Source organism: Zonotrichia leucophrys, chromosome 7 (assembly GCF_028769735.1).
Source record: "Zonotrichia leucophrys gambelii isolate GWCS_2022_RI chromosome 7, RI_Zleu_2.0, whole genome shotgun sequence".
Classification (NCBI taxonomy): Eukaryota; Metazoa; Chordata; class Aves; order Passeriformes; family Passerellidae; genus Zonotrichia; species Zonotrichia leucophrys.
Window position 1 is genome coordinate 23,498,102 of NC_088177.1, and position 72,089 is coordinate 23,570,190.

Below are 72,089 nucleotides of genomic sequence, written 5' to 3' on the forward strand. Positions count from 1 at the left end.
GGTGCAGCTGTGCAGGGCAGGTGAGCAGCATTGGAGGTAACAAGCCAGGGAGTGCCCAGGGGCACTGACCAACCACCACAGGGAGCAGAGGGCACTCAGGTGCAGTGCGTGAGCCATGAGGGGCACACAGGTGCAGTGCGTGAGCCATGAGGGGCACACAGGTGCAGTGCATGAGCCATGAGGGGCACACAGGTGCAGTGCATGAGCCATGAGGGGCACACAGGTGCAGTGCATGAGCCATGAGGGGCACTCAGGTGCAGTGCATCAACATGAGGGTATAAAAGGTTGGGCTAAAGAACAAGAAGGGCAGACACTTGCAGCCTTCTGAAGTGATATGGTGTTATTCTCTATGGGCTGATGCCTGAAGCCTTCTGATAAGGTAAGGTGTTGTTCTGTGTGGGTTGAAGCCCTCTGATATTGTTATGGTGATATCTGTGTATTGTGGTTGTCTGAACTGTGACATAGTCTGTGACAGAGCATTAAAACAATTAGGCCACAAAATTTTTGGGGATTGGTGCTGGGTTTGAAATTATCATTATGTAGAGTGTGTAGGTGGGCAACTTGCAGCCTGGGTCCAGAGTTTGTAAATGCTTCACACAGCTGCCCCTAATTCCTGCAAAAGGCAAACAGTATTTATCACCTAATGAGGAGGGACTTTAGGGTGGATCTTTCTGCACCAATATTTGCTGTGATGAATAGCAGATTGAATGTAGGCATATGAAGGTGCTCTCTCTATTGGAGAGCACTCAAGTTATCGGTGTTAGAGGGAGCTTGCTTTATTAGCTTGTTCCTAGTTCATCTAATGAATTTTCAACTTTCAGGAGTCCTCCATACATTTATTTCTCACTGAAGGGCAAGGAGAATAGTTTTTAAAATCACAGGAGAAGTAAATAATTCTGAGCAGTGTTGAACCCTGCTGCCTAGCCTTGTGCTTTATAGATAATTGTTCATTGATCTGTCTGGTGGGAAAGAACTTCTGGAACTCATATCAACATCCTGTTGGTTCTGGGAGATGGGACTATTTCCCTGTCTCGCTCTTCTCCTAAACTGTATATTTTTTTAGATTTTTGTTTTGAAAGAGTGCCAAATAACAGGCTAAATAGGTCAAAGTCTGTAGGAGAGGAGGAACGTGTATGGAAACTTAAAACAGGCTCGGTGCTGAGGTAAAGACCTTTTGGGAAAAGAAAATGCATCTTGCAGTTTCTTTTCAGCTCCAGCATGTTTAAGATGGGTGACTGATGGCATAATTAATGAGTAGGCAGAATTACTGTGCTAATGTGTTGGCATTTTGTGCAAGTGTGCAGTGATATATTGGAGAAGTGTACAGTACCTGAAACCAGACAATTGTATTAACCTTAGGTAAGTTTCTTTTCCAGACAGAGCTTTCCTCCTCTTCCAAAAGACAATGTTGTCTTCTTGCTTTGTGCTCAGTAGGACACTATTTTTACCATTCTTTGTAACTGAGAGGATAAGTAGGAGACCCAAGAGCTTTGTCTAATCATTTAGCTAATGATCCTGCTCTGTGATATCTGTTCAGGTGTTTAATTCACTTTAGATTGCTATTCTGATAGTCCTCTCTGGCTGTTGGTTTTGATAGGACTGACTTCTATATGCTGTATCCCCTGAAAAAGGAAGGGGGCAGTTCAGCTATGAATTACTAACAGTGTCTTCTTTTAGATTTGTGCCTCAATGTTAACATTCAAACCAAATATTAAGCTTTATTTTCTATTATTGTGCCTTTGACTGTGACCTGTCTGTTTTGTGGGTCAAAATATTTAAACCTCCAGAGTTCATAGCGTGACAGCATAACAAGCATTAGTAGGCATGGAGGAATTATTGGTGCTCTGTGTAGTAATCACACCCTGTCTGGGTAACCAGGCAGGAAACAAGCCCAAAAACCATTCCACCCTGAAGTGTTTAAAAACATGGCTCTATAATATGCTGGAGAGCTTGCAGGGTACAGCTGTTAGAAGAGACAGATTAACCTGTGGGCAGGTGCAGGGGCTGCGCTTCATTATATTGTTCCAAAGCCAAGGGAGAGAATCTCCTGCCCTTGTTGCTTTGGTGCTGTGTTCTTGTGTATTTGAATGTGTGGGGCCAGACTCTTAGCCAGAAATTTAGAGTGCTTTAATGTGCAGCACTTGATATAGCTTGGTGCTTCAGACTGCAAGGTTTAAAATATCTTCTGCCACATCACCACCTATATTTTTCTCCAGTATCTAAACACGTTATTTTGGTGTTTATTAACTGCCAGTTGTTGAAACAGAGTAGGATATTCTGAGGAAGTGTTATGATGTGCTCATTTATTATGTTCCTCTGAAAATTTTTAGTAAAGAGAAAACCAAATCAAAATAGCTAGACAAGCATGAATGGAAGACTCCCAAGATCCCCATTTCACCTCTCACGGAAAAGTCATTAAAGTTGTGGCTAGTCAGCAAATCCAAAATGTAGCACCTGTTTGCCAGATAAAAGCCAGGTGCGCTGCATGTATATTCTTTAAGCCATCTGCAATTTGCATTCTGTGTGCGGTACCATTGTTCAAGTTGCTTTGCTTAAGGTGTTTTGAGATATTATGTTTTTATCAAAGATGAAAGATTGATGCAATAGAGTGAAACCTGTAGTAAGATTTTGTGACATCAGTATCTTGAAATAACAAGGTTATATGGGGGTTGAATTTTTGAATGTTTTCATTATAGTCATTTCAGTGACCCAACTTAATGTTTTTGATCTGAAAATGTATTTCACCTCAATTTATTTCTTCATTGGCTTTGATTAGAACATGAATTACTGAAGTGAAATTAATTCTTCTTAGTTTTAGCTCAAAATATTTTTAAAAAGACAAGTTTCCTGGGCAAGCTAGTCTTTTTAATGTGCTCAGGACATTCCTGTGATGGAGTTCATTTTGATATTGTTTCTCTTCCCTTCAAACAGAGCTGGAATGTAAAACTACTTTCTCTTTTCCTGAAAATTATTGTCCTCTGAAGTGTCTGCAATTCTGAAACTGAAGTCACAGAAAATCTTTCTTGTCTGTGTTCAATCTACTGGTATTTTCTGCCATCCTGCCTTTTGTTCATAAATATTGGTTGAAGTCCTACAAGTTTTTTGCAGCCTGCGAGGTGAGATGAGGTTTGCCTTAGTGACAGTGTGAAATGGCATGGGAAGATGGACAGAGAACTTACATCCTAGGCCATTAACAGACAGCAGAAGAGGAGCTGAGTTCAATCTCAGTTTTATACTGGATAGCCCAATACTTGAAATTCCTCATTGTATCTGATATATTCTGAATTCTTTTTCATTAGGCTGTAAAAAGAACTGATTATAAAGGGTCTGTTTTTTGACATTAGTAGATTTTAGGGCTTGATGGACTTAAATCCAGATTTTAGGTTTACTGTGTTTTTACAGTATTTTCTTGTGCAAGTTGCTTGGTTTTGGTATGGCTAATTCTCATACTGTAGAAAAATCAATACTTTTTTATTCTTACCCACCAAGATCAAAAGGGTGATACTCTATTACTTACCTGGTATGTAATATGCAGCCATAGTCTGTCTGGGGTTTAAGGGTGACTGTCAAACTGTAGAAAATTAGCAGAAACTAATATTGCATATTCTGAGTGTTTCCTAGATCCTTCAATTTCACGTGTGTTCTGTGGAAATTCATGTTATGTCAAGAGATGAAGACATAGCTAATGAAATTTCAAGTGATTCAGAGAAATTGCACCACAAATGCAGTAATTGTGATTCTTAGAAATTTCACATGGTCCTGGCTTTTCCTCTTTCTTCCTGGTGCTAAATCATGTTGGACAGCCATAAATCCATTCCTGATACCTACTTTGCATATAAGGAATTCCTAAGTGATTATTGCAGAGCTGTTTGTCAAGAAGGGAAGAAGCAGGTGATCTGCATGCCAGTACATTGGTTCATGTCAGAACTCGGGCATTAAATATGGGCTTGGTGTGTCAGCACCATGAAACATTCAATTTCTTAACAAGTAATGGGCAATTGCTAGAGGTATCTCAGTCACTTTGTGCAGAAGCATAAATTTATGCAAGTTTGACTCTGCCAGCTTAAATGAAAATAAACTACTTTTAAGCATTTTGTCTCCTGAAACTCACCCTATTTTAATTGACAGCAAATCCTTCTAAAAGCTGGTTTTGATGTAGCAATCTTAGTCTATGTCTGCTGTCATTTAATTTTCACAAGGAAATCTCTGAAAAAGCTTTTCTTATTGGAAAGTCAGTTTGTGCTGCGTACAGTTTATTCTTGATCTCCTTGTATAAGCACAGAATAGTAACTTCTGTGATGAAACTGGTGCTTCCTTAGTAAAGATATTTGAGCTAAACAGAAGGGCAAACCAAGGTCACTGGCATTATATATCTACAGTGAGCTTTAAGAAATGAGTCAGACTTACAGATGGAATGATAGTTTGCCTTGTCATGAGAACACACATTTTCAAAAGGTTCCTGCTTTGGAAAAATAAAGTAAAAACCATAAGGAACCACTTAAGGAGGCTGCATAAATAATTTGCCATTTGTGAGCAATATATGCAAAACGATAGGACTGCAAGGACTGTATTTGATGGAAAAGCTTCTAACCATTTAAACTGCCATCCTGGTGTTTATTACGTGAATCACCTCCGGGAGTCTGATAAACACCTGTGATCTGCTGGTAATTCAGGAAAGGAAGCAGCACTCTGCATGACCTGCTTTTTTTTCCTCCCAAGCAGTCGTGGTGTAATAAACAGTGTGCAGTGATTTTGAACATGCAAAGAATATATTTAGACAAGTTGAGGCTACTACTCTTGGTTTAATGCTTAACAAAGCTAGCAGCAGAAAGTGGTTTAGTACCTCTATATGAGGTGCATAGAAGTGGCAGCAAAGAGCAAATGACAATAGGTGATAGTGGTACTTGGAAGGCAATTCAGTCATTTCATTTGTAAAGGAGAGTAAATGGTAAACACCTTAAAGAGAAATAGAGAAAAAGCAGGTGCTCCTTTTAACCTGTGCATTTTAAAAGTTACTACATGACCAGTAAAGTAATAATTTCCCAGAAAGCAATATTTAAATATATCCATCATCATTTACATCTTGGACATGCACTTAAATATTATTGATTATTTGCAATTGTGTGCATCCATGTGTAAGTATATTAAACAAAAAAGTAATAGTATCATGCCGCTGGTTGGGATAAAGTACAAAAATGAAACTGGAGTCCCTAATTACTAGTTGTTTGGGGTTTTTTTAATTAAGAAAACCACAAGCAAATTATAGACATCCAGTTTATAGCATTGCAATCTTACAGGCTTGCTCTCATGAATATGGTAATTTTTTATTTTATGCCCTCTTGAGATGTCTTGTTAAAAACATTTTATTGGTGATCCTAAAATTCAGTAAATTTGAAGCCCTTGGCACCCTGAAGATAGTTAAAGTTCTTCAAAAAATGTCGGCAATAAATATTTGGCAAATATAAAGAATATGCACATTTTTCCCAAGTGGGTGATATATTTTTTTCCCAGTTCTTATACTCAAGTGATGACACTGCAGTTCAGAATATAAGTGTATATTGATATTTTTCTTCCAGAAACTGCATGTGTGGCTTAGAGCGCTTCTCCCACAGAGTTATTTTTGTGCAGACACCTGGAAGTGGTTGCACACTTGCTCCAGCTTGCAGACTAGTTTTGGACAGTCAGGTGTATGTGTGAGCAAGTGGTCTTTATTTGGAGCAATTAAAATTCTAACATTCTCTTCTCTTGACATGCAATTACTAGGGCTCTGCTGTTCCCACTAATTGCTCTTGCTGGGGACATTGGTGAGGAGCCAATGATTTTGATGGGTAGTGGATTATCATTTTTACTCTGCTACCTGAGAAAAAAATCATTTGCAAAATCCCATGTGTAATTAGCAAGACTCATGATTAATTGTCCTGCAAAATTAGCTTCACTGTTGCTTTTATTTTACTGCTTCAAATATTAATTAATGTTAACTCCTTTCCTTCAGTCCTAGCTTTTGAATATTCAACATGGCTTTGAAAAATTAGTCAGGGCTTCTACTTGCATTAACATGCTGGAGCTTTGATTTCTGAATAAGTATTCTGATTTAAAAGATCACACGTGGGTCATAAATAATTTTTATAGGAGGACAAACAAAGCATCAAAGCATCATGGGAAGGCATTCATGCACTAACTGAAAGTAAATTGTTTCAGTAATGATTCATTCCCACTATGCTTTTAGGGAAACATCAGCAAATATGCAAAACACTGCATTGTGTGGGGCAAAACAATTATTTAATGTAGAAATCAATGTATATATTTTCAAAGTAGCAGAGTGAAAGGGGTAAAAATATTGGTGGAGTTTGAGCAATTGCAGTGTCCCTTTTATTTCTAGGAATTACAGGTTCTCAAGTTTTGATGGTCTAGGGTAGAACATGACAATTGTCTGTATGTCAATGCCATCTGCTGTAGTGCTCTCAAAACTCTTATATATTTCCTGCTTACTATGATAGGATCAGAAAGCACAGAAAGGACCTAGTGGTGGATGTTCTTGGGTCACTGGGATGCTGATGAATTGAATTCAGAGTACAGCTCATTAAAACCAGCAGCAAGATGTCCTGATGCCTCAAAGAGCCTTGGATTCTGGTTATTTGTGTCTTCATTGTGCCAGAATGGCTCCCAGAACTCGGAGAGCTTTTTTCCAAGAGCTGCTGGTTCCTCCCAGTACAGCTGTAGCACCACATGTAAAGCACACCAGGATAGGCTGAGTTTTGCCCCTGCATCAAGCCTTGCTTTATTTCTTTGTGTTTTGAGCATGCAGCTAGATGAGTTTCTCCATACTTCAGCAGAAAAGCCCTTGCCCTCCTAGATATTCTTCTCATTATGCAATCATCTCCTCCTAATCTTGCCATAAAACTCCAAGCTGACCCCAGGAGAGAGCAGCAGGGGTAGAGGTGACAGCATGGTTTATTGGGCAGCATACTTGGCTTCCATATCAAACCTAACAGGTGAAGCAAATTTGGGAAATTCGGTCTTACTTGCTCTTTTCATTTAAGTGTACTGTGATTCTGACAGCACATGGTTGATTTTTACTTGCTTTTTTCAGTCGAATGAGTTCTTTTGACTCTTTCTAATATTTGCTTATCTTTATAACTGAAATTAATTTAAAAATCAGATTTGAATCTGACTTTTGTTTCGTAGCATTGTCCACAAATAGTGATTCCAGCTTGTTAAAGAGATTTGTCAGTCTTCACATCTTTTTCTATAACCTTGTCAAATCTCAGCTTTAGAGACTGGCTTCAGTGTAGAAGCCTTTTCTCCCTGTTGATAGGTTAAGAGCTATCCTTCTCTTCTCTTCTCTACATTAAAAAGGCCATTGTAGATGCTAATTTCTGTAGAGGCTCAGAATGTTTTCATAAGTGAGAGAAAACTGAGAAATAAATTCCAATCTGGATTCAAACATCAAGAAAGGTTTCACATTTTCCTTGGAACTTCAGGGACGTTTGAGTAAATAAAAGGATCTGTGGGCCTTCTGCTGTTCATCTGTAATTGCTTAGTCAGACTAAGGTGCAACCATGACTCACATACTTTTCTAATTTCAAGAGAAACATTCATGTATAGTAGTGGTTGCAAAGAAGGAAGCAGGAACATTTTGCAGATGTGCATGTATGGGATGCTTGCTAGAAAAATTCTAATTTTGTCGCTGTCATCTGTTCTTGGAAACCTTTTCTACACGGAAAAGAACTGTCATCTATTGTGATAAGAACCCATGGTTTTTCCTGTGCAATCATAGCTGTAGAGACAATTTTTTTCTGAATTAATAAATAGCCTTTTTTTTTCTCCTAAAAATGACACTTTAAGAAGTGACTTACTGTGTTAAACACTTTCATACCATGGTATGTCCTGCAGCACTCTACCAGAAAGTAACAGGGGGATTTGCATCACCGCTAGTGTCTGGAGGAAGGAGTCTCATTTGGGAATTTAAATAGGAAGTATTTCAGATCTGGTCCTTTCCAAAAATGGTGGCTTTGGTCTACTAAATCAACAGAAATGAATGAAGCAAAAAGGAGAAGCTGAGATACAGAAATTAGGAAGTTTGAGACGTTTCTGTTTCCATAACTACTATATTTACTGGTCAGATATTCCAGGGGCAGAAGGTTTTCCTGCAAAATGGAAACAAAAGAAAGAATAGAGGTCATTTTGTCTTCAAAGTTATAATGCAGCAAGTAGCAGTCTGCTAGCACAGTCTTCCATCCATGAAAGACTTAATAAATCTCCTGCATCAACAGATTACCATGTCGAAGTTTCTAGAATCTACGTGATGCTGTGCCCTTCATTTTCCAGTGATGCCCAGAGAATTTGCAATGTAATTCTACAGGGGCAAGTGGCTTCAGGTTTAGAGTCACAGGCATGCTGGTCATTGTCTGAGATTCTTAACTAGTAGACAAATGTTTGGAGAGACTGAATAACTGATTTTGCAAGGATCCATTTAAATACAGCTGCTTAGAGAAATTAAGGTTTTGCAGAATCTGAGTGTAAAACAAAAGTTATGAAGTTCAAGCCCTCCATATACTTTTACCATTTTCTGAGTGTTTTAAAATCTATATTTGCATATGACATCCATTTCACAGAGTGGGGATTTGCACTGTGGATTATTTTATTTTATTTGAACGTCAGAATCCATCCCTAGTTACTTTTTTTTTTTTATTTGGCATGAGAATTTAGCCTTAATAGCTGTGGATTTGGCTGTGCTGTATAAAAACAGTTTTTTGAGAAGAGAAAGGTAACTTTATGTTTATGGAGCATGGGCAGAGCTCCAGCCAGCACAACGCTGTCTCTGTCTGCTGCATTCCCAACGTCCTGATCAGCCTTTGGGGAGCCTGGATTTCTTTTTTCCACCTATCTTTTCATTTCAGTTTTTTAGTTAGAAAAAAAAAACCCAAGCTAAACTATGGGCAGAGAATACTGGCCTTGTTTTTCCCTTCTAAACAACTATCCTTTTAGCGTTTTCCACGGATTTGCACTCTTTCAGATGCTAGCAACAAATACAAAAGTGGCAAAATTTTCAGTTTAAAAAAAATTACCATTTGACATGTGGGGAAGGACAGACAGGAATGAAAGATTTTTCTTTACCTCTTTGGAATCAAATCCATCTTCCTCCTTAAAATTGGCCTTCACCAGGAGGCTAAAATACTCTGAAGGTTAGCTACAGCTTTATCTGCTGTTGTGGTGGTATTTACTGGATGATGAATATATTAGTTAAAATTCAAATTGATTATATAGAGGGGTAATGTTGATACCATATTTACTGCTTTAGTGTAGTCCAATCATTAATGTGGGAAGAGTGGTAAGAAAATAACTTAAAGGTGACACTGTCTGAAATGCAGGAAATGAACAGTGCTTTATAAATAATATATTTATCCTATTATGTTAGTTTTTCAAAATAAGTTTAGACTTAAGTGTAATGTTTGATCAGTAGGTGCATCTATACTAGCGTATTATTAGTCTGTTTGGTCACATCTTGAAATATGTTCTTCATGTTTGTGGTTGCCAAAGTAAATAGAAATCAATGAAAGTAGCAAAAGTGCTGAAGTCATTTCAATAAGTGAAGTGCACATTAATTTAAATTTCACACTTGACATTGTTACAGACTAATCATAGAAAATAAGGCATTGACTTCTAAATATGTTCCAAGCCAAGGAGGAATCCTGCAACTTTGTTTTCAAAGTGGCATTGACATTAGAGGGAAAGACCTCTCACTGCAGCAGTTTAGGCAGATGGTAATGATATGGTAAACTTTCTCAAAAGCCTGAACTCCATTCATATGGGTGACATAAGCTTGAGGAGTTAGCAAGCAAACAATATTCAGGCGCTGGGCCTGAACATGTTCTAAAACATCAAAAAGCTCTTCCTGCTGTTTTCAAACATCTAAAAATATGTGTGAAGCCTGCTCACAATTTAATGGGAGATATACAGAGAGCTGGGGGTGGTTATACAGGAAATTAGAAAAGCTTCATCTCATCAGAGTGAAATAAATATGCCAGTGTATAAGAAAAGTAATTGGAGGGGTGTGTCAGTTCTGTTGATGTCAAGCAGGTGTTCATAAATTAGAATAAACATTTATAATTGATATTAGTGATAAGAAAGTATTTTAAATTATGCTAAAGAGTGATACCTGACTTGCCTCTTTCTCTCTTTTAAAAAAAAGTTTTGGGAAATGCAATTCTCCTGTTATCTTACCCAGGGTAGACTGATCCTCTACTCACTTGCTTTTCTGTGAAGTATCCAAATAACATTGCATTATGCAGCATGCAGTGCAAGTAACTTGAAAGACTGCACTGCAGTTGCAGTAAATAGCTATGCTCCTAGATAATGGAAGGCAGGTAGGTGACCTTGAATTAGTATTTGCTGTTTGATAGGTGCAAGGATACTGCCTCACTTCTCTTTGTTGTCTAATCAGTTCCTTAGTAATGGAGAACTCCCATTTATGGAGACTATATGTACCTCATTCTTCCCACCTTGAGAACATCCTCTGTTCCTTAGAATATTCAGGAGAATCCAGAATTGCTTAGCACCCATGACATACCACACAGATGCCTTCCTGTCAACCCTTTTTGAAGAGTTATCTTTGCTTGGACTGGCTCCTAATGCAAGACTCTGGCACTGTTTAGTTCACTGTTAATAAAATGCTAATGATTGTTGTGAAAATCTTTTTTGATCTGGTATACGAATCAGGACTGACAGTTTAAATATTAATCTTGTGGTTTGTACACAATATATTTAAGAGCAATGGCATTTTTTGCTGTTACAATCTCTCACTTAAAACAGGAAGAAACCAGCCATAGTGGTAAGAAGGACCTAAGTCTGAGATTATGGTGTACATATGAATGCAATACTAGCATTTACTCAAATCTTTAATAATGATACAGTACTTTCTGATCAAAAGGAAGAAGACTGTAAAAATGTCCGTGCTGTTTAAATGCCCTACTGTATCACAGTCCTGTGGCCTAGTTTTTCACTAGATTCCAGTGTAAATTGGATAAATTATAAGGATATCAATATGGAGACCAAATCTCGTTGAGAATTTGGCCTTTAATCTAGTTTTATGTGTCTGCTTAACATTACTATTGGGTTTTGGGTTGATCATTTAGGTGGGGTTTTTTTTCCCTGTAACAAAAACATTCAACAGAAATTTTGACTTTGTGTTTACATCCTTTGTGAACTTAAATTTGTGTATAAAACTGTCAGAGCAACTGAGCTAGTGATTGTTTTATCTTTTCTTAGTATAGCTTGAAGGTACTGTTCAGTAACTTTACAGTTTACAAACCTGTCCAGTTCTGATATAAAATGGCAGTAAAACAGAGTTCTCTTGGAAGAGTTCAGACAATATTTATAATACAAATCACATTCCTAAAACAAGTTATTACTCAGAACTCTCCTAATAAATGAAACAGTTGGGAAGGTGATATACTAAAGGGCTTAAGTCAGTGCAAGGTGGTGGTTTGCCTTCCTTTTTGACAAATATGCCTTTGGGGAAATAAAGTAGATTGCAAATTATGAAAAATATTTAAGTTTCTCATATATTTTAAAAATCCCACCTTTTTTTCTCATTAAATTCTTGTTAGTTCTTTCTTTTTCCTTTAAAATCTTTCAACTAATAGTAAAAAGTGTTTTTACTAGGAAACCCAGAGATGTACCATAGCTGGTTAAAATATTATGCCAAATATGATGATTTGCTGTAAACCTTTCATCAGGTAAGATCTCTGTAGAAAAAAGCAGAAGAGTTCTGCTTTGCCCTTCTGATTAAACTTGTGAACATATTCTGACATTCATGTTGAATCACACTTGAAGCATTGATTGACTCTCTCCATGTTTACATATGTGTATGTATTTGGGGCTCCTGTCCTGCATATCCCTGATTAAATGTTCTGATCTGTTCACTCTGGGATTGAGGAAGAAAAGGAAAGTTGCAATAAGGGTGCTTTGGTCCTCAAGTCCTGACCCTATCCCATTTATCAAGGCGGTGTAAGACTTCAGTGTGAGGCAGTACTTCTGTCCCAAAGTTTGGCTCATGCAAACTAATTTTTTGCACCATGGGTGAGCTTTGAGAGCACGTTGACCTTGTGCAAAGAAGGTTCAATGGTTTCAGTATCCTTAAAATGAAAGTCTGGCATGAAAAGGGGTGATGTGGGGTGAGCAGGAATAGAAGAGGCTGTGGAGGAGACAAAATGATTTGAACCATCTGCGCGAGAAGGTAGGCAAACAGCTGCAATGGGGAGGGCACACACAAGCAAGGAATGCCTGCAATTAGATTCTGCTTCACATAGGGGGACTATAATTTCATTTTATGACTTTGTTGACAATCCTCTCATTTCTTTTTTATTGTGAATGACATCATCAATACCATCAGGTGATTCACTAACAGATGGCTTTGCACCATTTCCAGTAGGATACCCAGCATATCATGTTATATTTACCTGCTTTCTACAGAGTATTTTACTTGGAAGGACTGCACTGCTGTGTAAGAATGTGTTTAACTGAGGGATCTTATGCAGCTCTCAGTGGGAGATAAGGCAATAAACAAAACTTGGATAGCATTTTGCTAACTAGTTAATGAAGGAAGTGAATTAACATGTTTTGAACTTACTTGTTCATTTGCTTTTCATTTACTTGTTCAATTTTCTAGAAAGGAAGGAATATCTTTTGACTGGAACACAGTTCCAATTGAAGTGGGGAAAAGGAAAACTGTGCTACTGCATGGTGTGCTGAAGAGTGAGCAAAAGCTCTTTTAAATATTTTCTTCCCCTTGTAAACTTGTTTTGTGTTCTTTTGCCAGTTTAACTTGCTAGTAGTTTAACTTATCTTGTGATTTATAGATAATTTTGGCACTTAGAGAACACCCTGCTACCAGTATGATCTCACTAAGCAAGTAGGCCTGGAACCCTTACTGTGAATAATCTCTATGTGAGCTCTGCCCATCAAGAAGGTTTTAAGTTAAGATGGTATGGTGAAGTGTAATTTTCTCTAGTGGTTCTGGAAAAGGTTGTTGGGGATAGTTGCTCTGGAAATAATGTTTTGGATTCTCTAAAAGGAGGAAGGGATTCTATAAAATTAAGGTCCATATTAATATTTGCATTTACTTCCAAAGTCCCATATTTGTATGTCTAAATTAATATAATTTGTCCTTCTAGGTAATCTTTTCTCCTATATGTTTAGATCTGTCACGTGAGTGTTTGTGCTCTGTTTAAAACCTAGCAATGCACCCAGCTTTGCATAAAAGCTTATCAGTTGAGTTGTAATGCTAATCCTATAGTGCTCTGGTTCCTTCTGATCATGCAGGTTAGTGGTGGGACTCAGTAATCTCACGGGTCTTTTTTAACCAAAATGGTGCTATGATTCTGTTCAGCCCAAATAATGTAGTTTACAATAACAGCTTCATATACTTGGTCTTCTGCAGAAAAAAACTGTCAGAGAAGTGTGCTGATTTGGTGACATATTCAGGGTAATCAACTCAACTCCCAAAACTGCACTATTTGGAGTCAGTGGAAATGCTGCATGAAGGAGGACTGCACACTCAGGTTTTGTGTGATACAACTAAGAAAACTGTGATAAGATTAGTAGGAAAATAGACTTGTATGCTGTACAAAAACCAAAGAATGGGGTGTCTTTTATGTCATGGATAGCAGATCTTTGGAAATTGTTGACAGAGCATCTTGTAGATCCTTACAGTTTACAGTGGCTAAAAAGGGGGGTGGAGAGGTTTGTAAATGTGTAAGAATGACCTCTGCCTCAGAGTGTCACTAGGCTGAAAGTAAAGAGAGGCTGGAAAATAAGACGGAAGCATGCCTCCCCTCTTATTCCTCCATAGACATCTGCTTATGACCTTGGAGGCAGAGTAAAGCAGTAGCTGGACCTGCTGAGCTGAAGCAGTTTGGGTCTTCTGAAGCACAGCAGAGCTCTAGTAATGAAACTTTTAAATAACAACATGCTAATAGGTTTTCTGGTGTGCAAAGTGAGAATAAAAATCTATCTACCCTGTTGTAAGCTGGTTTTGGTATATCTAAGTCCTTTTCTCACTGATTTTTACAAGGTAATAAACTCACAGACGGAAATTCTTTTAAGCCATAAATACCATGCATGCTGTCATGCCTAGAACTACAGATAAAGCCAATGGGATGCTAAAACCAGTTGAAGTGCATTCCTTCTCTACCTGGTTTGCTCAGCTGAAACTGTCTGCTATCAGTTTGGGTGTATGGTGTTTGACCCTTGTTTGTAGATATAAATGAAATAGAGCTCCCATTACTTAGTCACAGTGCACTGAATGACAAATTTCTGCACAGCAGTTGACCTGAAAAGTGGAGGTTTAACCTCACACGGAAGCCTCTGAAGTTTCTTGTATCTGCTTTTTCTCTGTAAACATTCTCCAGTCTTTCCCCATCTTGTTCTTTACAGGAAAGGATCCTACAGTTGCAAACCTGGTGTCTGAATTTTATATTCTGTTACTCTTTTCTTATTTTGTCTTTTTCATATTATGTGGCTCTGGAGAACAAGGTGGAATAACATCCACTTGCTCGAGTTTGTGCTACAAAAAAACTAATTTTTTTTTAAATTATCATTTCGTGTATTGCAGGATATGCATTCTATGCATATTTTTTATCATGCCACAGTATTTGCAATGTTACTTTGAGGTTTCCCCATCACAAATGTGAGTAATATAGGTAATAAATTGTAGAATCTGGTAGTGCCTGATTGAAATATAAAGTTGTGAGTATAACACTGAGAAGTGATATGTACATTCATTATCTTTTACTGATCATCAGATCCACAGTGTGAAACCAAAGGTGAAAAACAGTTGATGTGCATAGTATTACATTTCCTGAAAATGGAATTTGCATATGAAAATGGATATATCAACTCTAGTCTTTGCATCACACCAAACAGAAAGGGAACAGAAAAAATTACTTCTGGAGCCAGTGTCTTAAATCTCCAACATTAAACATGTGCAAAAAGGGATATTCTTTCTTCTTATCCTTTCTAAAGTTCCCCACTGAGTATAGAAATGCCAGTAGTAACACTGTGCTCCAAAAATGTGGAAATTCAGGGATGATGCACAAATAACTTGTAAATTGGGATCATAGACTGAGCTCATGCTAGGAGAAAATCGATATTTTACATTGGGAACATTATTTGTCAAAGTGTTTTCTTTTCACCTGGACAAAGGCAAGAGGCAGAGTGTAATCTAACACCATCATTCAGTTCTACTGTATAATTTCACTCTTAGAAATGAGACACTCCCAATGTCATATTTAAACCAAGAGATTGAAATGTTATTGCATTTCATTTATTCAGGTGAAAATTTTTTTCCTCTGTTTTCTTGCTGTATGCTGTGGATTTTTCTTGGGCATTGGGCAACACTTTAAATTACATCTCAGAGGCTAGAAGTGAAGGATTCCAAGCTAGAAGGCTGAAGAGACTTTGTGTGTTTTGGAGAGATTCCTGGGCAACTTCTATACTTCTTTTGCTCTTCAGTAGTGAAAAAGGTCAGCCCTTGCTGTTTCCACAGCTGCCTGTTCAAATTTAGAGGGAGAGTAAACAGACAAAATTATGTTCTTCAGTTCAATTATAGCAATTTTTCTGGAAAATCACAATGAGAAGTTAGAGTGTGGACTTGACTGCTTATCTTGAAATTTTTATTTTCCTGTTTGCTGTACTGAGTGGCAGCTGGGGAAAACATAACTGAATTTCTTAATCTTTTCATTTCTGTTGAAGATGGTAAGTATATCACTTAGAGGGGAATATTCCTGGTCCTTTTCCTATGTGTGCTTATGACCATCTTGCACATTTTTATGATTATTTAGCCTGTTTAATAAAGTGATATATTTGCATAAAACATAAGAGGAAATTGATTGCCTGTGCTCCATTAGATCAAGTATCTTGTCTATGCCTGGGCAACACCAAAAGGACAAATACAAGGCTGCAGTTAATATTACCAGAGTATTCTTGCTGTATTGCCTGAACTATGGCACAACATCTTCCATGAGCGTTTCTAGCCTCTCAAAAGGCAGGCAGACATGCTGCAACTGTGATGGCACCATGAATACTTGCATATAAAAGACCAAAGTGTTGTATTTACTTCAGAAATTATGTAATTATTGCAAAAAGTCTGGGCTTATGATCCGACTTAGAAAGCTCTGGTTTTTCTTCTTGAAGGCTGTGAACTTCAGGTTCCAAGTCCCTGTGGCAGCCAGAATTGATGTCACTGTCCCACAGAGACACAGGCCTTCCTGTTCTCTCTCCTATTTGACAGGTCCCTGTAATGACTTCAAACAAGGCAATGTAGAGGAAGGAGGATGGCATTAGAAATCCCCCTCCAGCTCTCCCTCCTTGCAGGCACAAGCCTGAGAAACAAATTCTCTCAACTTCATTTAAAGAGCATCAAACACCTTCTGCTGTTGTTCCCAGGCATTGTTAATTGCTGTTAATTTCCAACACCTCATTAATTATTTGCTATTAAAGATGTGAGGCAAATGCCCTTCACCCATGGATAGTCACAAGAATGGATCATTAATAACTACAAAAATTTTTTACTTTTGAAGCTGAAAGGGAGCTTGTATGAAAGTCAGGTTGCTTGCAGGGAAAGCCTGGTGCAGCATCAGGGTGTCATTTCATAAAGGGCTGGGTGTGAGCAATGCCTTGACATAACAAACAAACATGGAATAGAGATAAAACTGGAGTTGATGTAAGCAACAGTGGTTAGAGGCAGCTCCTTCCTCTCTGCACTACTCATTTAACTTGTTTTAAGAAGGGCTCTTTTGATTCAATACATGTTGGTGATACTTACCATATATAAAGTTTTAAATCCTATAAAAATGCACAGTAATGCAAAGCAGTGCAGTAATCTAGTATTCTTAGTAAGTCTGAGAAGCCTCAAACAGGACTGAGCCTAATAATAAAAGTAAGAGCAGGACAGTCTCCAATCAAGAAATTCACAGCATGATAGCTTGAATAGTCCTGTTTCTTAAGGTGATGCTCAGGAATTTTCCTTTATCCCAGGAGCTGGGAAAGGATCCTTATTTTTTTGTGTTACTTTCTTTTCTTCCAACAAAGGAATTTCCTTCTTTCCAGAAAAGGAAGGAGTTCCTTTTCTGCTGCTATCACAAACAGCCCCTTTCCAGCTTGTATTTAAAGCTGAACTTGTCAGAATGGTTTCTACAACAGCAAGGTTTGATCTTCTTGAACAAAATTTTGAGTAAATCTAAAGATAGTATCCAAAACCTCTTCATTGTTGGCTTTGGCTTATGGGTCTGCTCTACTTTACCTACCACACAGCTGTTGTCAGAAATCCATTAGATGTCATTCCTGGGACAAGCTTGTCTTTGACTGTTGGTGGCTGATGCTCAGGTGAGATAACAAGCTTTAAGGTTATTATTCCCTCCATTCTCTGTTCTGGTAAAGGTGCCATCAAGCTAATCTTAAAATATGTCCATTCTGTGGCTTCTCTTTCTTTTTACCTCTGTCAGCTTTCACTTTTATCTAGAATAATTGGTCACTCACTGCACAGACATATGGCAATGACATCTGGCTGAAAATCAGTATTAGATTATAGCCTAAAAACCAGAATTGGATTATAGGCTGATTGTCTTCCACCATTTTAGCTGCAGTGACTGAGTAACTGCCAAAGGGGGGAGTAACTTCTGCTTCTGCGGCCAAGTCCAAGTAGAATTGTGCATCAAAGCCATCATTTGCCATTGTTCACAGCCTGGTATACACACTTTAACTTTTTTTTAAAGGCATTAATATATAATGCAATGAATTTCAGCAGCTGGGAAACTTACACACCACCCCTCTGTGCCTCTTCAATGGGCTCCACACATTCTTCAGAGAGTGGGTGGGTTGCTGTTTCAGTAATTTCTGGAGTAGGGATTTCTTTAGCTGCTGCAGGTTTTTCCAAAAGGGGCTGTGAAGCGAAGCCAAGAGGTCATCTGGGCAAAGACTGAAAATTCCTGTTCTCCTAAGTCAATTTACTGATGAAAATAATTCCATTTATGATACATTGGACAAGAAATCTTAAGCAGAGCCAAGAAATATATCTGTCTTCTGAGCTATGTTACACCTTTAATACCAGAGATTATCTTCCAAAGCTAGATTTGACATCCACCTAACAAACCAGTCAGTGTAGGGAGTTCCGACTGCACCATAACTGCCGTTCCCAGATGCTGCAGAAGCTCCTGTTCTCTACTCTGAGAGGAGAATGGGGATTCATAGTGTTGGAGCTCAGCTAATTGGGACAGTACATGAGTAGCATTACTTGTCTTTTTTTCTTTGCTATATGATGTGAAACAGTGAGGTAAATAACACAGACTTAAATAATTTGTTCTCTAAAACCTTCTGTGCATATTATAAATTAAATGGTGCTAGCCTTGAAGGCTGGAAAAGGGCATTGGATCATCTGTTTATTTCTACAGACAGTGAAATTTCACTCTCCTGAAATTGTCTCTCACCTTTTACTGGGCCATGGGATCTTCTCTGTAGGCCTCCAGCTTTGCTTTGGAGAGATCAATAGGCAAGACATTCACTACTCTTCTGATTATTTTACCCCTAGAGCTGATAAGACTCAGTGATTAATGATTTGGTAATCAAAAGTAAATATTTTCTGTAAAAAATACAGGGACTTTGCAAACGCTTAAATGTTATCCTCAAAAAATATTCAATGCATATTGCAAACAGAGAATTCAATTAAAACAGTAAATTATATCCTATAGCCTTGTCTGGAGTTTCACTTCAAAAGAGATAAAACCTTCCCAGGAAGTGTTTTCACCAGATGCCAGATCTGTATTTGTTTTAGAAGAGCTGAAGCATAATGAAGTACCTGACTTAAGACTTTGCAAGATAAGAAGTGCCTGGTTGGTGCTAAAGCTTCATTTTTAATTCATTCTTTATTATGGGAGTTGTTCTCTCTGGGAGGGTGAGCTGTGATCAGGAGCACAGCCAGGACAGATAAGGCACATGAACCCTGGCCTGAAAGCCGACAAACTACCACAGCTGGGCAGTTGCTTACCCTGGAGACAGATCTCTTTCTGGGACCAGTTCAAGCTGAATTTATTCTCAGTCACCTCCAAGAAAGACTCACTAAAAATGGAGTGCACCACAATGATTTATGACTTTTTAAAAGTTTATAATCTATGTGCCTACAGCATTCTGTCAGGAAGTAATAAGAGAAGGGAACACAAGCAAGCCTTCCTCTACACATGTACATACCAACATGTACAGCAGCTAATAAAGACATAGAAACTCGTGTGTATATATAATGATAATTACGTAATATAATACTTATTACAATGAACTTCAGACTTAATCAAACAAAATCACAGCCAACTGTGTTTAATGAATTAGAAAAAACTAAACCCAGGAAACTGTGAAGCAATATGGATATTCTCTTCAATGTGTTTTGTTGGAAGAACTTCATATTTGGTTTCAAAATGAATTTTGTGATTCCAGTTTGGGTTTTTACATGTTCTTATGTGATAATGATTTTCTTTGTTTTCGTCATGACTGCCACATACTCATTAGTGTTTTGTGTTTACCTTGCTTGTGTTGCAATACAATTTCTTCGTGGAGAAAGCAATGCACCATTGCTTTGTTATGTCATGCAGTGCCTAGCATGGTGCCTAAATGTTCCTATGTACTACTTCTGTATAATTAATGCATGGTCATAATGCTTCTATTTCTCGGTTTCCTTTTGTGCTGGAAATTTGATTCATGACTCCTGTAAAAAGTTTAATATTTGGAAGTCCTGAGCCTCTCATTTCCATATTGGAGAGAGACCAAGAGTAACAAACAAAATTTTTAAAGGAAGCCAAATTCCTGGAGATAAGGTACAGATGTAAGATGTTTAAAGAGAGATATTTGCATATGCAAATACAAGAGCTATGTCTCCAAACAGTGTACAAAGACATCTGTAAATTAAAAGCTTGATTGTGATGGACTGAGATTTGGTTCTTCATATCATATGAATATATTTTATATTATGTTGAGGATGTGTTTACCTTTAATCTGACCAGAAAAGCTGAAGTCTGTTTTTTTTTTAATTATCAGTATAACGTTTTATAGTTCTTTAGTTGTAAGCAAAACTCTTTTTCATTGCAAAACAAAAGCAGAAATCTTGCAACCAGTGTATTTATCTCTCTTCAGGGGCTGGGGGTTAATATCCAATAGCTCATAACATCTTTATTATAATGCATTTATAATGATTTACTGGAATGACTCTGTAGCTAAGTATCTAATGTCAAAGACTAGATTTGGTGTGGTGGAAAATGTCGTATCCTTGGGTAGCTCTAGGGAAAATGAGGCCTCAGTCAGTGCTTTCTGTATAATTCTACTAACTGTAATAAGAATAGGGGAAATTGCATTAATGTCAATTAAGCTATTAATAATGCCCATCTTGTCCTTCCTAAATATAGCAGTCACTCATACATGCTGCTGTCGCCTGTGAAGACTGTATGCAAATGAGATCATGGCTTATTTGTGCTTTAAAACTGGGCTGACAGCCAGTCTTGTATCTCTTGTATACCATCAAAATAGCTACTGTTTTGGACAGAAACCACCTTAGGCCCCTGAAGAGGCCATGCCCTGTAGCTGTCACGTTTGCTCACCTCACACTACACACACAGCTCCTTCATAATTTTCAGGGCTCTCTATGTCACTTCCATTCATGCCACAGGAGGTTTTGCCATGACTGGCAGCAAAGCTCTATAGAGGAATGCTTGCAGCATCTCTGTGCCCTAGAAGAAATGCTATCTCTGTTGATGACATCAGGTTTCCTGTGTGGTAGGCCTTAGCTAGGGGTGCAACTGCCCTTGCTAACCACCTGTTGTGGGCTCTACCATTTGCCTGCATTTGTGAAACAAAATTAATTGCTCCACAAATGCCAGTTAGAGAGTACTAGCTTGTCTTAAGTAGGATTACCACTAGGCAGTTTAAAGACAGAGATCTGGAGTCATGCAAATGGACACACACCCTCCATGAAACATGCACAGATCTATATTTCTTTAAAAAGTTGCTGGAATTTGAGCAATAGCTTCACAGAATCAAAGCCTACTTGCTGTGTTGTGCAGTGCTTCAATGATGGTAGTCAGTTGTTCATCACCAGCTGGAATGTGCAGAAAACCAACATCAGCAAATTTCAAGGGTTATCAAAGGGGTTGCTCACAGAATTGCACTGTCCTTCAAAGAAGAGGAGAGAAAAGTATGAGAGGAACCTTTCAGTCAGAGCTCATGACAAGTGAGGCCATGGCCAATTCCCACAGGAAGACAGTGAGAAGTACCATGGTGTGCCTACATCAAGGAGCAGGAAAGGAGGCAGCAGATGATACGTGTGCATTAAGGGCAAGAGAGGAAAGGGAAGTGAGAATGAGACTGGAGCTGTTTGTAAGCACCTCCTGATACTCTAATGCTGCTCAACCTCCTCCCATCTCCAGAGAGCCTGGGGTAAGGTTATAATAGGTGAACTCATTTTTGTAATAAAGTTGGCTGTAGCTCTAGGCCATAAATCACAAGTTCAAGTGCTCAAACTTATACATTTCTGTCTTGCCTCACTCTCTCTTTCTATTTATACTTTGATATGGATGAATCACTGAATCGAAGGCAGGAAGAGAGTAATTCTTTCATCCCTATAGAGAATAATACATTTAATATGAATTATTAGGCATATTTTCTGAAGAGATAGATTCTATTTTCTTTTACCAAAGGAAAATATAATTTCAATGAACCTGCTATTCTTTCAATATTATTTTAAGTGACTTCCTACCACAAGTTTTAATGAGCCTGCAACTGCAGTGAGTGCTAGCCATTAGATGGACTGCAAGTTTTTATCTTATGCAGCTGAATCTTACTCCTGACTCAGCTTTTATTTATTCCTTCCTTACTCATTTATTTCTTGTTCTGGTGAAGTTAAAGTATCCTCAGTGATGCACTGTGTTTCAAAATTATGTAATCTTTGCAATTATTAGCATTTTAAGAGCACCTTAAAGGAGGCATAGATTCCTCCTTGTCCATTTTTATCCCTTTTGAGTCAAAACTTTGTCACCTCTGTTAACTAAGCATATTTGAAACAGCTGCTTCAACCCTCTTCCCTCATTTTAATTTTTTATAATGTCTCCCTTTAAGTACAGGTCCAGTAAAAATGGCTTCTCTGTTTAAATAAGGGTCCAATGCAGAATGAGAATGAATGTTGTCATATGAAGTGCATTTCAAATGTAATAAAGCAGAAAGGAGTTCCTGGCCCCAGTGTCAGTTGTAAGAGGGTGCATACTGTGATCACTATAGCTCAGTGGCTGCAAAGCAGAAAATGAAGATTGTAAAAACGTCACATAAAGAAAAAATGCACAGTGGATTCGTTTTGCGATGCTCATAATTCAGTAATGCCTTTAAGTAGCTAGAAGAAATATAATAAATGTTTTTCCACAACATTGATCATACTGTATCAGAGGAAATATTAGTGTGCAGGGAGCCATGATTATGCTGGTAGTAATTCTCGTTGCAGAAAACTCCTAGAAGATGGGACCCTTTATAGGCTGAACTTTTATTGGCTGCCGTTATTTACCTTTAAGAATACGCCTAATACACTGTCCTATAGCTAAATATTTTTGTGAAAACTCAAACCAGCCACTGTCAATAAATCAAAAAACCTGCTACCACTTTATAGAATTTTTTTATTATGGACAGTTTGATAAATTCTGAGATACAAAAAATGACCAATTGACCAAAAGAAATTTTCTTGCTGTGTTCTAAAATCTGGATTTGGTCAGACAGGTTTATTGTGCATGATCTCATCAAACCATTGCCTGTAAGTATAAAGCGTCCTCAAGAAATGTAATGCTAGATTAGGCAATAGATTAAAGTACACAGTTATCTGAAGGTTATAAGCAAACATACACTGGCCACCATGGGTGATCTCCCTACTGTACTGCAAATCCCGCCCAAAGTCACCAAAACGTGTCTGGGCTTTGGGCCGGGTGAGGAGCCCAGTGTGGGGTGCCGGTGCCAGTCTCGTGCTCCTCAGGCTGGCGGGATGCCACAGTGCTGGGGCAAGGTGTGGGTCAGCCCTGCAGAGGGGAACCCCTGGGCACCTGGAGGCCAGCTAGGGATGGCACATGGGCACCATGAAGCTAAGAATGGAGAGCAGAGGTTGAGGTGAGGAATGTGGAATGTACCTAAGTGTTCTTCCATGGATGCTGAGATGGGCCATCCCCTGCACTGTAGGGGATGGAGAGGCTGCATGTGATGTGAGAAGAGATTGTCTGCCAAAGCATATGTTGCTGGCTTCTGGGCTCTGAAATACCCTGTTGTCTCTAGAGAAGGTACTAAAATATTCATGTTCATTTATCATTAAGCCTTTTTTCAAGACTGTGGTTGAGCACAGTTACAACTTTAAGTAAGTTGTAAGTACATCCTTATGTATTTCCAAAGTTAGGCTGCTCACAATCCTAACTCCTGCAACAAGACCTGCTGGGCCAGGGCATGAACAAGCAAGTCCATTCTGCTTGTCATTAGCTCAAGCCCTGTGGAGGACTGGTCCTGTAAAACAGGAATTGGTTTCGTTTCCTTGATAGACACTTTAGGCAAAAGTTTGATGTGATTGTTTCCCTGAGCAGATGTTGCCTTCAATCTTGAAACTCTAACCATGTGTAGCTTTTTTTTCCTGAAAGACACTCTGTGGCTTTTCTTACGTTTAAAATAGCAGGCTTGTATTTTCTTGCTTAAAATAAAATAAGACCACCACACTCCCTACTATGTGCTAGTGGCATGGATTGGGAACTAAAGATCTGGTCTGCATGATCTGTTCCTTGATTGTGTCAGTGCTTCGTGACATAATCATCAGCAGGTCATTTAAACTTTCTGTGGTTTTGTCTATCTATCCTTAAAGTAATTAAAATAATAAGCACATCTCTTAGCAGTTATTGCATGGGAATTAAATAGTTAAAGATCTTTGGCAGGTTGTGCCAAAACAAGGAAAGTGGAAGACTGGGAATTAGCAAATGCACCAATTCTGTTTTGTGTCTTCATATAATATTTTTGAAGTAATGAGGGTATTTAATGTTCTTGTGAATGAATGAATGAATTACTGTGACAATCCTTTATTCTGTGTAGCTTTATGCAGGATGTATATGTATATGTTCGTCGGGGGGAGATCTTTATTTGCATGTGAACATTAGAGTTTTAAGTGCAGCAATCGAGGGTTGCCTTAGTACAAAGTACAGCTGTTGGTATAACATAAAAGAAAGTGTCATAAAGCAGGAGGGGCAGGACTAAACCAGAAGCCCTAAGTGGCTATTGATGCTAAGATTCGTCAGAGTTTTGCTTCAGAGGGGGATACACACTCCAGGTAAGGTGTGATGCAGTGCCAGCTCTGTGCAGTCCTGCATACTCAGAGGGCTCTCAGCCTGGAGCTCAGCGCTGTCCCCCACGCGGGCACGGCCCCAAACGCAGACAAGGATGCTTTGAGCAGATTCTACAGCAACTCAAGATGCGTTGCTCTGACGCTGTAGCTGCCTTTTAACCCGAGGGCAGCCTGCTACCTTTCCCGGGAAGAAGAGCGATCGTGCTTTATTTCAGGCGGGGCTGTGAGCGGGGCCCGTGCCGCTGGATGGCGCTGTTGTACACGGCTGCCGCCAGCGCTGTACACCGCGGGACGCCGGGCCGGGCCGCCGCGGCACCTGCGGGCGGGGGTCACCGCCGTGCCACCGCTGCTGCGGCCCCGCGGCACAGCCCTGCCCCGGCAGCGCTAGCGTATGCCCTCGCCACAAAAAAAAAAAAAAAAAAAAAAAAAAAAAAAAAAAAAAAAAAAAAATCATATTTTTATTTTAATCTAACTTAATTTGGGTTTACTTGAAATGAAACACCAGTAAAGCCAAATATTTTAGCTGTTCTGCACACCTTTATCTGCCCACATGAATAGTGAAAAAGCTGAATTTAGGTTGACTCATTGTCAGTGCGACCTAATATAAAATGAACTAGACCAAGCCATTTTAACTTTCACCACAAATATCAGTGGGACTGCTGGTTTTGAAAATAGTCTGCTCTTTTAAATATTATTTGTGCTTTTATTTTAAATCACAGATTAAATTTTGCATTTAACTCAATTGACTACTGTATTTATGCTTGCTACTGTTTTTTAGGAAACAGAAAAAAATAGGAAGGTTGTTCTGTTCCTCAATTCTAGAACAGATATGAGTCAGACATTGTCATTCCTCATTCAATTCTGTTCTTAACATAGGAATACTTATGCTTCTTTGAGAATTTTCATTTGATATTTATAAAATGTTTTAATTATATTGAGAAATTGCCTATTGTGAATTCAGCTGAACCTCTGTTCTTTATTCCCCTTCTTTTTCCTTTTCTTGAACGTTAGAGTTCATAAATTGTAGAACAATTACAGGCTTAGACTCTAGCTATGGGATTTCTTTCTGTTCTTGTACATTATCACAAAATTATGTTGCTTGCCATCTCTGGGATGCTTTGATCCAAAATTTCAGTCATTGTTTCCACATTTAGGGGCTGGAATGAACATCAAAGAAGTGGGTGTACTGAATTTGCTGAATGCCAAAGCAGTACAATAACATGCAAAGGATATAAGCAAATCCCAAAGGTAAAATGTGCTGCCAAATCTTGCACATAATAGAAGCTCTAAAGTGACAGTCTGTCTTTGACAAATGCATAATGATATCAATGCCAAGGGAAGGAACTAGCATGCTGAAAGGTGAATAAAAGAGTTGGGAACAATTCGCTACATTTACACATTTCCTCAGTGTGTTTTCACACAACAAGGAAAGCAGATGAGACAAATGCATTAGGTAATCATTGGAGAAGACTGTAAAACTGCAGAGGTTTTTTAGTAACCTGGATGTTTCCTTGCCTTGTGATGAGTTTTCAAACAAAACATGGTTAGGAACAATTCATATTCTAAAAGAATAAAATGCAGTCCACCAGTATGTAAAAAATGGTTAGTTCTCTTTTCCTTTGCCTAGATCACATTTAATGCCCATATGGTAGTTGCAATATGCTGTTCTCTTTTCTGGTTGATAGATTCCTGAATGCTTCAAATAGTTGTAAAGACAAGTTAAGGATTCCATATGCATTCACCAGATTTTCCAACACTGTGAACTAACAGGGTAATTTAAATGGGTACTAAAATGTAAAAACATGAGAGTCACTGCACAAAACCTATTGATTTATCTTGTAAAAGATCTGAAACCTACTTGTTAAATTCATTTTATTTTCCTTTCTTTGAAAACAAAACAAAACCTAAAGCAAATAATAGCTGTAAAAGCTGTAACAAAAGGCTTCCTTCCCCAGTGTTGTGTGTCCAACACTTAGCAGAGGCGAGACTCAGGCAGTTTAGTAGCAGATCTAGTATGTTCTGGAGAGGAGAGGTTTGTTTTTCCCAAGCCTGCATGTTAATGTTCATCAGAGGGAGTCTGACAGAGGCTGAACTGCAGCACTCCTGTTGCAGCCCCTCAAATATTCAGAAGGAAGCTCTGCTGTAATAAAACTTCAAAGAGATAATGACTGAGGACCTGCTCTTCTCCCATTAGTTTTCCTCCCTATCTCTGGTATCTGAACAGTCACCTCCAGTTTTCACATGGCTGGTGACTGAAAGCATGGCTGCCACATGGCAGGAGTGCTGCTCAGGTGGTAGGTACACGGCCAGACAGCATTTTGGCCAGGTGATAGCCATGTTCTGGTCATATGACTGAAAAAACCCCACTATTCCATCTTTGACAAAGAGAAGGTTAGCCTTTGCAGGAAAAAGTGGCATAGTCTTGCCTGGCCTGTGGTTCCTGTACTCCAGCTACAGAGGTCTAAGGGGCAGTTTAAAAAAATCTAGGTGAGGTAACATTCCTCCTGTTCAATAACTGTGGAAAAAGCTTCTGACTGGCATGAGGTTTTGCTGAGAGTGGAGGGAGTGTTTCCATTGCCTGGAAACATGGGTTTTCACTTTGCTGTTGACTTTGGGGCAGCCAGTTAACTCCTCAGGGTGCACCTGAACTTAGTTACTTGGGCTCTTGAAGCATCCCCCAGAGGCACATATATGGTCAAAAGCTGCCTCTGTCTTACTCTTCCTTCACCTTTTCTCTCTTGCCATGAAACTGCAGCTTTTCTACTATGCTTTAGTGAAGTGTAGCAAATAAAGTCATTTTTTATACATAGAACATCCTGGTTTGTGCAATCAATTAGGAAACTGAATGTCGTGCCCAGATGGGGACCTGATCCTCTATGCCTTGGCTCTGGTCCTGCATTATATTTGTAGGGAGTGTGACCTACATTCTCTTCCAAAGAAGGCTGGGTAGGAGGGGACATCTGGTTTGGATTGTGGTTGCTGCTAAAATCTCTTATGAAGCAGAGAAGAGAGCTGCAAGTGGTCAGGCAGAGGTGCATCTGTTATCATAAAACAGGATACGTACAATCAGCACTGAAGAAAGTAGACAAATAGATAATGTAAACTAGATTAGGTGGCCGGTACTGAAGGAGGGAATGTCTAATCTTTCGCATTTTGTAAGCAAAGTGTCAGACCCCATGGCAGCCACCTGCTAACGCTGAGAACGAGCTTGCTCTGTCCACAACAAGACACTCTCAGTGATCATGGGGGAAAAGCTGAAACCCTCAAAAGTTGGGAGGTTCATGGACACTTTGCCAAAAAGGGAAAATAGTGGCAAGGATGTCCCATCATCTTCAAGATAGTGGTAACATCTCCTGAATACCCCAAAAGACATGCTGCTTCCTGGAAATCTGGGTCAAAATATCACTATTTCTGCAACTCATCATCATTGATCTCTTCTGTTGCATCCTCCTCTCTTGTCACAGAGATACTGCTGGAAGTGATGCTGGGTAGATAAAAATATCTGTGGAACAGGGACAGAGATATGGGGACCAGAAACTCAGGTGGAACTCCTGTAAATCCTCACATTTGACAGTCCAGCCAGAGCCTGAAGATGAACATGCAGCTATGCTTCCTTATAACTAGAAAGGATGTTAGTTTTCTTGACTGTTAGTGAGATTCTGTAAGTTGCTGGGCAAATATTGAGCCCACAGTAAAAGAAGAAAAAAAACCCTTTGAACATTTGCTAGCCTGGAAAGAGTGGTTTTAATCTAAGAGTTAAGGAGAGATCTGGCAGAACTCCATACACTAAAATAATTACCACCAACTTGCGTGAGGGTAAAAAACTACATGTAGTAGATAGGTACATTTAATAGTTCCTAAAAAAGCCAAAAGAAAAATAAACTAAACAGTTCATGAGTATTATTAATAATCACACTGTCAAAGATAAAGAATAAACAAGGGAAACTGGAAATTGTAATATTTGATTATGACTACAGCTGAACTGGAATAACGGAGACTTAGTGGCAGAATTTGTATGGCTGAAATATTGATATAAAGTATATAGATCCTTCAGAAAGGAGAATCAGGTAAAGCAAGCAAGGATATTGTGTGCTCAGATATCCACAATTGAGCTCCAAATGTGTGCATGGTGATAAAGAAGACATCTAGAGTGTCCCACAAAGCATTAAATCTGGAAGTTCAAGCAAAGGATAATTTTGATAATCAAGTAGCAGAATCTTCCAAGGCCTGAAATCTATGTGCTTTAACTATCAAACTCTTGGTAAAGGCATTGATCAGCAAGTTCTTGGTTATGCTAGTTAAAAGGGAAGAACTGAAGGTGAATCGGTCTTCCAGAAGAGTTGAGGTTTATGGGGTTTTTGTAGGGATGGTTTTCCAATTTTTTTTTTTTTTTACTTTCTCAAATGCTTACTTTCTATATCAGTAAAGGATCTATTGGATTTGCTGAACAGGTCCCAGACATCCTCTAAGATCTGACAATATCTGTGCCTTATTTGAAGTGAGGACAGCAAATACAACAGGGAATTCACCTTCCTTAGCACTGTTGTATTGAGTAATGAAAGTGTAGGGACTCCATTTAAAACTCGGTGAAGATCAGGCTTGTTTTAATTGTAATTCAGCTTAGCTGCAGAGTCCTTATACTTGGACTTTTAATTCAGAGCCAGATTTATTTTAGATTTTGCCTTCATCAGGTACATTATTCTGGTCAGATATCTTTTCAATCCTATGACTTAATGAGAGCTCTCAGCCAGGACTAGGTAAGTCACAACTCACCTTTTTCAATTTGCTGGCTGTGGGCCCATTCCACATTACTTCCTTTGTTTTGCTCACATTTCCAGGCTGCCTCCATACGTGCCATACACTGTGGTTGGAGGGTCACACTGTGACTGAGCCTTGTCTCTAAAATCCTGAAAAGTGTAGTGTCTCAGGGAGGCATTGTCAGGCAGATAATTTTGGGTTCACTAAGCTCCTGTTTCACTCAGTCAAGTAGTTTCTGGTTTTCTTGGACGCTGGAAGGGCCTGAGCAAACGGTCAATACTTTCCTTTGTGTGAGCAGTAAGAAGCCAAGGTCTGAGGAATGTGCATAAGATGTGGCACTGTTCCACTGTGGAGCACTGAGAGCAGCAGTGCTTGGGTGGTGGGACTGGGACAGAACTCACAGGTATAGGATAGGGAATAGGCAAAGCAGGAAAAGTGAAATTATAGTCTTCAGGAAGATAAAGTCTCCTGAACTTAGACAATGAGGGAGCAAGCTCAAGAGAAAAGGATATATGATGCTGTGACAGCTGAAATATTTCCTGCTTTTTATTGGATCAGACTTGACTAAATGGATCAACTGTAGCAGCTGACGAGTGTAACTGATACCAGCTAAAAAGGGTAAAGTCTTTGCCCAGGACAACATAAGGGCATGAAACACTTTTCTCATTTTCTTGACATGCTTCTTAATTATCCCAGAATCAATCTCATCTTGGCCACCTGAAATTTGTTTGGAGAATGCAGGAAAGATTGATGAGAAAAATTTTTAGAAGTTTAAAGTCAAATGTGACCCCAGTTCTTTCAGAAAGGAAGAGTAAGAGAAAAAGAATTCTGGATGCCTATTTTTCCAAAGTTTTTTCCACAATTAATAATGAGTTTTCAAGCCCCAAAAGATAAGATGGAAATAAGTAGCAGCCAATATGAATTTGTGAAATTCATCCACTTGATGAATATGAATTTATCAGTAAGTAGCCATGTCAAACTGATTTCATTTCCTCTTAAAACCGAGTAACAGGGCATGAGTAAAGGGGGAAAATGATAGGTCTCGGGTATCCCAACTGTCTGACACCATGCTGCATGGCATTGTCTTGAACAATCTCAGTCCTGTTTAAGGCTTGAGCTTGTGTGTCATGTCAGGTTTTGAGGCACCAAACTCCTAGGAAGGCACAAAGGTAGTTAGAATCCAGGGGAGAATAACCAGGTCACAACAACATGACATGTATGAAAAATTTGAAGAAGTGTATTGTATTTCTTTCTCTAGAATAAAAAAGACTGATGGACCATGACACCAGCCTTTGATTTTATTTACAGCAGCCTTTTACAGGAATTATTTGTTCTCTGTGGTAGATAAAACAGATTTGCTCTGGCAAATTCATAGTAGACCATAGGAAACATTTTCTGACTCTGAAGATGGCAAAACTGATTGTTTGAAAGGGATGTTGGGTCTTCATCACTGAAAATGTTTAAGAATGGGTTTAAGAGGAACACCTCTTAAATTAAACCTGCCTAGAGAGAGGGCAGAGACCTTCCAAGGGAATCTTATTTTCCGCTGATTCCCGGACACAAAGTCCAATGTCTGCAAGCTGTGGTTTCTGGGCCATCCAGGGCAGGAGATCTCTTTGCAGCACAAGGATATCCCTGCTTTACCCCCCTCGGTAGCAGCACAAGGATATCCCTGCTTTACCCCCCTAGGTAGCAGCACATCTAGGGTGATACACCGCTCATCACTGTGCTGGAAGCTGCAGTGTCACACCAGGTTCCCTTACATGCTCTGGATTTACTCTGCCAGCCTAACACTATTCTTTGGCACCTGTGCTGCAGTCAGCCTTCTCCAATACAGTCAGTTGTTTCCTGTGGAAATGCAGAGAGGTGTTAAACATTTTTTTACCAAATCTTTTACTATCGTTGTGTTTTCTCCATTCTTTCTACAGTTGACAGTGAATAATGATGAAATTCAGCTTAGCAAAAAGTTTTTCCTGAATATGTTATCTTTTAGAATTTTGTTTAGATTTTCTGGATTCCCCAGTAAATTAGAGCATTTGACTTTTCCATTGTTTCAGAACTAATTATGGAAGTAGCTAAGTGTTCAAGAGCATAAAAATGTACAAATGGGTGTTAGTTGAATGGATGTAGTAAGATTTTTTCTGGCATAAAAAGCACAGTATTTATGAGTTAATTTAATCAGAGAAGAAAAATATTGAGTAGGTGACGAAGTAAAAATGATGACCGTGTATTATGTTTTGCCATGCAGCTGAACAAACACATTCAATGACAGACTTTGGCAGGAGCTGCAAAGATGTTCTTGACAATGGCATGAATAAATATTAGGTGTCATGCACAATTCACTGCATTCCAGGCCTTGAGCAAAACCAGGTGAGCTTTGCCTGGAAAACTTGGAAGAAACAATGTAAGCATGTACAGGGAAATGTAAACATGTACAGTATTCTCCCCAGCGGCTTTGCTGTAACATTTTCATTTGCATCAGCAACAAATGTCATTTTTTATCTACTCTACTTTCATTGCACTTCTAGGAATCAATTAAACTCCCAGCTACTTTAGAGTTTGTGGTAGGCACTTCGGTAATGTTGCCAAATGAGGGACTTGATGCTTGCTAAACAAAGTATATTGGTCAGGCTTCATTTCCATTGCTGCAACTAGTTTACAAAAATAAGAAGAAAAATAAATACTGTGATATAATTACTGGTCAATAAAGAAGCAGAAAGATATCTCCTAATAATTTAAAATGGAAATTTGAAGAAATTAGAAAGAGGCTATACAACACGGATATTGGCTATTAAAAGAATGAGAGTGACAATATGGAGGAGAATTTCCTTTTAAAGATTATTTTCTCTCCAAAGCTGGTTTATAGTCATAGTCTCTTGCTACAGTATTGGTAGCTCAGGCACACTTGACTGCTGAGGAGAAAAGAGAGATGGGAACATCCTGTAGTGCTCTGCTCTTTATTCTGACTCCACTGAGTGAAATTTAATTCAAGGTTGGTCCTCACATCTTCAGTGTTCAGAGGGCTGGGACTGACAGTACTGTTTTTCATCTTCCTTTTTTTGTAATCCTGAGAATATTCTTAATTTCTGTTGGAACAATAATTTCCACTGACAAAAATTAAACTTAATGTGGACGTTTCTCTCATTAGTTCTATTCTCTACTGATCTTATTTGCAAGTGCACAGTGCTCATTTCAGAAGTAGTGTTCTTAGGAGTAAGCCTCCTCCTGTGTCACTCCAGAAAGCAATGGGCACAGTCTACCTGCAGTCTTCAAGCTGCTGTGGCCTGATGGTTCTACAAGGGATAACAATGTCTCTCCTTTACAGCATGATGTGTTTGTGTGCCTGGGATTTGTCCGTGAGTCTCAGGAAGAATAAGCCTGCAACAGAGAAATCACTGGCCTAGCTGGGAAGGAGAGAGACAGTTCTTGTCACTATGCAGTTTCTTTTCTGGAATGAGTCCCAGACATAACTCAGAGCAGCTTCAGACTCCTTGACCATCTATGGCCCCATAGGTATGTTTTAGAAGCCAAGGATAGATGTGGTGTTAAGGTACCCAGCCCACAGCATCACTTTTTGACATGTTCTCCCTATTCTGTGAGGGATGTGAGTTTGTGAGGATGTAAGAACTGTAAAAACTTCAAAGGGACTGGGCCTGGCGCATCTTATTTATGTTATATTCTTTTACTGAAAATAATATTTACTGGGAATAAAAAGAACAAAGTGAAAATCCATCTTGTCTGTTTGGCTTTCTCTCCTCTGATCCTTTCAGAACCCTTAAAACTCAGTGAGCGGAGCAGCAAGCAGACTACAGTGACAAACTGGTAAAAAAGTCTAAAGGCTATTTTTTAATGAATGTAGTTTTTACATGTCAAGATGATTGATATTAAAGGAGGAGTAAAAGTAGGTCTCTTCCATCTAGAACAGTTTTGTTAGCTGAGGACTTAATGCTGTATTGCTCTCTGGGATTGTAATTTTGCATTTGAGTGTGTGCCTTTCAGATTTTTTTCTCTAAGTTTGTGGAGAAGGCTAATTTGCTCAAAATGACCAATATATCTTTTGTATCATATCTGTTCCACAGCTGTTGGCTGTTATTATTAAACAACCTGGGCAGTAGTTTTATGGCTCAAAAAAGATCCCAGAAAAGGAGATCAGGAGCCATCCTGACTTGTTTGCAGTTATATATTTTATAAGGAAAGTCAAGAGTTTAATCTGAGCCTCTGTTATTAGATGACTGCATCACACACTATTATACCTATTAGAACTGTATCCAAATACTTATTAGTAGTGGAAGTTCTTCTGGACTTATTATGCCCCATTTTCAGGTACACTGGGCAAGCAGAGAACTTAGCTTTTTTTTTTTTTTTTAATGGCATATGCTTTGGGATCTCTAGACCTAAATACAGTTTTGGTGAAAAGCCTGAAAATTTGGGGCCCACAGTTTGAATCAGATTATATGTTTGCTTCATCTATTTCATGAACTGTCCAGAGCTGCATCACTTGTCATATTTCACTAGGATACAACTGGGATAGCAGTCCAGAAGCATCAGCAGCATGTGATTGCCAGATGTGTGTTGGGACTCTCTCTTGGTCCGTCTCTTGGAGTCTTCAAGAGATAGGAGCAAATAAGACCTTGTAACTGGTAGATTGTGAGCTGTATGGATGGAGAAGGGATGTTACAGACATGAAAACAGTTTCTGGTTGCATATTACATGAATGCCTCTTTAAGGATTTTAGTCCCAGAAAAATAATTCTGTGTTACATTTAACACTAAATAAATTCAAGCCAAAGATTTATTTTCAAGAGATGAATTTTACAAAATATATGGATCTCCATTTTCTCAAGATTCTCTGTTGGTCTGGACTCATAAGCCATAGAAAAAACCACTCAATTTCTCTAAGCTACTGTAAGCTACAGTTTCTTGGCAGCTGATTATAAACAGATATGGCTTGTTAGGAAATCTGTCTGCCTTTTTTTCTTTCTTATTTTAGATGTAATCTGGAATGAAAGCCAATGCTGTCATACAGGCTCCAAAAATAACAAATCAAATAATATTTATAATATAACTTGGGATGTAATATTAGATGAAGTCTTTAGGCTTAGCCATATTACAGAAAAAATTGTAGCATGAGTTTTCCAATTCCAAGCAACAATGGCAAAAAATCAGACTCCATGCCTTGCCTCCTTCCTGCCCACTTGCTCCTAGATGAGAACAGAAACTGCTTTCTAAACCCGAGTACTTTGAAGCTGCTGTGATACATGACAATATGAAACTCTAAGACAGCTTTGGATCCCTATCTCAGATCCTTGTAGATTTAATAAACAGAGAAGGGAAGTGTGATTTGTTATTTGTCTGAATAAAGACAGGGCACTACCCTTTATGAGATCCTAAAATAGCTGAATGGGAACTTTGAGTCAAAATTCAATTTTGTGAACCTTTACCATCCTCTTGTGAACCTGGAAGTCATTAACACAATCAACACCAACCTATGGATATTGACAGACATTTAAAAAGAGAGAGAAGCTGAGATTTGGGCCAAATAGCAATACCCAGTGAAAACTCAGCCATAGCCATGACACCAGTCATAAATCCAGATGCCAGGGAATTGTTTCACAAGTGGATATGTTAGCAAAGGACAACCAGCAAATAAGAAGAGATGCAGGCAGGCACTAAGGAAGAGCTCAGAAGCAGAGCAGGGAATTGAGGGGAAGGTGTGCAAAGAGAATATTTGTTCTTATTCCGCTGATTTTGCCTTAATTCTTCATAAACCTGGTTGTTTGGAACAAGATTTTTTGAATTCTATAAAGTCCTCCCTCTGACAGAAATTACCCTGGAGATCCCTAAATGTGGGATAATTTTAGCTACTGTTTTTATCACTGAGAGAATTTCAACCAGATTGAATCTGAATACCATTAAATTATTTTTCTGTATTCTGAAGCAATTAAAATATTTACCAGACCTATTAGACACCTCTTTTTTGCTATCATGAATTCTGCCTCTACTATGAGGTATCCTAGGAGGATATTAGGTATTTCAAAATGTATCCAAATGTAAATTTAGGTTTTGAAAAATAAGACCCAAGTAATTAATAATTATTGTTGAATAGTGCTTGGTAAAAATCCTAAATATGCTGTTCTAATGGAGCCAAGAATTTTGAGTAAATTGTGAATTAACTGTAAAATAACTTGTCTAAGAATTTGGTCTGTATTTTTTAATAACCATCTTGAAGAATTTTGGAAGAAACAAGAAAACAGCAAAGGATTTTCTTAGCAGTCCAGGATTTTCTAGGAGAGCCTTTGTTTTCTGCCAAATTTCCATATAACTATTTTCATTCTTCTTTAAAGGGTAGATGGTTCTCATCTTGAAGTACAATTTATTGCAAATTTTCTCCCACAAAAGAGAGTTAGTTTCAGATGGGTAATTCTATCATACAATAATAATTGTTTTGGAGGGGGAAAAAAGCCTGCAAAAAATCTTATTGCACTACAGTGAGAACATATAATTAATAAAGCTGTGAAGTAAAACAGTCTACTGCAGCCCTTAAACCAAATAAATTCACCATAAGCATGAAAAATTCTGAAAGAAAATAGCATTAAAATTAGTAATTACTTGAAATGTATTTACAGTTCCTTCAGTTGCTTTGTTTAATGAATACATTTCAAACACCACTGGCACACTTGAAGATTGACTTGAACTCTCTCTGAATTGCTTTGTAGTTAATGGCAAACAGGACTTTAACCTTACCTCCCAAGCTCTGTGTTACTACTTTAACTGGCCAAATAAATACCTCGTACAGTTTAACTGTGCAGTTTCATATTCTTCTATTTCAGCAATGATGTTCAGAGGGTTTCTGTCCTCAGCTGATTTTTCCTGACCCACACCTGCCTCTGCAGTTGTTTTGATGCAAATCTTTTTAAAGATATGAAAAATAGGTAGGGGGCACATTCAGATTAAGCTATTCCTAGTTTTTATCTACTTTTTTAGTGCTTTCAATCAGTTTCTTGAGCCAGCTCCTGGGTGTCCCTAGAAACAATTGTGTCAGCACAAGGGAGAGGATGGGGCAGGAATGAGGGTTGTGAGCAGGGAGTTCTTTATTCCATAATTGTCATTAAAATCGTTAGAGACTATATCTGTATAGCAATCTAAAGCAGAAAAGAAGATTTGGCACCAGAAACTTAGTTTAAAAATACAAGAAAATGGAGAGAGCAGTGATTAATTCACTAGAGGTACAGTAAGATACAGTCAGCTCACCTCAGTGCACCTGTTCCCCAATTCCTGGCACAGCATAAAATAAGAGATTAGTTATTTCCCTCTGTCTGTATTATCTGGTCATGCATGTGTGTGGGAACACACCTATGAAAGCAGGCACATGTGCAAATATCTTCTTTTGCCTCCTGGTTATGGTGCTTGGCACGGGAACTGAGCGGAAGCAGGCAGTGGAGGTGGCTGCTAACATGCAGGATGCTGCTGCTAACATGCAGAATGCTGCTGGATCCAGTCCTGTCAACACCAGCCAGAGAAGGAGACTGCTAGAAACAAGGGCTTGGGGGTGGGCTTGGCTTAAGATATGTATCTGCATAATTAAACCTAGGGAAATATATTCCTTTTGGATGGAACTGTGATAAGTTCTGTCAACTTTAATTCTATCTGTCAACTTTAATTCTTTGAGATAGTGTTTTTAAACAGGGATGTAAACTTGTGAAGTGTAGTCTGCAATAAGCAAGCGCCCACTCAGAAACACAGAGATCTTGATCTCCCTAATCGGAATTAAGAATATTTAGATGATAATTATTTTCTGTGGGTTCATATGACTACCTCACATGATTGTTACATGATTGGCCTTTGAAAGTTTTAATTAGATGTCATTTATTAAGGTTATATTAATTTCTTTTTAAGTCTTGGAAGTAAGAGATTAGTTTAATAGGTTTTCAAGGAGCTGTTCAGGTAATTTCCTATTGTTATGAGGCATGTATCATCTCCCATTTAATTATTGTTGTTTGAGCACAAAAATTATTGTCTGCTTTCTGTGGTAGCTCCTGTCCTTTTATAGCTGCATGTGTGACTGCTGTAACACTGAAACCTTGTCTGGAGGGCACCTTTTCAAAGTCAGTGGATTTGTCTTTAAACTTCTATGGAGTTTGTGTGAACAGAAGTAGGGAGCAGAAATCCAACTTATGTTTTGAAGTGCTATTATTTATTTAAAAATAATTCATTTGATAAATCATAGTCATGGCTAGGTCCTTTATTTTTTTTCCAGACCTATTATGTTTTCAATAATACACTGTATTTCTCATCTGTCAGCTCTTTAAAAAAAAACTCTATTTGAATAGCTGTTAGTCTTTTCCTTATTCATTAGCAACTCCTTTTTTTTTTTTTTTTTTATTTCCAAAATGGCAAAAAATACAAGAGTTCAAAACTATTACATTGAAGTCCACCAGTGCTGGATTGAGTTTTGAACAAGTAAAGACAAACTTTATAGTTCTTAGCTAAAGTGACAAGGGAGAAAGTAGCTGATAAATGGCTGTTATTCTGTTCTTCTTAGACACAGAAGACAGAAATAATTTTCTCTAAATGCAGTGCTATTATTATTAAGCTATTCAAAAAAGCAGAATCTCTTCTCCCAAGTTGGAGATGGTACCTCTGCTGGGTTATCATTTTATGTGCTTATGTATGTATGAACTGCAGGTGACTATTCAATAAATCCATTTTTCTTGTCATTAATATTAAAAGATTTCCAACTTCCACTTGCATGCTTTATTTATGATCAAGTTCTTGCAATCAGAAATGTGATCTTTAATAAAATGAAATGTATGTGTCTGATGGAAAGAAGCATTAATCATGCAGAAAGTAAGCAATACACATTTATTTCCTTTTGCCATATTGTCACATTGCATTTCTATAGGTTAATCATGATTTGTAAGAAATATGTAAACATATTTTCAGAAAAGTGCTCTCCTTTAATGCTCTGTGAGGCCAAATAAAGAAGAGTATGTTCAGTTCCCACTTCTATTCAGCGACAAGGCAATCCAATGCCCATTTACCTCTGCTTTCCTTCTAGATATTTCTATTATATTTCATGTTGTGGATTCAAAACTTATAGACATGAAGTTCCTAAAGGATATATTTTAAACATCAGTACCACAGTGAAGTGATTCTTATTTACTGTAATCTTACTAAAAGTTGGCCCATTCTTTGTAACACTAATTGGTGCTCCCATGAATGCATAGAAATTCTTTGGATTGGTATTTCATTTATTTGCATTATTCCATCATGACTAATACCCACCCAAAAAAATAGTTTTGCAAGTTTGTTAATATTGTGCTTAAGCCAACTTGGGATGTTTATTTAGCAATAAACTCATTTTAGTGCTTAGTCTTTTGGCAAAGAACATTTACAGAATAATGTTTTTGCTGAGTGAACTACACTATATTTAAATCATATAAAAATGAATCACATAAATTTAAAAATTACACTCACAGCAGAGCTGTACCAGGCAAGAAGGTGTGAATGAAAAATGACTGAAAAAATTCTTTGAATAGTTGCATTAATTTCTACAGGAATTAATTGCACTTATCATTATTTCCTTTTGTGTTCACTGTCATCAACTGCCACTAATCAGTTGGATCTCACAGGCCCACACAAAATGTAAAGTGACCCAGAGAGTCATCATCCCAGGCTCAATTTGGCACTGCATGCACAGCTGACTGCAGTTCACTGTTCAAGAAGCAGGAAAAACATAACAGGCTCAGACTTGTCTTGGCAGCACAGCTCAGCCCTCAAATGCTGAGCAGTTTGTGTTACCTAAGCACCTGAGAAAATGAAAATCCCCAACGCAAAGGCTGGATGTGTGTGCCAGTCTCAGGATGGGTGTGACAGCTATTGCCATCACCTGTTCCTCCTGCTTGTACAGCCTCAGCTGCATGCATCATGATGTTCCCTGGATGCTGGATGAAGCTGCAGGAGCCTGGGGTAGTCCTGGTGCTGGAGACACTGTGGGGCTTTGGCACAGGAATGGTTGAGTCTGATCAACGTGAACATGTAGTGCCTAACTTTAGGCACAGGAAAGCCTCAAAGCTCAGGTGCCCTGAGATTGATGTCTAGGATGCTGTGGGAGGATGCGGGCAGCAGAGGATCTAAACTTTGAACCTGGATGCTTGCAATGGCAACAGGATCCTGTATCCACCTGAATCCCATCCTTAGCCTTCAGTGAGCTGGGAGGCTTGCCCTGAGGACAAGATCTTTAATAGTTGTAAGCTGGCAGAGTACCACTGTGTGTATTGAAGCTCACATAATTTACACTACAGGAGGGTTTTCCCTCTGTCTTTGGTTGGAGTCCTCAGTCAAATCAGCCCAGAGCCAGTATTAGAGGCAGCTCGTTATGAAGGAGCCATCTACACCCATGCTCTCTTTCTGGGAGAGCTTACTCTTGTTCCTCCATGATTTCTGTGGCTGTACCAATGCTGAGGAGAGGAAAGAAGTTTTGTAGACTGAAGCTACACAACAGGAACTCTGGCATATGAGGCTCCTCTCTGGGTAGGGGCTGTATGTGTTTGAGAGGAGGGATTTGCAAAGCTATGCAGCTGACCAGGTGGGTAGTTGTACAATCTAAGGATCTTTTCCTTCCTTTCTTTTTATCTTCCCCTTCCCTGCATTTATTTTCTTCATCACTTCCTTTCTTGCTTAAAGTTAAAGAACAGTTCCTATTCTGTCACCTGTTTCAGATCCATTTAGGACTGTCACTTGATGAAATGCAGAGCTCTTGAATAACTGCTGGTTGAAAGGCACTATTTGGCAGTGCTAGCTGTACACAGAGTGGTGCCCATGGCACCCCTCTATCTCATGACTTGTCATTGTATATATTTTATAACCCTTTGTTAATCTTCAAAATTTGCTTACTCTGATACCCAAAACTCAAAGTTGGCACCACAATTTTAGCTGAATTATGAAAGTATTCCAAGATCCTCCTTCATCTTGTTAGTGGCTGTGGTAAATTCCCTAGAACTAATAAAACTCCCAAGTGGTCTTCTCAAAATGCTGTTGTGTATGGCTTCAAATTATGGACCAGAAGTTTTGCATAATTTTATGCAGTAGACATACTCTCAGAGAAAGGACTCCAGTAAAGTAACTCATTTACTTCAGACAAAATCTCATAAACCTTTTCCATCTCTTTCTGTCTTTTGATACAAACTTACAATAATAATAGCAAAAAAATTTCAAATAGTTGAAGAGCAGTTTAGAAGCAGCCCTGTTTTAAGACTGTTCAGACATAAGTAAAAAATAGAGTGATTTTGTCCTTGCTTTGAACACAAGGTAGTTTTGCTTGCACTTTGCAAGTGAGGCTGCTGTTGTGAATTTTAAGTGACACTTTCCTTTTGCTATCAGTATCCATCTTCTGTGGCACATAGAGCTGACAGTAAACTTCAGTGTGAGTTTGGTACATTATGCCTTTATTTGTGCATTTTTTCTTCGACTAGAACTGAATAATTAAGAGATTCCCACCTTCCCAGCAGATGGGAATGTGAGCTTAGTGTGGAAAATTTGCTCATGTTATTGTACTTCTGTGGCTTTCAGAATTTCTAGAATTGGTGTACAATAACTCAAAGAAGGCACTTATTAGACAGGTAGCACTGAGATATACTGATCATACTGATAGAACTATGATGATATAATTATACCACTCTGGTAATATGAGTACATTTTCTTGCATAAGTAAGCCTCAAGTCAAACCCTTAACATTATTAAATTGTAGTTTTGCGTTATGAGCAGTAACACTATACAGAGTTCCAAACATTAGAAATATTTAGTCTGTTCACAGGGGCTAGAACAGGATTATATCCTTAGTGTGTAATAGTGCTTTGTTTCTTCTAATTTTAGATGTCTCAAGGGAATGGAGCTTTCACTGTCTCTGTAGAGACACTATTTCACAGCCCATAGATCTTTCTGTCAGGAATATTCACCTTACAGTCTCACAAATTTTTTCTTCTATGCAAGTTCGGTAGCATTTCTTGCTCCCCTGGATAGCTTTATATGAGAGAGGTGAAAGGAGAGTAATTACAGAGAGAGAGAGCAAAAACAGTGAAGTCTGAAGAAAGCTCTAAATTACTTCCCCATTAAAAAAATCACAGCGCCACAGACCGAATGTAGCTCTCATTAGCACCTTGAACAGTTTGATTCCTGTTATGATAAATATAAACTTAAAAGGATCTTAATGTCAAATACAGCAGGAATTTTTAAAAACCAAGAGAAGTTTCATCTAGAGATAAGAGTAAAATATTGCTTTGATTTGATTCACTCTAGTAGATTTCCGCCCTTAATTTGATATATCTGCTTTAAACCTGAAGGAATTTGTGCTGGTTTATAGAGAGTGAGACCTTGCAATGAAACGGAGAAGTGGGAGTTAACTTTAAAAACATACTGGCTTTCTCCCAAGCAGTGAGTGCTGACAAGTATAACCATGTTACTAAAATCACATCAGGAATGTGATATATTAAATAAAAACATGATCATCTACAGCCAAAGTAGTTTGTATTTTATCCATGAAAAAGCATCATGTTACATCAATCTGTCCAAAAAAAATGGGGCACATCAGAAAACAATGTTAAGAAGGCTTTTAAAACACATCATTGAGATTACAGCACCTTTAAAAATAAACAGCACTGAATACCAACACAGGTAAAATGTCATTGTGAAGCCCAGATCTGAAATTCAACAGCATGCTTTATAGCTTTCCAGTGTGTGATAAAATCTGTTCACCAGATGTACTATCTGTCTCCTGTGTAGCATGCTTGAGCATCATCTAGGTCTGAGGCCCATTTATTTCATGTAAATGCCTTTCCTGTGCACACCTTAGGGCACCCTAATTCTCCATTTTATTTCAGGCACTGTACAGGGTACCATCTGGTAGTGTTAAGCTCATCTCATTTTATTGCACTATTGCAGGGGCTATATCCAGCCCTATAGCATTCTTTCAATGAAGAGAGAGTTCGGTTACTGCCAGCTATTTATTTTTGCCAGAAACAATATACACATGCAGAGTTCACATGTTTATCAGTCTCACCTGAAAAGCAGGTCACTGCTTTTCACCCCACGTGGTTAAAAATAACTAAATAAATGATGACTTGCTGATATCAGGTACAGCAGCAGTTCAGGCTTGGTTCTCTTTGGTTGAGAGTAGGAGATCTTACTCCTCCAAGTAATGATGTCTCTCTAGTATCTTACTTTTATTAGTTGTACTAAAATGAGAAAGAAAAAAAAATTATGTTGTGCCTTAAAAAAGCACCTTACAGGAATAGCTTAATATTTAAAGGTAGCAATATACCTCTCAACTGTACTTTGTTACAAAGTTCATTTGCTATTTTAGGAACAAATTTACTTCTTTATGTCACGTTTCCACTTGTTTCTTCTTGTAAATTATTGCCATTAAAAAAACTGAACTTGAGCTTGAAGTTATAGAAAACTACACCCATTTCTAGTTTCTTCTTCATTGTCTGCCGTTTTTAATCATCTCCTTCCTTTTGAGTCTTTGTCACATATCTTAATGGGCTGCTTTTTTAAAAATCTCTTTCATGCCAGCAATATGTGGTCTTGGTTATTGTTACTTAGACATCTAACTACCTGCTTGGGCCTACAAATGAGGGGGTTGGAAGTCCAAGTGACAGTAATTACTCCCATGGCTTTCGTGTGCAAAAAGAAGCCTGGTATTTCAAACTAAAAATTTTGCAATATGTTTGGAGTATGTCAGATTTGCAATGCTGTTGTCTTCTGTGTAGCTTAATTCTACTTTCCTGTAAACTCTGCTGGTTTCAGAATGGCTGCATGTCATTAAGGCAGACCAGAATTACCCTCACTGCTGCAATTCTAGCAATGGTGGGTAGAAAGAAAATCCCACCTTAACTTAATCACGGTGGAAACATGATGGGAAACATTCAGCACCAAGTTAGATGCCCTACGACAAAATACACAAGTTTCGGTGTTTCTGATATGTGTGAGAGAGATTCCAGTCTTGATGTCAGTGTCAGCAGAAATGAAAAAAATGAACTGCTTTTCTCTCCCAGGCTTTTTTAAAACTATTTAAATCACATTTTTTTGCACCCCCTTCGCCTAATGTTTTCTCCCTATGCAACATCAAGACCAGAGTAAGGTTATTTGAATGCAGCATAACACCATCCCTCCTCCCTTCATCTTTAAAGCTCTGTCTCCTCTGTGGAGCAGGAGTTGGATAGAATATTATCCTTTGAAGAAACATGTCTAAGTGTCACTTGGGAGCAATAGTTGTGTTAGGTAGTGCTTCTAGATAGAGCTCAGGCAGTGTAGATCCTCGAGTGATCGTAGCAAGGGGTGGCATTTGTCCTTTCTCAGCCTGGGAAACGGCAAAGTTTCCCACACACTGGTACTGCGCACTCTGGCTGCTGCCATTTCACTGGTACCACTCATTTCAGCTGTGAAAACCTGGATCAAACCTTCATGTGGAGGTGCCCAGGAGCTGGGCAGTGTTGGTTTTGATCCATCCTCAAACAAGGCAACAGATAATTTGAGGGAAGGGGAGATTTGTAAGTATTATTTTAGATAAATATTTGAGTTACACAGCTGTCATTTCCAGTGCTGGAAATTGCTCTCTGTCTATAATCTGCTGCATATGACAAGGAGATAACAGTAGACTGCTTGAGAAAATTGCCTGGCTCATCTCTCGTGAGCAGTGCAAACACACCATCATAAACAAACAAAAAAAAATCACTGTTAAATGCATTCTCCCCTTTCTCCTGACTTCCTTAAGTCATTGATTACTAGTAGCCACAGCATGGCACTTATAGTCATGTCTGAAAATCCCACTTTCCAGATAAATAAATTATAACATAATGAAGCTTTAAAAGGTGGAATTATGTTCCTTAGTGTAAATTCTCTATGGTTTTAGTTCACTGGCAATGACAAATGTAGGTAGATTCACCTGGATTAGCTGTCTGTGTTGATATAAAGGACAGGTGAATGGAAATAATAACTCTCTTTATCATACATGGTTGTAGGAAGCGTTTATTTTTCTGTTTTCAGTCTCAGCTGAAATTGAGAGTACTGGATTGTGACTACACAAGCTGTGATTCTTCACAGCCAAAGTATGTGTTTTTCTGGTGGTTTGTAAATCAGTAAAAGTCTCAAAAACAAAACCCAAATAGCCTTCATATTTACAGAATGACTAGGTTGGAAGAGACCTTCAAGATCACTGAGTCCAACCCAGCCCTAAGACTTTAGCTGAACGGTGGCACTTCCAGTCTTCTCTGAAACACATCCAGGGATGGTGACTCCACCACCTCCCTGGGCAGACAATTCCAGTACTTTATCACTCTTTCCATAAAAAACTTTTTCCTAATATCCAATCTATATTTCCCTTGGTGCAGCTTAAGACTGTGTCCTCTGGTTCTGTCAGTTGCTGCCTGGAGAAGGAGACCAACCCCACCTGACTGCAGCCACCTTTCAGGAAGTTCAAGCAGAGAGTGATAAGGTCGCCTCTGAGTCTCCTTTTCCTGAAGGCCTCCATCTCCTTTAGCTTTCAAGCCACTTGTTCTGTAAAATTGTTAATGACAATCTTCACCCCATCAAACAGTTCATCTCCATAATTCCAAATACCTTCATCTGTGAAGAGCCAAGTGTCTGAACAAGTCACCATAGACCTTAGAGTCAGAGCTCAAAAATTCTGGTACATAACTGAGTACTGAGATTTTCTATATACCAAGAAATGATGCTTTAAGGAAAGGAAGGGAACTTGGCAAGGTGTGATAGACAGGTGTGGGTGCAGCAGGGTACCAGACAATATCTGTTGAAGGGCTGGAGCCTTAAATATAATTAAGACTGTTCATTTGGCTTAGCAAAAAGAAAACTCATAGATTTTTATTGATAAAAATGCAAATGTGATAATTTGAACTAAAAAGGGAAACATAATGGCACACGCTCATATCTACATTTATTTTCCATTAGTGAAATGCTAATTAGCCATTAATCATTTGATAATGTATATGTAGAAAAAAGCAGCTCAAAGTCAAATTGTCTAAATAAATAGTACAGTAGCCAATCAAGGTGAAAAATACCATGATTCTTTCTAAGGAAAAGTAGAAATCATTGTTTTCTCTCATGGAAACTGTAGCTGTGGCATACATACACCTGCAGTTATGACACTGGGAATTATGTCCAGGTAGTCAATCTTTTCCTACAAGTGGCTGCAGTTAAGTGGAAGTAACACTGAAACAAACTTACCCATCTCTGCAATCAAACTAGGAGAAAACTGCCCTGGGATTCATTGGACAGTGGAATTTGAAAGCATCCCACTCCTGCAAAGGTTCCCTCTGAGCTGGTTTCCTGGTGCAGTGACTTTTGCTCGGAGCTAATTTCTACTCGGCCCCCACTGCACATTTTTGCATTCATAGGCCCCTGGAGTGCTGTGCAGCCAGACCAGCCAGCATTGCCTGTTTATTTCAGTCTCTGCTTTGATATTGAAAGTAACATCTCAGCCTGGAAGTATATTAAATGAAGTGTGAATGCAAATTACTACCAAACCATCTTTTCCATTTTACAGAAGGTTCTTGTTTGATTGGTTCATTTTACAAGACTTAATTCTGTAGGATGGGCTAGGCATTTTTCCCATTAAAGAAAAATCCCTAATAACTGGTTCCACATCTGAGACAGTGAAGATTAAAATCAGCCATTGTGTAGTATATGAGAAGTAACTATTTTTCATAGGGTTTTTACTATACATTTGGGATTATGATTTCATATTATGCAAATGCATTTTATGAAACCATAACACATAAATGTGTACTATTGTTAATACACATTTGCAGCCTAGCATGTGAAGCCTCCAAAAGAGCCATTCTGGTGTCTTCTCTCATTGTGTATTATGAATAATAAAGAAAATGTAGTTAGACATATTCTATATTACAGAACAATAATAGTAAAAATTACATCCTGTCATTAATATGCATCAACAGCGTATCCTGGTAGCTCAAAAAGATATCTGAACGTCAATGCATGATAAGCAAAAAGAAAAAGTTGTCTAATTCACAGCAGGAGCAGAGACTGTTTGGGACAGCTCTGATTGCTGTACTTGGAGGGAGGGATGGTAAACAAAATCCTTCTTATTCTTCATTTCTTTCAGCCTCACAGTGGCATTGTCTTTGTGTGTTAGTTCCTGTGTCATATTTTACAAAGTACTTTAATAAGCCTCAAAATAACTGTTCTTATATTTGTTTTCTAAAGAACTTCAAAGAAGCAACTGGTGTGTGAGCAGCCTTGCAACTACTGTTGTGCCTTGCCTGGGTGTTCAGCTTTTTAAAAGTTCCACATGCAATGCTTATGTTCATGAGGCCATTCAGACATGGAATCACAACTAAATATTCTTTCTTCTTAAATTAGTAATGGAAAAGGAAGTAATTTAGATGTTTTTCCACTTCAGTTTGATTTTTTCACTATAGGTGCAAAAAAAATCACTATCAATAAAAAAATATTTCAACACTTGTTTGTGATGTACAGGCGTGATCCTATTTTCACTTATTTCATGGATCTCAGAACTGTGCAGAGTGTCCATTTTCTTTTATACAGTGGGCAAAGTCACGCTGGCTAGTTTTATCCTGCTGTAATGTATAGAAATGCATCCCCCTACCTCTTACCTTTACCATTGCTTCCATGAAGTCTCAGCTTGTCAGCCACAAATCTGTGCCAGCATAATAAATCCAGTACTCGTCTAGTGTAATTATTCGTCTTTCTGATATCCTGGAATGGTATCTGGGGTCCTTTATGGGCTTGAAAAATCTGAAAAAACAAAACAAAACCAGCCAGCAAAAAAAAAAAAAAAAAAAAAAAAAAAAAAAGAGATAATTCAGTCGGGGAATGGGGAATGGAACTGTTCTGTTGTACCCTAGATGAAATCTTTGCTTGGACACCTTCCAGGTGTTCTGGTACTGAATGAGGCTCACTCTGTCTGGTAGAGCTCCTTCCAGTGTAATCCTGTCCATATAAGCTGAAATATTACAAAGACTTTGAATGTCTTTTATAAGCTGAGTTGACCACAGGTTCTGGGTATTATTGCTTTACTATGGTAGAGATTTAATTAAAGCTGCCTTATGCCATAACAACGGGAAAAGATTAACTTAATATCAAAGTTCATTAGAAAAATATTACTTTAATTCAAACATCTGTATTTTGAAGATTCTTACAAGTATCAGTTAGAGAAGATTCCATGTCTAGATGGCATTAAAAGCATGATATCCAAACTCAAGCAGATAAACACTTGAAACTATGTCTTCTGTACTATGAAATTTGTCTATCTGTAAAGCTCTTTTTCTTGTTTTGGGGTTTTTACCCCACTGCAAAAAAATATTTGTAAAGGTAATTTCACCAGACATTTGGAGGCTTTAAAGTGCTTTTCTATCCATATGACTCTTTATGAATAGGTATTTTTTATCTGTGCTCTACTCAACCGAATGCTTATAAGACTGTCGGGTCTCAAAGATGCCTGCTTAAAACTATAATTGCCTTCAAATGACTAACATAAGATTTATTAAATTTTCCTTTCAGTACTTTGCAACTTATTTCTATTTTTTTCTCCCTCAGTTTTGCCTCCAGTAAAATCCTAAATTTTTCTAGTTTGCTGTGCTATTTGAATTAGACATTTTCACTTATTTGTATAAGTAAGCAGTCTTATAAGTTTGAGACTGTAAATCATTCATCCATTAAAAACTCTATTTCCTCAAATTGCAAGTTCGATTCATTGAGGAAAGAAATAAACCTTGCTGTGGAATAGAATTATGCAATGTCATGGACACATTAACATTTGGATCAAAATTTTACATTGTGTCAGCCAGTAAACAGTATAAATGGTTCAGATTTGCAATAAATAATTGTCTATTAATACCTTGGCGTGGTGTAGCAAATTAAAGTCTCACTTCAGTAAGCACAGATGTAGGTAAGAGCTGAGGCCTAAAGAAAGCAACTGCTATGCAGCATTAGAGTAGAAAGAGCATCATGAAGCATTACTGCATCTTTCCAGGAATGAGAATAATGTACACAGATTTAAACAGTAATAGACCAACGTAGGGGGGAGGTAGGTTGCAAGTGGGGTTGAGTCTAATCAGGCAAGATTTAGAACCATTTGTTTTAGATGCTCTGGCAGACGCTTCCCTTGCAGAAGATTAAGAGAAGCATTTTAAAATACAGCTTTGTGTGCTGTTGCATACAAAACAGAGCTCATAATTCAGGATGATCGGGACATTTGATACTCAGGGACCCCCTGGGTCATTGTGTTGGGTCCATTCCTGCTGCAGTCAAACAGCTCCAAAAATATTATCTATTTATTTATTTTGTTAAGCTGCCGTGTTTGGCAGCTTGCAGGTTGTTGCCAATTGTCTTGAGATTTTCACAAATTTAATTGCTAACTGAATTTTTGTCAAATTACTTCAGCAACTTCCTGCCCCACAGACTGTGAGCAGATGGTCCTGAATGATCAGTATCTGAAACTCAAAGTTCAGTTTCTCAGTGTGGATTATTTCTGTGAATGTTTTAACAAGAAGAGATGTCACTACTTTAGTGCTGAAATTCAACAGAAATGAAAGTATGATAACAGATTAATTGAAAAATTTAACTATACATAAACAATTAGATATTAGTAAATATTTGGGAACTCCAGTGCATAATATTGTCTCTCAGCTGTCTCTAGTGATGTCCCCCATGAACCATAATTGTTGTTACTCCAGTTTTGAGCATTTTTTCTCTTGTGTTACCAACTCAGCCCATAATCCTGTAGCACAATCTAGTTTGTCCATGCACTAATGGGAAGGCATTAATCAAAATATTGTTCTCTGTTACATTAACTGTAGAGCAATATTTTTTAGAGAAATATATTTTTAGAAGGCATCTTTAAAACCAGACAGTCTTATAAACATTTGATTGAGTGTAGCACAGATAAAAATTACCTATTCATAAGAAAACATATGGATAGAAACACAGTATCTCCTATTTCTTATATCTCCTATTTTTTTCTCCTTATTCTCTCATAGTTTTAATGCTTTATTTGTCCACAAATGTTTGAAAGTACACCTCAGTGTGCAGGACTGCAAGTCACAGTGCTTGAATGGCTGAGTAATCTCTCTCATTTTCTTTGTCACATTGTATTCATGTCCTTGGTGTCTGGAGCACGAGTCAGTGCATTTATAAGCAGAGTGCAGAGTCTGTTGCTTTGTAGATCTGAAGCTGGTTGTGCTAGCTGCACAAGATAAGGGCTTAAAAATCTTCCTCCAGTCCAAACAAAATTTGAGTGTCTGCCCTGAGGGAGCACAAGAATGCTCAGCTTTCTGCATTGCCTTGTGCAGTGGGACTGGTGAAAGGCTTATAAATGTACCCATGACAGCCAATGCCTCTGTGCTTCAGATCTCCTTGCGCAGACATGAGAGCTTCTTCCTTAGCTCCTCTAGCAGTGTTGTAGCTCTTCTCCAAATCTCTGAGGTTATTAATAAGAATCTGAAAATCACTGATCTAATAAAATTCATGTCACTCCTTGGAACACAGACCTCTAACTTCCAATGATTGGCTCTGCTTGTGCAGTGTACTCTGTTGACTTGAGTCCTTGCATAGTTACTGTGAAATAATGCCTGCTATTACATAGTGATCCGCAGAGTAACTTCACTGGGAGCAATGGTGATTACAGAGTAAATTGTGTTAAACTTCCCATGCTATTGTTTGGTAGCTGCGTAATTATTCCAGGACACCTGTGCAAATTGAAGTTGCCCGACAATTTTTCTCTTACTCCCTGCTCGCAACAATTGCCAGTTAGAACATGGATGGTGTCTCAGCAGGGTATGTGGATCCAAGCCTGCCAGAGCTGTGCATTGCTTTCTATAGGCAACTCTTATTTTTATGTTATCAGTAGAAAAGTTATTATAGAGACAAAGGTAAAATTTGTTTACATGAACAGCTGCACCTCCATTTTTCCCTCATCAAAATCAAGCTTGATATTACATGAATAGTCTTCACTAATATTACGCTGAATAGACTTCATCCTGTTGCTCTGTAGGGACTTCTGAAATGAATTAGACATCCTGGATTTACTGCCACTCTTATATGTTATGAATTTTGTACAAGACAGACACAAGTTTGGTGAAACAGCAAAAACTCTTGAGTGGGATTTGAAGAAGGCTGTGGCTAAGGCATCTCATAGCAGTCAAAATCATGCATAAACCATGGTCAACTAAGTATTGGTTCTGTGGCCAGAGAATGCAAGTCACCAGAGATGACAAGATGTGACTTTTTGCATAAGCAATAAAGTGTACACATCCACAGTGTAACAAAAAACTACTAGGGAGATGGTATGACATGTCCTCACATGATTTTCTTTAGTACCAGCCTGAGTTGCTTGCTAGAATACAAAGAATAAATTGCATTATACATAACCAGCTCCCATCAGTGCTCCAGCAACATATGCCACACTATTTAGGCATGCTTTTCCAGTGACACTCCTGTCTCCAATATATCCCACAACACAGAGAAACACATATATCAATGTGCACAGTATCACTCTTGTGCAGAAATTTTCACAGTTAATTTTAAAAAAATCAAATATAAGCAGTAGATCTCCTTACTAAACTAATTAAAAATATACATACAATAAGTCCTGACTGAGTTTTTGTGTCATTAAAAGACACAGAATTGAGTCAAATGCAAGGACTGGTTTCAATACATAACAGAGTGAAAATATGATATAAAATGTTGAGGTTGAAGTTAAAGTAACACTCATTTTGTTTTCAGTGTTTCTCACCCTGGTGTCAATGTCTGGATTTATACAGTGCAGTTCTCCAAAGGTAAAGGCTCTGGCAGTTTGTTCTGTGAAATCAAATATGCCAATTGCTGTTTTCTTCTGGCTTTTAAATATGCATCCCTAGCAGCAATAGCAGCTGTGTGCATTCCACACAGTGCCTTCTTTACCAAAAATTTTGACATAATTTTCAATCCTCTGAAATTTTTAGCAATAAATATATACTCTTACCTCTCCAAGTATAGCCTTTAGAAATCACTGTGGTCAGAAGTGTATCAGGGCTTTTGGTGGATCAGCTTAGAACTTCCAAGCAGGATTAAGATCCATCAAGCATTTTCCTAGTGGGAGCTTTAATCCTGTATGATGGGTCTGCACTGGGCTGTCATCCTGACATTCCCTTTCTTTCACATGGGAATCCCAGTCCTGAATATACTCGTGGTGTATACAGCTTACCCAGTCTCTTTTCAAGGGCAAATAAATATTTCACTTAGTGAATTAGACTATACCTCACTTCAGAAGGTTAGTTTGGTGCTTGGCTGTAAAATACCCTTCTCTCGTTACACTAGCAGTGTGAGGAGTTCTCCAACGTAACTAAAAAAACCCCAAACAAACTGAAAATGTATGTGTAGCCACTGTTAATATTTTCCTGTTGACCTTGATTTATGAACAGCATAAAGAATGTCCTGAATACATTTGAATTTCCTTTGAACTACCATTTAGGGGCCTTCAGTAATATTCCCTGTATTGTTTGGAGAAAAGTGGGGGATGCCACTGTGAATGAAAATGCTTCTTCCTGGCATACTCCAGCTTCCATTTACTGACATCCTACATATATTCACTTGTATACAAGATCCTAGAACAGTGTATAATATAGTTTTTAGCTGAATTTATTTCCAACACAATTTGGCCTGCCTATAAATTGTTACAAGCCCAGTTTTTATGGATCTAGACTTGAGGGACCTTGTTTCCTGGTGCTGGGAAAGGAGACAGGATCAAAGTTGTTGTCCTTGCATGGGTATAACGAGCCCCTATGCTGAGCCACCAGGACAGGAGAGTATCCCAAGAGAAGGTTTACCTAAGCATGTAGGAGTTTGTGTCTCAGTGCTTGTCCTCTTCAGGAGTTCCCCTGCAGCAAGCAAATATGTACAGAACTTAGCCCAGGGTTTTGTAACACTCCTTGGACAAGCTGCCCAAGGAGCTGCAGTGAAGCAGATGGAATGCTCTGGAGTTACATTCTTGCTTATTGCTGATTCTCACTGTGCAAAAGTGGCCCCAAATGTATTTTCCCAGCACTGAGGCTCCCAGCCCAAAAGAGTCAGGACTGTTGACAGTTGTCCTGGCTGCTGTGGCCTTTGGGATTTTCCTGTGCTTGAGCATGTGCATGCTTCAAGAAGCCAGAATCCTGCACCAACCTGTGCCTTGAAAGAAGGGATCAATGCCTAGAAAACATCTCAGTCAAAAAAGTTTAGACACAGTTTTTATAACTTAATTAATGATCTAGTAGAGGAGAGGCCTGAGAAAACGTGACCAATATGTATTAATGCCAGATCTTCCTCATTCTCTATTCTCTTCTACTGCCTCTACATCAGATGAGACTCCTTTTTATCCCTAGCATTAAGTTTTTATCACTTTACTAAAATACTATAAATCAATAAAATAGGGCAGAAAATTGCTTTCTTACATCATTGCACCAACATGCCGCTTGTATGGTCTGGAATGACAATGAGACATCCATCTTTCTGTGCGAAAAAAAGTCAGTTCCCAGAACAAAATGCCAAGTGGTGTATGGCTAAAAAAATTACAGACCAAACATTAGCTTCTGCTGAGATGAGAAATACCTACTTCACTTTTCTAATTTTTTGAAGATGAAGAGAACATTCTAATTCTCTAAACACAAAATATTATTTATAGATGAATATTTATATTCTGTCCTAAAACTCACTTCTTAGCCATTCTTCTTCCTGTTAATATTTGCTTGGTTCTTATGCCAAGATCTATAAAGACCTTTTTTTCTTCTCTCTCTTTTTTTTTTTTTTTTAATTTTTAAATATACTCACTAGGGGGGATGCTCATAAAATTCAGCCTCAGCCACAATCTGGACTATGGTCTGCCAAGCTCCACATAAATAAATCATCAAGTCATTTTGGCATCTTCTGGGCCAGGAGGAATATCTTCAGGGTAGATTTAAAGAGACATTATCCCGTAAAGTATATCCTTTGTGGAGAAAACTAAGCAGCAGATTAAAGGCTACTTTGAATTTCAGATACAGAAATTTTTATAGGTAACGGCAACAAAATACAGGGAAAGAAGTTTTAATTCCAAAATTACAACTGTGTTAGCTAATCTTCCCTGCTGCTGTCCCAGCACAAATTAAATCAAATACCCAAGACCTCAGGGTACTGTGAGAGTGTGATAGCGGAGATGCCGATTTTGTGTTAAAATGTCTGCAGAACACACAGCAAGTGGCCGTTTGAGATTTTCTCTAGGCTATCTGACTGCTGAACCAGGGATAAAGCAGCCAAACATTTCTTGGCTTTGCACTTTCTAGAGCCAATCTAAACACTGAGGCACAGGAGCGAGCGCTCCAGCTCCGGAAGAGCCAGCTGGGCTTGGCATGGCGGTGTGTTGGCCTGTCAGCTGGAGGCACCTCATCCCTCCCTCCCTCACACCCTGGGGAAACAAAACCTCAGTTAAAGAGAGCAGCAAGGGCCCCAGGCAGGGGTGGCCAGTCAGGCAGGAGCACCAGGAAGGACTTGTGCCCTGCAGCTCAGGCTCAGAGCCCAGTCCTGCTCCGGGACGTCCGTGCTGGCTGGGAATGATCTCTGCAGCTGGCTCTGAAACAGAGCTTTGTTCACCTACCCCACGTGGTGGGCATCAAAACAAGGGCATGTTAATCAGATCATAGGCAGGAGAAAGCAAGCTCTAGCTGGTTTGTCAAGAGGAGGCCTTGGGCCATAGTCCTATCTGCCATTCACAGGTCACTGAAATCAATGCGGTAGTGACTGCAATTACACCACAGGGAATCTGGATCCTATTATTTGGACTGTGGGAAGTTACAGAACAGTAACAACATGGAGGGAAATTGCCTCATTTTAGGTTTTGTTAAAATCATCAACTGGGACCAGGTTCATTGACAGGTTCTAAACTGCTGTCGGTTCCCGAGAACATTGGAGAGGTTTGGGTGGGCAGCAGAGATAAGTCAGGCAATAATTAGCGTCTTCAGCTGGGTTATTCTTAAAATCACTTTATTTGTAAGAGCTGCAGACAGCCAGGAGGAGTTTGAGTTTCCTGAGCTCATTTGGAGACTGAAACAAACAGTTATGGGTGCACAGAGATTGTGCTTATGGTGGAACCAGAAATGAGGTGCCCAATCTAGAGTGGCATCCATGCACAGATCAGAATTACAGCTGAACCACTGACTGCCTGAAGGAAATTCCCCACCTGTCTTTTAACTTCTGAAATGCAGAGGAGAGACTTAGCTGCAGGAAATTTGAAATTCAGGAATGATCTTGGGAATTGTGATTGGGCCTCTTGTAAGTAACAATGACCTCCTGAGAAAAATTGAAAGCTGAAAATCAAATTAAAAATTCAAGGAGTTTCAGGTCACAGCTTCTCACAAACATATTGTACTAAAACTGTACTTACCAATGTAATGGCTAGAGATGCTCTTTCAAAGACCATTTACCTGTTTTGAATGGTCTAATGATATTGAGAATGCAAAATGGAAAGAAGCATCAGATACTCTTTCTGGGTTACTATGAAATTAAATCTTTGGGGTTTGGTGCAGTGACAGAAAGTAATTAATGTGCTGTTGGTAGTCTTTGTATGTATTTCAGAATTGAAAAGAGGCACTCAGAAATACATGCCAGGCAGTTACAGGTTAAGGATCATTTACATAAATTAGCAAATTTGCAAATGAATTCATCTAGTGAAAAGTAAGACACGGGACACTGCATTTTAATAATTGACATTCCACATGAAATGCAATGTTCTTGAGGAGGAAATTGAGCTCCAGTTTGCTATTAGAACCAGCGGAGCAGCAAGAGCTGGAAAGAAATGCCATCTCATATTATGTGAGTTACTGCTCCTGCATAACAACTATCTTCTATTCTGATAGACTTTTTTTAAATAAAACTAGTACTAGGATTTTTACAGGGGTAAAATTCCATCATCTACAACACTGGTCAAGAAACAAAAATGCAAGAAATCTTTGTGATCTGCTTCTAACAGTCAGCTAGTAATTCATTGTATTTTTAAGTAACCTTTCCTGTTCTATTTGGCAGCCAAATTCCCTTACTCTTCAGTTATACCAAGTAGTTACAATCTTAGCCCAAATATGCAACACTGACAGAAAATTATAAATTATCTAATTTTTTTGTTCCCTGTCATAACATAGGTTAAATTGCAAAATAAAGATAAGTGATCCACTTAGCTGCTTCCTGCTGTCCTGATCAGTTTAAGAACACATTATGTTACAAATATTGTTCTTGATACAAAAGTAATGACTTTCATAATATGTTAGTCAGTCATTCAAAGTCACAATACTTCCATTGTATGCCATAAATACAAATTATATGCTCACAGAGAGCTGAAAGCAAATCTGTCCCTAGTAATGCTTCTGAGTATACTTTAATTTAAAGTGAACCTAATAATAATCTCAGTGATACACTTTTTCCAAAATCACACAGAGTAAGTGTGTCATTTCAGTGAATTCCAGTAAAATTTCTCCTCCTGTAATATTCCTATGATGAAAGTGTTTGTTCTTAATCTGGCTACAGCTCTGACATCATTCATAGGGAGTACTGTGCTAAACTTCCCAAGATGGAAAGATAAAGCAACAAACTATTGATACTTGCAAACAATGTTTGACATTTTGTTGTCCTTACATCCTTTTTACTTCTGATACAATTTATTGCAGCAACCTGGGCAAGCTTACTATGTTCTCTCCCCCTTCATTTCTTCCCCTTTTTTTAGTAACCTGAGATATTTTAATTCCTGAATAGGTTGAGAAGTCCCTCCAAACGAATCAGCTGCATTATTAATATATCTTTATCAAATGATTCAGCTGTTTGAAATACGAACAAGTTTCTTACCTATGATGAGCTCAGACTCAATAAAATGACACCCCTTTCTTTTCAGTGTTTTGACACAGTGTGGTGCATACATACTTACAGGTAGAGCAGAAACACAGGTTGCAACGATGCCCTGATAAGGAAAACTTGCTTCCCTCACTGGCACAGGAGCAAATTTATGTAACTCTCATGCCCTTTGGTACGAGGCCTTGCTGAGAAGTATTCTCCTGTACTGCTAAACAGACTGAATGAAGGAAGCTTCCATTTTTAACTTCATCCTTCATTACATAAAAATAACTGTCACATATTAATGGGAGCAGTCATGTGCTGCAATTATTTTACAAGAAAGAAGAAAGAAGGAAGATCTTGGACATTTTTCCCAACTTAGAATATTCTTTCCTCACCAAAGCCACACTATAACATAGATAGTCCTGGTGCTGTATCCTATGCAGAGCAGTTCAAAGTTTTGCAGAAGTCCACAGCTTCACCAAAGACTTTACCTTTAAGAGTGCAGTAACAGGGTAAATGCTTTGCACCAGGATGTCACTGATGGATCTGAGCAGCTTTTCATGTATGCATGCTGCAAACTCTTTATATTTTTACATTCTAATAACAGTGAACAGCATAAATTATCTCTAATTCTTGATTCTGCAAGGAAGCAGCCATCTGGTCTAATACCACTGTGACAGTGATATAGGACTGAACACTCTGTGCTTGGTCTGCTGCACAGGAAAGGACAATAGGACATATTTTAAAATGTCAGGATACATCAGAACCATATTCAGGAAAGTTTGCATTTATGAAAATTGATAGTATTGGAGATATATCATGATGCAGACCTAATCATGGCTGCTGGTATGGTGAATTAAATTAAGAGCTGATTTGAATTTTTCTAATTAAAGATGTGTTATTCCTTCTCTCCTCATGTTTTCTATTTTGGTAAAAGAAGCTTATTAAACAATTTTCAGGAAAGTTTTGTGATTCAAAGTGTTAAGGCTTTAGGGAAAAAAAAAACTAATGTCAATAGTTGTTTGACTGTCTCAGTGCAATACTCAATAGACATTTATTTGTATTCCAAAATCACTGCTGGTGTGATTTGCATAATGTTATTATAGAAGGACTTGGTAAGAAGGATACCCAGGTACTGCAGGGTAGGGTGGCCTGCATAGGGAGGCACAGCAGCTTAGCAGAGCTGGGTGAGAGAGCCTGCTCAATGCCTAAAGCACAAGGAAGGGCAAAAAGAAAAAGAAATTTGTCTTATGTAGGAGTAACACATTTTAAAAGTTAACATGAATTAGATCAAAACCTATCAGCTCATTATTTGTCACAAGAAACTCACTTTATCTTTGCTGTAGTTTTAAGATAACTAAGTAGCTTGTTTATGTAACTATTTTGAATAATGCCAGAGATTTTTCAAGGCTTCAAGACATCAGAAACTTAAGAGTGTAATTTATAGGCATCACACAGAATGTACTTCCATCATTAGCTGTAATGATTTTAAGAAACTTACTGTATTAGTTAAAAAATAAGTATTAAATTGGTTTTTTCACAGTGTGAATATTTTTTAACCTAGAGAGGTGAAGGAGTTAAAGATTGTAATGAGATTTTTCAAGGGACGTCTTAATTTTTATGACCAATAATATAATTTGTAATTTTACATACTAGGAGGGGCCATCAAATTAATACTTGAGGGTATTAGCTGATCACAGGGATAAGAAAGAGTCATCTCAGCCCTTTTTGCCATGTAGGACCTCACATAATTAGCCAGCTGTTTTCTTTGAAGCACCTAACCCAGGCCACTGGTGAAAGCAGAATTCTGAGCCTTTAGAATAATTGATCCAGTCTGGCCTGGTTTTTATGTTCACTTGTTTACTCTTAAAATACATATTCTTCAGATCAAAGATGGGACATTTTTGAGTCTTTCATTTTACTTTCTGCTTACAAGCATGCCAGAGGTATAAATTACATGAGTCCTTTCAGAGGGTGGTTCTTCTGAGCTTGTGCCAGCATATTTCCTAGTTAGAGTTGTCCGGTGCTGTGACTAACTTTTAGGCAATACATAGAGAAGTATTGCTTGCAGGGTGTTCTAACTTGGTTTTGCTAACTCAGGTTATCAAATGCAAAGGCACACTTGTAATGTTCAATCCTTCTGGCCAGCTCACCTTCCTACCACCATAACCTCTCATAGGTGCTGGAATGCTGCTTTCAGGAACACTTTTTCAGAGGCAAATGCAAACATCATTTTACATATGAAGCGGAAAGCAGCCATGAAAAAAAGCAATTTAGCCCAACTCCTGCTTTTGTAGGGACCATCTCCTGTCATGCTTCTGCTCCACAGCATCAGAAATAGTCCTATACTGTAGGAAGAGAGAGCACACTTTTAGAAGTAAACATGGAAAAGTTTGTGAAGGCAGATCTGTCATCATTTTGCACACCACATTTTTGAGAAAAAAAATGCAAACTCTGGCTAGAGTCTTGCATTTTGTATTAAGGAAGGGGGAAGTTTCTGTGTGCCACAATGAAAATTGTGGAATTGCCAGCACCTGCATGAGTAGTTAGAGGTGAAAGATGAATGGGAAACAAATTGATTTATCTTTGTTTAAAGCTTCATATCAATGCTTGAGGGAAGGGAAAAAAGGCAATGTTATCTTACAGTCATGATAAAGTTTCTGCAGATATTTCAGTTTCCCTGTTAACTATCAGATGGATCATATAAAGCAAAATTTCTAAAGATGATTTCCTTGGAGGGTTTCTTCTGTTACAATACCAACTGGTTATAGTATTATAATCTTCTAAATTTACACAAACCATAAGAAAGGTTATGAATTCAGTTATTCTATACCTTATCATTACTCTATGCCTCAAACACATGTCAAGAAACCAACTAAGTCATTGATCTTCGCTCGTTTGTTATTTTGCTGTTTCAGAACCAAAGTAAAATCTAATCAAATCTGTCAGGATCCTTGAAATCCTAAACTCAATCTACTTCCTGTTTCTGACAGAAAAATGAGAAGCAATACTAGTTCTTCAAAGCCCTATCAAATGGTTTCAATACCAAAAGTTTTAAAATGCTGTCTCGGAAGGTAGGAGACAGAAAGTGGATTAGAACTTGTGCTTGTCTCCCTGTGTATATTCTTTGATACCACCATCAGTTTGTAAATGCTGAAATCAAGTTTTGATAAGTCTATAGGTTTTGAGTTTCTTTTCTCCTCCTGTATTTTACACAAGCATCCTTTGTGACTAGGCAGTGCACCAAAAGTCATGCCTGAATTTTTCTAGGTCATTGTTGCCACAGAGAGCTGTAGGGAAAGCTATGGTTCGCTTCTGGTGCTGCCTTTGCTGGTTTCTGACAACTGTGTGAGCCCATTCAAAATACTGAACCAGAAAACTACCTTGAGAAGAAAAACAGTATCTTTTAAATTCAATTTGTGAAATGAATGAGGTTACAGAACAAAAAGGGATGGGGGATGGGAGAAGTAAGTGAGTTGTACAACAGTGTCTTGGTTGACAGTAAGTTTCATCATTCCAGCCATGCAGTTTAGCAGGACCCAGGGTATCTGGAAATGGACAAAGTGTTTTTTGTTAAATGGCATTACTATTAAGATTTTGTTCTTTGATCTTATCAGGTTTCTTAAGACAAAGAAGATCATGGTTGGTCAGATGAGATCCCTCACCTCCCGCTCCTCTTTCTCCTTGAAAGCCAAAGCTTGTTATACTAATTTCTACCTGCACCTTGTGCTGTGTTCCCATTTGGGCAGAGAGGCAGTGAATGTGCAACAGTGAGCATCATTTGGGATGTGATATCAAGCCAGGATCTTGACTTATATAGAATAAACCATGTTGGTTGATTTCTGGGCAGAAATCCTCCAATATCTGTTAACCTGACTCAGGAAATGCTAATGGACATTTACAACAGAGACCCTACTAACAGGTTGCTGTGTAAGCAGGAGAGATCTGTGCTGTCATCAGAACTGTTCTATATCTGGATAGAAGCTGGAGGTGTTAATTAGCACAAATTCATGGATTGAATTTAGTATTGAACTAAAAACTGCCATTATTTTCCTAATCTGGAAAGTGCAAAATAGGTTTTATGTGCAATTAATCTGATTTTCTGTGGGTTTAGTTGCAAAAACTCAAAGCATTGCCCACATAGAAGAGTTGTTGAGTAATTTCTGTGATCTGTATATTATAGGGGGAATTTGAAAATCTGTTAGAAAAGCCATTACTGTAGTAGTTGGAATATTCATTCTCATTTGTTATTTATGTCATGGAAACATGACAACAAGGAAAGAAGGGAGGAAAAGAAAGAGAGAATTAAAGAGAGAAAGAGATGCAAAAAGAAGCTGAGAGAGAGGGGAGAGAGACAATTTCCATATACTTTCTAGTAGAGCTTTCACTAAATGACTCATTAGAGTATCAGAGGATGAGCATAGAGGATAATTACCTTAGAACAAGCCAAATTCTGCAACATTGCTGTAAGCCCAAAGATGAAGGCTATGAAACGCTGTGGGCACCTACACACATCAGAACAACTAAATGGGGTTTGGAATCAGAAATGACACAGTTTTTATGATACCCTGTTGTCCTGCTAGCAAGTGCTTTATGGTCCATCAATCAGTCACTCAAGTAGTCAAAATCTTTAACCACATAAAAATCTATTGAGAACAAGTTTTATTTACAATGGTGACCTGGCCAAGAAAACTCACAAACAGCAATATGTAACATCACTACAGACATACAATCACTGTTGTATATTACTAGAAAGCTCCCAAACATATCATGAGACATAAATCAATTATATAAAATACCACAAACATCAAATAAACCAATAAAAAAGGGAAGGTCATAACACAACCAGACATGTCATGAATAACCGCCAGAAATATCAGCCAGTGTTTCATCCACGGTATGAATAAAACCCCAGAAGATATACAAGCAATTTTTTAGATCCTTTTGTATTCTGTTAAAAATGTGTTACTGTCTTTTGATGTTGTCTATTTTACACATTACTTCTTTTCATATTTCACTAAGGGCATAAGTTATTTTTAAAGTCTGTACTAATTAAAATTGGGAGGGTTTATTTGTTAGCAATATAAACGTGCATTTTAGCATATATGTTTTGGTTAACAATTCATTGCATATAGTTCTGTGCTTGCTTATAATTGGTAATATTTTGCATTTAGCAATAAAGTTCACAATATTATTAAGTTCAGGATACTTAAAGGAATTGGACATAGAACACAGTGGGAGACACAGATTACGGTATTGTGTGTGTGTCTCTCCTCCATAATCCTGCCCTGGATTATGAACATAATTCAAAACCCCCAATGATTTGAAGAACACTGCCTCCAGTTATCCAGGATCTCTTGAAATGTGCACCACTATTTGTATATTAGCAACAAAGAATGCATACTAAACCATCATTAAACTTGTCCTTAGAGAATTGAGAGCCTATACATGGAACAATATATCTGTAATGTTTAGGTGTGATGATTGCAATCAATCCATTTTGAACTGCCAGGTCATGGATTTTTAGTGTTCGTATTTATATGTCTTATTCCCAGAAGTCCATGTTAAAAGGTGTCCTGTTCCTTTGTCAGAACTGCAATATGCATTTATATTTTTGCAAGTCACAAGACTTTAACCTTCATAAATTCTGGTTTATTTGATGGTGTTTGACACGTGGATTTTCAGATTGTATTCAAAGTAGCTCATCTGTTTGAATGCAATTAAATTACATAAATTATATAGATATAAAAAATTATAAAATTAGATATAGATATAAGAATATATAAAAATATATAAATTCTAGCCTCTGCTCAGTACTCAAAAATATTCAGCATTAGCAAAATGTAAATAGGGTTTACCTTCAGTCAAACTTGACAGAAAATGAGATAGCATGTCTCATCAGATCCTGTTCTCAAAGGGACATCTGTGAGAAACTCACACCTTAAAAGGTGCTGATGATATTGCCCACCATTTGCAGTGCTCATCTGATGAGACATCACAAAACAAACCTGTCTGCTAACTTGGAAACAAAAGCATTTTATTGCTGAACACAACATTTGTATTTAAAACTTTTTTATACATTAACTGAATGTAATGAATTAAGAAAGTGGGTGAAAACATTTGGTTTATTTCTATTTATCCTTTTCCAGACATGAAGCTTTTTGTGAATTTCAGAAGAATAGATCATCCAGACTGTAATCTAGATCCCTTGCTTTTAAACTGATGATTTTGGCTGAAAATCAGATCACCATCATTTCAGATTAGTCATTCTTGCTTCATTGATAACGTATGCACTTAGAAGCAAGTTCTGCTCAGCAAAAAAAAAAAAATCCTCCCCTTCTATGCATGCATTTTTCAGATATAGACCCAGCTAGTATATGCTAACACCAAGCAATTTGTTTTGCAGCATGTCACATAATTCTCTTTTTTTTACACCCAATATCTATGATTAAGAAATGTAATACATACTAAGAAAGTCTTAGATAATTTACACTATGCATTAAAGTGTTTTGCATGAGAATATAGTATGATGCAGACAGCATAAGAATTATGTCTTTCATTAAAAGGTTCGCAACTCAGTGTGCTATGATATAACTATAGCAGTTTTTCTGTCTCACTGAAGGTTTTTTATTTTAAACACTGCCTTGAAGACCAAGGGATGCATATGCAATAGCATTATTTTGGCTATATGTTTTAACTAATATCACCCCTTAGTAATTACACACTGTCAGTTTACCTGCTGTCCCAGTGTTATGGGTGAACAGCTATGCTGTCACTGTTCTTCATCTCTCTGAATCCTGAAGTAAGCAGTAAAATAAGATGGCATTTTTTTCATTATTTGACATTTTTAAAAAATCCTTGTTCAAAGCCTATTTCAAGCAGTTCAGCAAGAATTATATACTTTAAGGTCAGGATTAAAAGAAAACCAATTACATGGAAGAAATATGATTTTTGACACAAATCCTTTGTGTGCAAATTAGGATTTGTATTTGCCACTTAATTTAGAAAGCACCAAGGACGTCTTGCAGGGATGCAAAGTAGGCTTTGGATGCATTCAGCATTTGTGTTTCTTGGGGAATTTAATCAGGGGAGAGGAATGCACTTCACAAGAAGGTTTGTGTTCAGGGTAAAACCTGGCCATTGGTCAGCATGCTTTGTACTATCAGAAAAAAACCACTTTCAGTGTAGACCTGCTGCTTGGAAGCTGCTCCGGTTTGGAGTATATTTGCAGCAAGTGTCATCTTCTTATCTTCTCTAAATGAATAAATGACAGCTCTAAGCTTATGAAGCATTTTGATGCTTCTGACTATAAGAATGGTTTACAGGGCAGACAAGACTTCAGCTCTTTGTTTTTCAGGGTCTATTTCAGAGGCACTACAAACCCTGCCTAGAGCCTTACAAGTATCTTCCACATCTCACATTCACTGAAGTTAAGAACACCCTGCTGGGCCAGTTTCTACCTGGTTTCCCTTTCTTTCATTATGTTCTCATCACTTGTTTACTTGATTTTGTGTTCACTGGTTCTTCATGTCTTCACACTAAATATTTGCTTGGAATAATTATATTTAGTGTAAAGACATGAAGAACCAGTGAACACAAAATTAAGTAAACAAGTGATGAGAAGACAATGTAAGAAAGCTGTTCTTTCTTTCAATGTAAGAAGGTGTTCTTTCTTTCCGTGTCAAAACTCTACTGCTTTATTTTCAGGGAACAAAATGGAATTTACTCCCTTGAAACATCCAGACATGATAACTTTATCTCAGTAGATAGTGGAGATCAGTATGATGTGCATTTGTTTCAGACCTCCCTAGGTCTATGCATCTAAAACATCAGATGGTACGTGGGGATATTTTGTTCCCTGCTCAGTACATTGACTATTGTTTCACTTGTGCTGTTTTAAACATAAAATATATTTGAGTTTTTGGTCCAGATAAAAATGACAATACATAAGAATGTTCACTGTAAACTAAAATGTAGGAGATTGAGGTTCACTTGATAATAATTAATATTAGCTGATATAATAACTAATACCATTTTAGCTAAGTAGTAAAAAAGACTGTAATGTGTAGCACTCAAACATAACTCCTCTATTATGCTGTTTCTAACTAATGTAACACATATACTTAATAAATCCAAGGCTTTAAAAGGATTTTTTCCATAAGATATTTTGTTAGTATGTGGTCTTTAGTTAAATTTTTCATGCTGTAGTTAAAAACAAATTGAAGAAGCAGTAAATCTTTTGTTGTTTGGCCAGAGCTTACTTGTACTTTGGTGCAAAAGAATAATAATGTTCTCCTTGGAGTGCAAGGCAGCCAACACTGAGGGTCTGTATATCCTCCCAAGACCTTGTTTATAAAGACAAGAAGACTCAGCATGGCTTGTCCTGACAGTTCACCTTAAATAAGTTGGTTTTTATCTCCATCCTCCTGCCTGCAGCTGTGGCAGGTGAAGTCACAGCCCTTAGGAGTGTGGTGGGAGTGAGCTCCCGGAGCAGAGGAGAAAACATCAAGAGATGCAGAGCTATAACTAACCCTGTGCAACACAGTGTGCTCAGACTAAAGATAGCAACAGGCAGATTTTTGACTGCTGTAATGGCCCTTAAGGGTGTAGGCATCTGGATGCCTTTTAATCCATCAGAGTCAATGGTACCATGCCTCAAGACATGAACAGTACAGCGCTATTTTGGTCTCTCTCTTCCTACTAACAGCTGAATTCCAGACCCCTGTAGTGAGGTCCTCACTTGCTGCCTAGTTAATAATTTGCTGTGTGAATTACAAACCATCTCATAAATGCTTTGGGAATCTGAAAGAGTGAGAGTGACACTGACTCACCTTTGGAAAATGTGGTGCATTGAGCTATGAATGGGAGTTGTTACTATTTTAATTGGTGTGTCCTGGGGACACGTGGCTTCTATTCAAGAAATAGTCTTGTGGGATTTTATTTCTTGCATATCCAGTAGGCTCTGATTAATACTGAATCTTCAATCTAGTTGATCATCCTTCAGCTCAGAAGTATCAGCTGTGAGGCACAGCTGATATTTCACCTACTGTAATTCTCCCAAGACCAGGGCTCCAGACTAGGTCTATACCTGAAATCAATTATCAGAAATTAGGAATTTAAATTAAGGTCAACCAAAGGAAAACACTCACTGGATCTTCCTGGGTTCATCTCTACCACACAAGGTCTTAGTGATGCCATGTATTTTTCTCTGCAGGAAATTTGCACATGGTAACTAACTCTTATGTGCTGTGACTTTCAGCATGAAAGATTGCTCACAGCAAAAGTCTGGCAGATGAATTTTGAATGTATGAAGTACTGCATGCTATTAATCACTCCTCCTCTCACTTGCCAAATTAACATCTAAAATGGGCAGCCAAATTTATTGGAAACTTCTAATTTTAATATCCCTGGGACATGGCAACCCTGGATATGGGGACAGACTGGGAAGTGAGAGGCTGGAGAGCAGCACCATGGAAAGGGACCTGGGGGGTCAGTGAGTCAGCAGAGCCCTGGCAGCCAGGATGGTCAGGGGTGTCCTGGGGGCATCAGGCACAGCATAACCAGTCAGGCAAGGGGGGGATTGTCCTGCTCTGCTCTGAGCTGGAAAAGATGCCTTCAGGTATACAATCCACTGAATTTCTCAGACCAGTTTTTGTTGGTATTTGCTATCTGAGGCAATGAGTCAAAAACAGTTGTCAAAGCAGATAACTGAGTATGAAAAAAATCTTCATAAATTTTCTCAATATGAAAAAGTCTTGCATATGTGACTATTTTTTAATATAGTTCATGTTTATTTTTAATATAGTTCATGCTTGTTTTACACATGAAACTTATGGTGGTCTGTCTTCTGTAGTCTGACATGACAAAAATTCAGAAGTGAGATGAGAATAAGAAAGCCCCAGGATTATTAGCCTGCATCCTAAGGGCCCAAAACATGACCTTCCTCTCTCTTCAGAACATCTGTCCTTTCCTTGCATAAAGATATATCTTTAAGAGATGCTTTTCATCCTTAAGAAGCTGTATGTGTTCCTATAATGCAAAATAGATACACTCTGAAACATCTGCCCTGTGGAAAGATTGTTATGAAATGACAGTTCATTTGAAAAATGTAATGAAGTGCCGCTCAGATTATAGCAGGAGTAGGTTAATATCTTGTGTGTGTACCACCAATGACATACTGTTTACATCCTCAGGAAAACACTTCACACAATTGAAATACAAAATGTTAGAGATTTTCTTTCTTAATCCTAGTTAATAGCAAGTTTGTAATACAATGTACACAGATACCAGTGGATGTGGAGGCTTATTGCCTGTGCCAGCAACACCCACAATTTTCAATTGAGAGAGCAAGTGGTTTTCTCCTTAAAGCTGCAGACCATTATGAAATGTCAGGCTTCCTGCTGGTGCTTTAGGATGGGAACCAGTCACAGAGACTGGAACATGTAATATAGCTTGCTTAGTTTACAGCATCACTGCCAGAAGTGTTTGCTTTTATTTACGAGCATTAGTCACTAAGTTCATGTAAAGCCAGTTTCAGTCATCAGTCCAATGCTAAATCAGGAGATGAAGATCAAGTGAAAAGAGACAGTTAAATGGAATGTGTCCAATGATGCCCTAATTTAAAATGCTCTAACCAAAAGTGATTCAGGTTTTTAGTGTTGCATATTCTCTTTCAGCTGGTGCAGAGATGCTGTTGTCTCTATGTGGAAAGTAGGTGCTCAATAGTACCACAGAATCACAGCATATTCTCAGTTGGAAGGAACTCACCAGGATAATCCAAGTCCGACCCCTGGTCCTGCATAGGACTGCTCCAAATATCACACCATGTGCCTGAGAGCATTGTCCAGATGTTTCTTGAACTCACAGAATGAAAGACCAGTACTGTACTCTTAATCACTATCAAGCTTCTACACACAAAGTGATACAGAATAGGCCCTTAGAAATGTCTCTTGGATGCAAGGTTCTGTACTCTGAGGTTTTGAAGGCCCTTAAGATCTTTTAATGTACTTGTCTAGTTGGAAACTGGAACAGAAAATATTGATAATATAATAGTTCTATTCCTCAGCTTTGCAGCTTATACATGAATCTGGATGCCCAGGATCTCTTTAAGAGCTGCCTTATACCTCCAAAGAACTCAAAATACACTCTTATAGTTTGGTCCCTTATCTACAGGTAGGCCCATTTGATAATGTCAGGAATTAAGCAGTTAGTTTCTATAAATATGAGTAAATTGTTTTAGATAATAATTGTTGTTAAGAGTAAAATTCACATAAACAATGTGATATTGCAGGATACTGAATACAGCTATGTGATACATGCATAATCATGGCTCTTTTAAAGCCTGTGGGAGTCTTTAACATCAGTAAACTCATAATATTAATTGCTTTAGCAGAAATTAAATGTTTTATTAAAGACTTCTTGGAAAAGTTAATCCTTACATTTGGAACATTTTGTTGATTTTTTCATAATTATCCATCTTAACATGAACTGAGAATATTTTCTAGCAACACAAAATATTTGAGTCCAGTAGGGTCTTAATTTCAGTACTGCAAGCCCAAGTTAACAGGTTCTGGATACTAAAAAAGTTCAGTTCTTGGAACTACCCTGATAGTTCCACAGTATATATATCTGTTTTTTGGCAGAGGAACATGCTCCTAGGCTACTGAGGTAGAAAGTACATTTTCTACTGCTACTGAGAAAAAAATTCAGGAATTAAAGCCTTGCATCCTCTAAGGTGCATAGCAAAATTCCTATAAAGTTCAACAGTCAAGGACATATCCAGATACCTAATCTCAACTGTAGTCTCTGACATCATCTGCAGAGATGGAAAGTACCTTAGGGTGAAATCTATACTTCTTTTGCCATATACTTAAAATTTATATGCAAAACATACTGATCATAAGTGAAATATGTTCTTTCATAAATTGATTTTACTCCATTACCATTGAAGCATCCATTTTGGCAGCAATGTACAGACCCATTACTAAATAAGCAATTTCTAGGCACCTTGTAATAAATTTTGCACATTCCCAATACTTCAACATTTCTGGCACTGCTCTACTTGTTTGAGAAAAGACAATGTCTGCTCATATTTTAAAATAACATGCGTAATTTACTAAATGTGTGAAGTATTTTTATTGTTAATATTTAAATTGACTTAAAGAAGAGCAGAGAAAGACAGTTTTATGTTAGCATCTTTTTTCCCATTATACTACAAGGTGGTGGTTGTAGCCATGTGACCAGTATAAACATGACCCTTCCAAAAGAGGCTGCTGGCCTTAGGAGCACCTCTTACCACAGAAATTATAGAAGCCTGGATGGCCAACAGTGTCACGAAATAATTGCAACTTTATCAGACTGATTTCATGTAAGTGCTGTCACTGCCTGAATCTCGTGATAAATTGCATTGATCATGCAGGTTACAGAACCCCTATCAGTATCAAAGGAAAGACATTACAGTTTGACAGTGGTGTCTCCATTGTCAGCTTCTGGAAGTATTGTACTGCACTACATTGAACAGCTCATTTAATTACTATTTATAAATTAAACAAGCAGAAAAATTATTCCTAGCAAATTAAAATGCTGGAGAGAATATTTAGTTTTAAGAGACACTTCAAATTAGGTAAAAGTTTGTACTTTAGATGTTGCTGTAATGTTGGAAAATGATATTGTAGATAATGAATAGTGGATGTGTGCTCTAGATGGTTATATCAGGCTCAATTATTTTAGGAACACCCATTTTTATGGGAGGATAACATGCTCTATATATCATGGACAGTTAATAGGAGTTACAGAGGAGTTTCCACAAGACGTGGAAACCCTGACGTCAAAACCATCAGGAGTTTTCCATATTATAGCAAGACTCTGATCCAATATTCACTTCTTAGCTGTGTTTTAGGATCAGTTATAAAGCTTTGAGATTTAACCCCCAGTTCTAATATTTAATTTCAGTGGTATATCAGCAGGCTGTCATACTGTATGCTGCTATATACAGGCAAAATGTTATGTGATGCTACTTGATTAATTTTAAACAAAAGGTGGAGCTCACAGTAGTCACAGGCCAGACAGGCCTTAAGCCTTAAGCCCTGAGGAAATCTTTTGTCATCTATTCTGCTTCAAACAGCTAGCCAAAATTTTGATTTCTTAGGAGGCAAATTCCTGATCAAGACAGAAAATTTAATTTGGAAACTTCTACTTTCTTAATATGAGAATGTGATTTATAAGTGCATGATGGAAAAAGAATTTTCATTTAAAAGTAGAGTGAAAGGAGGGTAAGTTTTTCAATTTGTCTAGCAACCTTTGTTTCTTTTATCAATACTTAGTATTGACACATAGAGAATAGACTGTTATGCGTGCAAATCTGTAACTAGAAATTGACTCTTTATAGGGAAAATATAATTTTCCATGCTTTTTGGGCTTATTGGGCCTAAGAAACCAGAAAAGTTTTGTGTATTTTGAGACAGTTTCCCCCCCACCTTTTTTTAATTGATTCCATTGCGAGTCTTAAGAAATCTGGATTTTAGTGCTCGGCCCCATCTCAGCCAGCTTCAATGAGGAGAGCTGGGAATTCAAAATAAAGTGTCTCATAGGTTATGTCTGCTAACAAATTTCCACTAATTGACATCAAACTGGTTAATTTCCATATAATAAGTGTTGATTGATTCAAGGGCTTGATTCAGCTGGCCAAGACTGTCCTTACAATGATCACTTATGGGCTACCTTTTTGGAACACAGTGGAATATTTAATGTCTTGCCAGATTTGAAGGATGCTGGGAGTTGGAACAATGTTTTTAATCTTGGCTACTAATTATGTGGCAAAGGTATAAACTGGGCTTTGCAAATCATTATTTCCATTAGAAAGGTGTTGGAAGCAATTCCACTGAGGGCTTCCCTCCTATTTATGCAGCTGTTATTCCCATGAGAGGAGGCCATTGCAGTCATGGCTGAAACATGGGCTTCTGTTCTGTTTCCACAGCACTTGGAAGAAAAACAAAACAGGACTAATGAAAAACACACACGGGAAATGCTTTATTATTTCATCATCCTCACCTACTGAGATCTGGCACCACTCTGTGTTTAGGAAGAACTTCTCCCGCCCTCTCTCTCTCGCGCGCAGTGTGGTTGTATAAGGCTGACACTCTGTCATTTCCTGTCAGATCATTTCAGAGGAATTTGCTCTTATTTCCTCCCAGCCTCATCCCCTCCTCCTGGCCTCAGCCTTGGCTGCGTGCCCTGGCAGCCATGCCGTGTTTACTTAACCGCATGGAGCGCTGGGCTGTGCGGCCTGCGAGCACCGGGGCACCGCGCACACACGCACACCGCGAGCCAGCTCACGGAAACACACAGCCCTTCTGTGGAGAAAACATGCAGGGCCAAAGCCAAACCTTATACAGGGTCTTCCTAGGCTGTAGGTGAGCGAGTTCTAGATGTGGAAAAAAATAATGGATTTTTTTTGGCCCACAAACCATGTAAATTCTCTTGGAAGTGGCATTGTTTGTCATTTCAAGTGCTCAAATTAGGGCATTTTCTGAACTTAGCTGTGTGTCATGGAATTCATAGTATGTGACCATGAGTTTATTCAGCATTCAGGTTATCTGTTAGCATTAGCCAAACATATCTGGCTCCAATAGGTGCTCCTGCTACATTGCATATATAAGTGATTATTGCTACTAGTTTTTCTGCTCTGGCATACTGGACAGGTTTGCTAAAATGTCTGTGTTTTATAAATGGTATAAAACTATTTTAGCACCCAACAATGGTGTGAAAATAAACCATGCAGAAACAGGGCATTTATACTTGAATGATGTGTGAGCATTTCAGTGGGTAAAGTGGTCACAGTTCATTGTTTTAAAAAAAAGTAGTCAAGTCAGTAATAGTCTCCACAGCAAGATTTATAGCAATGGAGAAAAAGAGCTAAGTAAACTATCTGACTGAGAAGTCATTTCTTCCTTCCTTGGCAGTGTAGGATTTGTTTAAATGCTGTTAGGAGAAGGCTAATTAAAACAATTTTGCCAGAAGTCTGGGAGATTGCTAAATACAACACCAGCTCACTGCTCTTGATCCGGAATGACAGCTTTTTCCTAAAATTCACTAGAAGTTTCTTTCGGATACAGAAAATTAGAAGTCAGAGAGAGAAATACCTCCCTCTGACATAGTTAAGACAATAACCATTATTTTGAGTAGCAGTCATAAAATAAATGATATTTGACATTTTATGACAACATTTAAATTTTATTTAATATTACTGCTGATATTTATTTAATTTAAAGCTAATGGGCTATCTGCCAGGCCAGAGCAAGAATGAATAGTTTCCAATCCACCTATGACAGAATTTTCTTGTCCAGATTACTGTCAGAGTTTAGAGCAAAATCATGCAATCATAATCTGTATAAGTGGGGGTTTTAATCCATTATCTGGGGATTTTAATCCATTATCTAGAATTAATGTTTAGTCCATGTCCTTTCATAATCAGATACTATATTAGGGGAATTGCAGTTCTTTGTTTTATGGTTCAGATAATTTTTGTTTTCTCAGTTCCACTGTACATTTAGTGGAGAAATAATATATTTAATGCAAACATACAAACATCTATAAACATATAATACAATAACACAAACAAGAAAATAGCCAGATTGATTTCCCTTTGTTGTATATCCACAGTATTGAGCCCTACAACTCACATCTTGCAATATAATATTAATACAACTTTTAGAATTTTCCAATTTCTAAATTTATGGAATGAAATGAAAGTTAGAAAAATCCTCAATTCCTTGTTAAAATTAACTCTTCATATTAGAAAGTTTGTCCATATGTCTAAAAGGTAATTTTTAACTTTGCAAAGTAGCTATGTCAGGTAGGCAAAGGTCTTTCTTCAAGTAAAACAATCTACCAAATAAGATACTTTAATTTTCCCAGAATTATATGCATGCTTTCTTTTTATTTTTCAATTTAAATCATATTTTTATGATTAAGTCAATGGTACTCTTGCACAGATGTTAGTTTGTTTTCAGGATCATCACTACACACTTTTTGCTTTCTAAAGTTTCTTTATGTTCCTATATTTCTAGATCCTTCACAGTGAC

The 72,089-nt window shown here is 38.0% G+C and overlaps 1 long non-coding RNA gene across 1 annotated transcript; it reads left to right on the forward strand.

The window, feature by feature from the left end:
- Nucleotides 1–329: 329 nt before the first annotated feature.
- LOC135450385 (uncharacterized) lies at nucleotides 330–32,830 on the forward strand. Its single transcript, XR_010441060.1, has 3 exons — nucleotides 330–379; nucleotides 17,314–17,385; nucleotides 32,466–32,830. It is a non-coding gene; the product is annotated as an uncharacterized LOC135450385 (long non-coding RNA).
- Nucleotides 32,831–72,089: the final 39,259 nt, after the last annotated feature.